Here is a 72,089-nt window from a genome sequence, read left to right on the forward strand (position 1 = left end):
CTTGATCTCCAAGTCTGCCTTGATTCCTTGCGTGGGACTCCGAGCAGATTGGCTGGGCCATACGTCGTCTTCTAGTGGGCCAAACCCCCTGGTCTGGGCCGGCCCAATCCTAGCCGTAAGGGTATAGGGGTTAATACCCCTATAGCTAGTCCCCGAGCACCATGTATTATGTTGCGACACGCCATTTGATCTTCTTCAGCTAATGCGGTCTGTCTTCATATCATCTCCAACTGGTTGAAACATTGACCAAGCAAATGTGCCAGTATTCTGGTCAGCACAGAGAGCAGTAGACCACGATTATAGCCAAAGATTTTGGTTGTTCGAAGAATGCATGGTGCTCTAAAGAAAAAAGAAAAAGATTTCTTTCCTGATCAAGTGTGCCCACTTGTATTTCTGAAAAGAAATGTAAGTGACCCTTGTACAGTAGTAGATATGGTCAACAATCAGAGCGTAGGGGTCGATAAAATAAGCACATTCACCACAAGGTGAAGTGTGCCCACTTAGTCCCTAAGCCTGGTAGTAGGTGACGTAGGCACGTGGTGCCAGGGTCTAAAAAGAATTCCTAGTTAAGTTGAGAATCCAATCGTCGTACAAGCGATACGAACTGTACCGGCAGGTGCATTGTACCGATGTAGTCCCCGAGCTTACTAGAAGGCGAGGTATCAGCCTTGTAGCAAGGTCTAAGTGTGAAAAAAGAAATGTCTCTCAACTGTATGTGAGTACAAATCACATGTAGCCGAGGAGAGTGGTCACTAAGCAATGGTCGGATAGTGGTCGAGGCAGTCCCCAAACGCAATGTGGGAAAAACAACGAATCCCTAAGAATAATTGTAGTCGAGACAGTCCTCGAACACAAAGGTAATCGGGACAGTCCCCGAGCACGATGGCGATCGAGACAGTCCTAAGCACGAGAGTGGTCAGAACAGTCCCCGAGCACGATTGTGGTCGAGACAATCCCAAGCACGACAGTGGTCGGAATAGTCCCCGAGCACGATGGTGGTCGGAACAGTCCCCGAGCACGATGGTGGTCGGGATAGTCCCCGAGCACGAGGATAGTCGCGACAGTCCCCAAGCGAAAAAAGTGTAGCAAAAAACCATATGTCACTTTTACTATTATTTTATGTATTTATTTATTTATTTGTTCTGACAAGTCCGGTCTGACACGTCTGGTCAAAAAAGTAGACGGGTATAGCACGTCATGCTACCTTTTTGTCTTGTCAAGCAAATAGTTGCGTGGCACCTATCAGTAGGTGCGCCAGCGTGGGCCCTCCCACACTGGCAACGAAGTGGCGCATATATTGGCGTAGATCAAGAGGCTGTGAAAACAACCGTCTACGGCGCGTGTGCACATCCCCCAAGAATCCTGGGCAGACGAAACAGCATAACTCTTGGGTTAAATACAGTATATGATAGGTCAGTTACTATTTACTAAACCCCATTGCCATTCGCAACCGTAGCTTTCGTCTTCCTCTCGCCAACCAATCCTAACACATCCAAAATCGCCATCAATCAATCTGCCACTGCTTTGACTACCACCTCTGCTAATCCCCCACTGCTGTTGAAGATCAGAACACTCCCCATTCACCAGCAAGGCTGGAGTCATGGCGAAAAGTGATGCGCAGAAGAAAACAGGGGTCATAGCGAAAGAATGGTGGAAGTCGAAAAGCAACGAGCAGACCATTGAAGACCTCGTCACCATGGGGGTACTCCACAACAAGGAGCTCATAGGATGGCGAGTGCTGGAGGGCGAGAGGTACCCCGATCCACAACCAGGTGAGGTCGTGGTGTTCGAGGATTTCTTTAAATGGGGATTTGGAGTTCTGGTACATCCGTTTCTTCAGGGGCTCTATCTTTACTATGAGATTGGGATTTGCAATCTGCATCCCAACTTGATCCTCCTTGTCGCCACTTTTATTCATCTGTGCGAAGCGTATGGCGGCTTCCAGCCCCATTTTGATTTTTTCCGCCATCTTTTATGTCTGCGGAAGAAAGGAAGCGATGGTTCAAAGATAGCTAGGGTGTGTACCTCAACCTTCGTGATGGCATGAAAGCCCAGTACCTGCACTGCCCATGGAACACGTCGATCGACGACTGGTACAAAAAATGGTTCTACATCCGAGAAGAGCCGAACACGATCACGCTATGCGACGCGGGCTACATTCTGAAGAAGAAGACAAGCTAGTCGGACAAACCTGAGCATCTTGGACAAATTCCAGAAATATTTGGAATGATCCCATGGAAAAAACTGGATGGTCCGAGTATGGTTGGGAGTTTCATCAGCCGATGGATCCAGCCTTGCCAGAGGAGGGTACATCCTGGCTATGAGTATCAAGGGAGTGCAGACCTGACGAGGACGAGGCAGAGGGCGCTTGACAAAATCGAAGTCAAAGCTAGAATTGGCGAGCTATTTAACTTAGCTGATCCAAATTATGCCAGATTGAACGACATCGAGCATGCTTTCATGCTTGCCCGACCTCCCCCAAAGGTAACTCGTCTTGCCGCGTACCCGTAGTCTTATATTGTGGTAGGATAAGTGGAAACTTATTGTGTTCCCTCCCTTTTGTTACCAAGGTTAATGGTCGGGATAGAGCGACAGTGTTTGTGTCGCCACCCCCTAGAGTAGAGTGGCCACAAGGAGCTGATCCCACCACCCAGACCAGCGTCGAGATCGAGGACGAGGATGTTGACTGGGCGAAGCTTAGAGCTGGAGAGGAGGCAGTGGCCAGAGCTGCTGGTAAGAAGTCGGTTGCCCCCAAATAGTCAAAGAAGAGATCAGTAACCACTCTGCTCACCGGGGGAGCGCTAAATATCAATGAGCCCGAGGAGGGCCCAGAGGAGAACCCGGCCAGCAAGCGTCGGCAGGTGATTTTTGCTTGGTCGAATGATGACGCAGAGGAGGGGGAAGATGCGTACACCTTTCAACTTGTCCCTCGAAAAAGGAGGAAACAACTAGAGTCGATGGAGCAAGGTGGGTCCTCCACGCCTGTGGGACCCACATCACCGACGGCGGTGAAGGATGCAGTCGGGTCAACCTCGGTTGTACCTGGGCAAGGAACGCGACCGGCGACGGGAGCGACAACTCAACTGAGCACACCACCGACCACTGCAACACGAAGGACAAGTGGTAGAGGGGTCAAGCACAAAGGCCCAGCGACAGTGCTGGACTAGGAGTCATCCGCACAGCATGTGGAGCAAGTACGACTGAAGAGACGCGCCTTCTCCACATCATTCCGTGCTTCTAACATGTAAGTATTTGTAACCTTGTTGTAAGTTAGCAATTTGCATTTAATATGATTGCCTTCTGAACTTATCTCGGATGTACTAGCTCGGCGTCCATAGAAAGTCTGAACCAGCTAGCCAGAAGTGGCATGGCACCGCTAATAAGTACAGAGCATACTGCCCAGCAGCCGACCACCGAGGAACCCATAGTAGAAGATCCATCGGAGCCTCAGCAAGAGAGCAGTCAGACAACAGTCCCTGAGTAGGTGGTCGAGGGACCAGTCGAGCCGGGCAAGAGTGCTTCGAGCACTAAACCTGCTGAGGGCAACACCTCAGCATCGAGGGTAACAGAGTAGACCAAGGTGCAGCGGCCGGAGGTGAGAGCACAGACCACATCTACCGATGCTACAGCTCATGGGAAGGCTGTGGTGATCACAGATGCTGCTGACGCTGGGCCAGCACTAGGACCTAAAGAGAGCCCGAAGAGGACGAGGTGGAGGAGGTCCTGGGCCATCCGCAAGACAAGCGACAACATGTTTATGTGTTGCGTTGGCGGAACGACCAATGGGATGTCCATGAGGAAATCCTGGAGGTCGAAGAAACCAAGAAAGTTGAACGGGCAGCGAAACGGCTTGTAACGGAGGTGCAGGTAAGCTTTGCTTCACCCCCTGGTCTTGCGGTCTAGTCGTAGTTGTCTTACCTAGCTATCTGCACATAGGACTTAATGAAGACCGCAAGGTACCACAAGAAATGCTTCGACCAGATCGAGGGGATCGTTGCAAACAACAAGGAGCTAACGGTGGAGGTGGACCGCTTGCGCCAGCGACTTGAAGCCGCCGATCATGAAAAGACGGTGCAAGATTCCCAAAACCAGAACCTGGTCATCTAGCTCAGTAAGAAAGAGTAGGAAAGAACAAGTAAGTAGCCATTTTATCATACCGATTACTGATAAGTGCTGCTACGTTGTTGGTAGTAACAGCTGTAGTGCAGGCTTAGAAGCTGAAGTGATCCGTCTCTGAGAGGAGAACAGTCGTGTGGTCGGGGAGTGTGATCGCCTAAATGAGGACAACAAAAAACTAGCGCAAGACCAGTCGCAGCTCCGGGACCACATGACCAAGATGTCAGAGGAGCTGAAAGGTTAGTTGTCCAACTGCCTTTGCTCATTTTTGTTGACTACCGTAGTTTGGCATGGTCTAACGTCTTAACGGCGTGTGCGATTTGCAGTTATAAAAATCAATGCAAAGAAGCATCTGAAGGCCATGATGAAAGACCGTGATGGCTGGAAGATGCAATGCCAAGAGATCACCAAGGACCGTGACACCTAGAAAAGCCGGTGCCAGGAGGTGGCAAAGGGCATTTTGCCGGTCCTTAACCTCATCGATCCGGCGCTAGCAGAAGATATGCCAAGGACACCGCAGCTGGGATTGGTCGAGAGATGCCAAAGGGCATGGGGATGGTTCCAGGGGTTCATGAAGGAGGCAGGAGAGTATGTAGGTGCACATGTGCTAAGCATGGTACGTGCTCACTACCCCTGATTGATCTCAAGCGCCTAGAGGCTGGATACCCGAAGGAGGTAGATCCAGACAAGGCCGAGGAGTTATGGATGACCCAGCTAGACTTGTCGGCAAAAATAATTGGTGATATTAACCTGTGTGGAGGTGCAACACCACCCGTACAAGGAGCGCCGTCAACAAGTCAGCTGGGAGCGCCATCACCTTCAAGCCAACCGGCGAAGCCTACGGTCTCGATCAGTCAGGCATCGGCGGGGCCATCTTCTTCAGCTCGATCAATGCCAGAGTCCCCGAGACCCGAGCACGATGTCAGGCCCAGCGAGCGGTAGGCGCCGCATGCCCCGACCAGCTAATAGTGTAGGCTATAGCTGTAGAAGAAGATGTAGTTGGGTTATTGTAAACTTGGACCTTTTCAAGCAAGCTTGTAATAACATAACTGTATTTCAACATAAGCTTGTTTGTTTTGTAGAAAACGTGTTTAAGCTCGGATATCGTGTTGATGTAACTAAGTTAGAACGTGTTGGCATTCTGTTTAGTTGTACCAGTTTAGTCGACATGTCATCCTGAAAGGTTTGTATGGCCCTGGTTTGCCTTACGGTCGGAGTGTGAGGTGCGTAGCTTGTGCACACGTAGAAATACACAAGTCAAACCAGAGAGCACCTGCCGATCACCCGTAGCGTAGAGAGCGGATCCCATGCACGCGTTGGGAGGAATCGGAGACAGGGCCTGCTCTGAGAACCTGAGAAGGAATGGTGGTCGGTTTTAACTGGTAGAGTTAGAATAACAATAGACTTCGAAGTGACACATTAGAGTGGTCGAAGAAATCATAATAGCTTTATTTGAAATAAATCAAAAGTACAAGAGGGGTACATATCTTAGTAGCTAAGCATAGAAACGCCTAAGCTTGTCGATGTGCTAGAAATTGGGTACGTCTATTTCGTCTAGGCGAGCTAACATGTAAGATGTAGGGTGTGTAACCTCCTTGATCATGAAGGGCCCTTCCCATGGGGTTGCGAGTTTGTGGACACCAGCCTGATTTGTCTTCCACTTTAGGACCAGGTCCCCAACCACGAAGAACCGCTCCTTGACGTTCTTATTATAGTACCTGCGCAAAACAGCAAGGTATTTGGCTATACGTACGCAAGAATCGAGCTACTTCTCTTCTGCACTATTCACTTCTAGCTCCTGTACTTCATTGGCCTTGTCTTCATCGAAGTTCTCTACCCATGCTGATCTGAAGGCTATATCTGTTGGGAGCACTGCCTTAGCACCATAAACCATAAAGTATGGTGATACACCGGTATTGCGACTGGGCTGGGTTCTGAGACCCCAGACCACGGCTGGTAACTCTTTGAGCCATCTTCCAGGAGCTTTGTCATTCTCTCTGTACATCCTCTTCTTAAGTGTGTCCAAGATCATACCATTTGCCCGCTCGACCTGTCCATTAGCTCTAGGGTGTGCCACCGATACGTATTTTACTACTATGCTCCTTTCATCACAGAAGTCCCAAAAAACGTTCCCGGTGAACTGAGTACCCAGATCAGTGATGATGCTGTTAGGTATGCCAAAACGATGGATGACCTGGCCGAGGAACGCTGAAAGCATCCAGGCCCCTAGTTGGATTTTGGTGATTAATGTCAATACAAGATTACTATGACTAACGCGTGTTTTGCAGAGGCAATTGAGTTAGGTCATAGTAATGGTGATCGATTGTGCAATCGAGATGGTCATGCCCCTACGATGGAAATCGTTTCGGTTTTCAAAGGATGGACGACAAGGTTAAGGATGACTAGTTCTAAGTGTCGATTGGAGTTGGAGAGACACTTAGAGTAGTTTAGGACTTTGTTTTTCCTTTGGCCATACTATTAAGGGGGTATGAACGGGTAGCTTGACCTAGTTGAGTCTAGTGAGTTAGGTGTGGTGCACACTTATTAAAACTAGCTCTAGGTAGCTCCTATGAATGCCTAAGATCCTTTGGAGCAAACTTCATTCACATATGATCAAGAGTTGGAAGTGAATGGAGGGTCAAATGCTGACCGGACGCTGGCTCCAGTGCGACCGGACGCTGGCCGCAGGGTCTGGTCAGTTCATTTGATCAAGCAGATAGTGTTCGGTGTGACCAGACGCTGGATCAGTTAAGTGACCGGATGCTGAGAGGCAACGTCCGGTCGACTCCAGTAAGGTTCTAGAGAAGGGAATCTGCGACCGGACGCGTCCGGTCAGTACTGACCGGACCCTGAGGGTTCAGCGTCCGGTCGAGTCCAGTAAGCATCCATGAGGATTTCATGCAACTAGACGCGTCCGGTCAGTGGTGACCGGACCCTTCCAGCGTCCGGCCAACACATTTCCACTGGTACGTGGGTTGAACTGACCGGAGCATCCGGTCAGCATGACCGGAGCGTCCGGTCACCCCGCAGAAGCTCATAACGGTTTGTTTTTTAGGCTGCCTTATAAATAGAAGCTCCACTCGTGTGTGCAGCTACTATTGCTCATTCCAACAGCTGAGAAACACATTTGTGAGTGCCAAGAAGAGTAAGGTCCTAGTAAGGTGATTGAGATTTGAGAATCTAAGAGAGTAGCCTCATTAGTGAATCAAGAGTAGTCAAGTGTGCATCCATCTTCTCATTAGGCTTCGCGTGGTCAAGTGAGAGCTCGTGCTTGTTACTCTTGGTGATCGCCATCACCTAGATGGCTTGGTGGTGGTTGGGAGCTTGGTGATCACCCGGCGGAGCTTGTAGGTGACCCAACTCAAGTTGTGAGCGGTTTTTGGTGATTCACCGTGACAGAGTGTCAAAGAATCAACCCGTAGAGAGCACTTGATCCTTGCGCGGATCAAGGGGGAGCTACACCCTTGCGCGGGTGCTCCAACGAGGACTAGTGGAGAGTGGTGACTCTCCAATACCTCAGCAAAACATCGTCGTGTTCCTCTCTCTCTTTACTTTGAGCATTTACTTTGAAGTATTTACTTTGAGCAATTCATTACTTGTCTTTACATTCTTAGAATTGCCATGCTAGAGTAAGTTTGGAACATAGGTTGCAAGTCCTTTGTGCGTTAGTTTGATAGAAACACTTTTCTAGGCACAAGGGGTTAATTGGGCTATCCATAGGATTTTATTATTGCAAGAAAATTTAGAATTAGCCCAATTCACCCCCCTCTTGGGCATCTTGATCCTTTCAATTGGTATCAGAGCCTCATGCTCATGTTTTAAGCTTAATTGCTTAGAGCAAGATGTCTCACGGGGATGGATCTCCTCCTATGTTTGAGGGAGATGACTTTCCATATTGGAAAATCCGCATGGAGGCGTACTTAGAAGCTCTAGACGTTGGTATTCTTAGAGCCGCCTCTCAAGGCTTCCCAAAACCTCGGGATGCTACTAACCTACAAGGCGATGAGGTTAATTATGAAAAATGGAATGCAAAGGCTCGCAACACCATCTTTAGAGGCCTTTACAAAGATGTGTTTAACCGTGTTAGGAACCACAAAGACGCCCATGCACTATGGTCGGACGTTTGTGCGCTTCATGAGGGAACCAAGAGTGAGCGTGAGGAACGCTATCATCTTGTGATTAAAAAGCTAAATTCTTTTGAGATGCTTCCCAAAGAAAATGCTAATGAAATGTATTCTCGTTTAAATGTTCTTGTAGAGGAAGTCAATGGGCTTGGACTTACTCAAATGTCACCATCCGACGTTGTGAGAAAGATCTTGAGTGTCCTCCCCATTGACAAATATGGGCACATTGTGACCGTGCTACATCAAGGTGATCTTTCTACCGCTACACCGACACAAATCTTGGGAAAGATCAATGCTCATGAGATGTACATGCACATCACGCCACAAGATGGCTCATCCTCTACAAAGAAGAAAGAGAAGGACTTAGCATTCAAAGCTAGCTAAGATAAGGGCAAGGCAAGACTTGAGTATGAGAGCTCAAGTGATGAAGATGATAAAGAAAGTCTTGCTCTCATGGTGAAGAAGACCGCCAAGATGCTAAAGAAGCTCAACAAGAGTGGCATCAAGTTTGACGGCAAGAAGAAGTTCTTCACTAGCTCAAGAAGAAAGCCAATCTCCGAGATGGATTGCTACAATTGTGGTGAACTTGGCCATCTAGCTCATCAATGCACAAAGCCCAAGAAAGATAAGTTCAAGAACAAAAACAAGGGCAAGAAAGATGACTCAAGAAATGAAGATGAAGATGAGAAGAAAAAGAACAAGCCATACAAGAAGAGAGATGGCAAAAAGAGAGAATTCCACAAGAAGAAGAAGAGTGGAAAGGCCTACATCGTCGGTGATTGGCTCACGGACACTGATTCATCAAGTGGATCATCCGATGATGATAGTGACAATGAGAAGGTGGCCGCCATTGCTATTGATCTTGCATCTTCACCGCCACCATCGCCATCATCCTCTACACACCTATGCCTTATGGCCAAGGGTGAACGCAAGGTAACTAAGAGTGATGATAGTAGTGATGATGAGCATGCTAGTGATGATGATAGCGATAGCGATGATGATGATTCACCTACATATGATGATCTTGTCAAAATACTAAGAAAATACACTACGATCATTAGAAAGAGTAGAGCTACAAATGAAAAGCTTGATGCTAAAAATGATTCACTCTTAGCTAAGTGTGATACATTGGAAAAGGCTAATGATGAGCTTAGAGAAACTAATGATGCTATATCATCCAAACTCAAGGAGCTCAAATCTTCTAAGAAAGAGCTTAAGGATAAACATGATAAACTTGAGTGGGTGCACAATGAGCTCATCACTAGTCACAACAAGCTAAAAGATGAATACACTACTCTTAAAATCAATCATGATACACTTGTTATTGCTCAAGAATTCTTACCAAATGAGCCACATGATGCTACTAACCATGTTGTTAAGATTGATATAGCCACATCATGTGATGATTTGATTGATGAAAGCATTGAGCATGGATCTAGTAGAAAAGGCAAGCAAGTGGTTGAGTGCAATGACTATGATGAGTGTGTCAAGCTCAAGAGTGATAATGAGAAGCTCATGAAAGATCTTGAAGAGATGAAAAGCCACAACACCATTGTGCTAGAAACTCTTGATCATGACAAAGAGTTGATCCTTGAGAATGAGAAGCTCAAAGAAGAAAACAAGAAGCTCAAGGAAGAGAAGAATAATGATGTTCTCAAGGAAGAGAACAAGAATCTCAAGATGGAGAAAGAGCATCTCAAGGTGGGATTGAGCAAGTTTGCTAGAGGCAAGCATCTCCAAAGTGAGCTACTCATGAACACCGTCATGAAGATGGATAGAAGTGGGATTGGATATGTGGCAAGTGTAGAGAAGAAGAAGGCTCAAGCTCAACACCAACAATCAAAGCCAAAGAGATGTTTTGAGTGTGGACAAGAAGGCCACTTTGCTCATGAGTGTCAAACTCCACCGCCACAATCCTTGCCCAAGCATGCTAGACCCTTTGCTTTCAATGCTCACTACATGCTTAGAAAAGATTCTAGTGGAAAGATAAAAGTCATGTTCTTAGGACCCCCCAACAAGAGTAGGCCTAAGAAGATTTGGGTGGCCAAGTCACTTGTTGAGAAGGTGAAGGGCCCTCAACAAGTTTGGATTCCTAAAGTTTGAATCTCATGTGTGTAGGTGAACTACAAGACCGGTGGAAGTCATTGGGTTATTGATAGTGGTTGCACTCAACGTATGACCGGTGATCCTCATATGTTCACCTCACTAGATGAAGAGGTAGATGGACAAGAGAAAATAACATTTGGAGATAACTCAAAGGGCAAGGTTAAAGGATTGGGCAAAGTGGCAATATCAAATGATCATTCCATCTCCAATGTGCTCTATGTTGCTTCTTTGAGCTTCAACTTGCTATCCGTTGGGCAATTGTGTGATCTTGGCTTTCAATGCTTGTTCACCGAGAAGGAGGTTGTTGTATCCAAGGTAGATGACAATCAAGTGATATTCAATGGATTTAGATACAACAACTTATATCTAGTTGACTTCACCTCCGAAGATGCAAACTTGAAGACTTGTCTATTCACCAAAACAACACTTGGGTGGCTATGGCATAGAAGACTTGCTCATATTGGGATGAGCTCACTCAAGAAGCTTATGAAGAATGATTTGGTGAGAGGGTTGAAGGATGTAAAGTTTGAGAAGGACAAGCTTTGTAGTGCATGTCAAGCCGGCAAGCAAGTTGCAAACACTCATCCAACCAAAGCTTTCATGTCAACCACAAGAGTGCTAGAACTCCTACACATGGATTTATTTGGACCAACAACATACAAGAGTTTGGGAGGGAATCTCTATTGTCTTGTGATTGTGGATGACTATTCAAGGTATACATGGGTGTTCTTCCTTCATGACAAATCCGAGGTTGCATCTTGCTTCAAGAAGTTTGCCAAGAGAGCTCAAAATGAATTTGAAGTGAAGCTCAAGAAGATAAGAAGTGACAATGGCAAAGAGTTTGACAACACAAATATAGAAGCTTATTGTTATGAAGTTGGAATCAAACATGAAGTATACGCAACTTATACTCCTCAACAAAATGGTGTAGTTGAGAGGAAGAACCGGATTTTGATCACTCTTGCAAGGACAATGCTAGATGAGTACAACACCCCCAAAGCTCTATGGGTGGAAGCAATCAACACCGCATGTTATGCATCCAACCGCCTATTCCTTCAAAAGTTCCTTGGCAAGACACCTTATGAGTTGCTCAATGGGAAGAAGCCGGACGTCTCATTCTTTAGGGTGTTTGGTTGCAAATGCTACATCTACAAGAAGCGGCAACACCTAGGGAAGTTCCAAAGACGTTGTGATATAGGTTTTCTTGTTGGTTCCTCATTGAAGTCCAAAGCATATAGAGTATTTAATCATGCCACCGGCTTGGTTGAAGAAACATATGATGTGGAATTTGATGAATCTAATGGCTCCCAAGGAGCACATGAGAATCTTGATGATGTAGGTGATGAACCATTGAGGGAGGCCATGAAGAATATTCCGGTGGGAGACATCAGGCCAAAAGATGATGAAGATGATGTACAAGTCATTAACCAACCTTCTTCATCAAGTGTGCCACAAGATGGTGAAAAGGATGGGAGGGTAGAAAATGAAGATACTCATATCTCCCATGAGCAAATGGTGGTACAAGCACAAGATTTTGATGCTCCACAACCTCCTCCTCAAGTGGTTAATAGAAGAAATACACCTCTCCTACAAGATCATCCACAAGATCTCATCATAGGGAGTCCATCAAAGGGTGTAATGACTCGATCTCAAAAACTTGCTTCATTTATTGCTTACCACTCTTTTGTCTCTTGCTATGAGCCTACCAAGGTAGAAGAAGCTCTCAAAGATCCGGATTGGATCAATGCCATGCATGAAGAGTTGAACAACTTCACTCGCAATGAAGTTTGGACTCTTGAAAAATGACCAAAAGGTGCAAGAGTCATTGGAACAAAGTGGGTGTTCCGCAACAAGCAAGATGATCAAGATGTTGTTGTGAGGAACAAGGCAAGACTAGTTGCAAAGGGGTTCTCTCAAGTTAAAGGTTTGGATTTTGGAGAGACCTTTGCACCGGTTGCAAGATTAGAAGCCATCCATATCCTTCTTGCATATGCATCACATCATGAAATGAAACTATATCAAATGGATGTGAAAAGTTCATTTTTAAATGGCTTTATTAATGAACTAGTCTATGTTGATCAACCTCCCGGGTTTGAAGACCCTAGATATCCTAATCATGTTTATAGGTTGTCCAAGGCACTATATGGGCTTAAGCAAGCCCCAAGAGCTTGGTATGAGCGCCTTCGGGACTTTCTTATTGAGAAGGGCTTCACCATTAGGAAGGTCGACACCACACTATTCACCAAGAAGCTTGATGGGCATATCTTCATTTGTCAAGTATATGTTGATAATATCATCTTTGGATCATCAAATGAAGACTCATGCAAAGAATTTGGTGAATTGATGTCAAAGGAGTTCGAGATGTCAATGATTGGTGAGCTTACATTCTTTCTTGGTTTTCAAGTCAAGCAAATGAAAGAAGGCATCTTCATCTCTCAAGAGAAATACACAAAAGATCTTCTCAAGAGATTCAAGATGGATGAATGTAAGCCAATCAAGACACCAATGCCTACCAATGGACATCTCGACCTAGATAAGGGAGGTAACCCGGTTGATCAAACTCTCTACCATTCTACGATTGGTAGCTTGTTATATTTAACCGCATCTAGGCCCGACATCATGTTTAGTGTGTGTATGTGTGCTAGATTTCAAGCTAGTCCTAAGGAAACACATTTAATTGCCGTAAAAAGAATCCTTAGGTATCTTAAGCACACACCAAGTATTGGCCTTTGGTATCCCAAAGGAGCTTTATTTGAATTAATTGGCTATTCCGATTCGGATTACGCCGGATGCAAAGTGGATAGAAAGAGCACATCCGGAAGTCTCCGCAAACATAGAAGCTTATTGTGATCAAGTTGGAATCAAACATGAAGTCTCCGCAACTTATACTCCTCAACAAAATGGTGTAGTTGAGAGGAAGAACCAAACTTTGATCACTCTTGCAAGGACAATGCTAGATGAGTACAACACTCTCGAAGCTCTATGGGCGGAAGTAATCAACACCGCATGTTATGCTTCATACTCGGCGGCGTTATTAGATGCCGGGAAATAAATCCTGAGGACATATTGGAGCTGCTCCTTGGATGGTGATACGAAATGGAGCTACTCCTTAGAGAGCCATCGAAGTACATCTTCCAATACTCGGTGGGCCCCTAAGAGGCAGGTGTGCTTAAGTCTGTCCACTCGATGATGAAATCGACAAGTGCCTGAGACTTGATTGTAGTACGGCTTGCAAATTCCAAGGAGAAAGGGCATAGCTCCATTGCCCATTTGACGATGCGCCCATTTGCATCCTTGTTGCGAATGATGTCTCCCAGAGGGTGCTCAGTCATGACCACCACACGATATCCGTCGAAGTAGGGTTTCAACTTTTAGGATGTGATTAGTATGGCGTAGATCAGTTTCTGAATCTGTGGGTACCTAGTCTTGGATTCATTGAGCACCTCACTGATGAAATAAATTGGTCATTGTACCTTGTAGACATGGTCGGGCTCGTCATGCTTGACCACCATGGCAGTGGAGACCACTCGATTAGTTGCCACGATGTAAAGCAGGAGGGTTTCGTCTTCTTTGGGAGCAGTGAGGACCGGAGGTGTTGTAATGAATTGTTTCAGCTGTGTAAAGGCAGCATCTGCTTCCTCCGACCACTCAAACTTCTCGGATGCTTTGAGCAGCTAGAAAAATGGTAGTCCTTTTTCGCCTAATCTTGATATGAAATGACTGAGGGCAGCCATGCATCCGGTAAGCTTCTAAACATCCTTCACCTTTTTGGGCGGCTTCATGTCCAAGACAGCTTTTACTTTCTCTGGGTTAGGGCATATGCCGTCGTGACTGATGATGTTGTTGAGCAATATACTAGATGGAACACCAAAGATGCACTTCTTTGGGTTTAATTTCCATTGGAATGTGTTAAGGGCTACGAAGGTATGTTCTAGGTTGTCAACAAGGGTGTATGCTTCCTTGGTTTTAACAACTACATCGTCAACATAAGCCTCGACGAGGTCGTCTTTTATCTCATCTTTGAGGCAGGCCTGTATGGCGCGTTGGTAGGTAGCCCCAGCGTTCTTGAGCCCGAACAACATGGTCGTGTAGCAGTAGGCGCCGAAGGGCGTGATGAAGGATGTCTTGATCTGGTCATCCTTTTTGAGAGCGATCTGGTGATAACCAGAGTAGCAATCGAGAAAGGAAAGCAGCTCGCAACCGGCAGTTGAATCTACGACCTCGTCTATGCGAGGTAAGCTGAAGGGGTCTTTAGGGCAGTGTTTGTCGAGATCAGTGTAATCAACGCACATTCTCCATTCATTATTCTTTTTGCATACAAGAACCAAGTTGGCTAACCACTCCGGATGATACACTTCTTTGATAAATCTGGCTGCTAAAAGTCATGTAACTTCTACCCTAATTGCCTCCTTTTTGTTGTGAGTGAAGCGTCGTAGCTTCTACTTGATGGGTTTGGCCTTGCCATCGACATTTAAGGAGTGCTCGATCAAGTTCTAAGGTACATCGGGCATGTCAGTGGGTTTCCATGTGAACACACTCACGTTGCTCCTCAAGAACCTGATAAGCGCATCTTCCTATTTAGGATCCAGGTTGGCCCCGATAAGGGTTGTTTTGCTAGGATCATCGTCGACCAGCTGGATCGCTTTGTGCTCTTTGGACTTGATGTTCTTGTGTGGGGCCTCGAGCTCTAGGATCTCTAGGTGGTCAGCTAGGGTCTGCTTGGCGTCGAGCGTGGTCTCGGCCATGCGAATAGAGAGGTCATGAGCCTCTGCTATTTTGAAGCTATCATCCTCGCAGGTGTAAGCTGCGTATATGTTGCCCCTGAGAGTTAGAACCCCCTTCTCGGTAGGCATCTTGAGCACCAAATACCTATAGTGAGGTATGGCCATGAACTTGGTGAGCGCTGGTCGGCCAAGGATAGCATGGTAGGTGCCTTCAAAGTCAGTGACCACGAAGTTGACGTAGTCGGTGCGAAAGTGGTTTAGGGTACCAAATTGCATAGGTAGCGTGATCTGCCCAAGAGGTGTGGAGCTCTGTCCGGGGAGAACACCCTAGAACTGTGCCTCGTATGGCTTGAGATCAGCCTGGGTTATCTTTAGGGTTGGCAAACTATTCTTGAACAGTATATCGATGGAACTGCCGCCGTTAATCAACACTCTATTGAACTGAACCTTGTTGATACAAGGATCGAGAACCAGAGGAAAATGCCCTGGCTCAGGTATTGTAGCCCATTGGTCCTTTCTGCTGAAGGAGATCTCACGGTGAGACCAAGGAGGGAGCCACGGATCGGCGATGAGGTTGTCGGCATTGGCCACGTTCAAGCAAGCGCGGGCGAGCAGCTTGCATTCTCGTTTGGTCTCGATGGACACTCTGCCCCCAATGATGGTGTGGATGCGGTCGGTTGGCTTGACGTACTTGTGATGGGGATCTGCGTCTTCATCATCATTGTCCTCGTTATGCTGCTCCCCTACGTCGTTAGGCTTGTCGGATTTATCCAGAGCCTATTAGCGCGTGTAGATGGATTTGAGAACACGGCAATTCTCCATGGTATGGTTTGACTTGGGATGGAGCTGGCAGGGTCCTTTCAATGCTTTGGTGTAGTCTTCTTTGTAGTTGCGACGTCCGCCACCTTTTTTAACGGTGTTGACTTCGCCATCATCTTCCCGAGCACGCTTGCCCCTGTAATCGTCACGGCGATTACGCCACTGATTACGCTGGTCGTGGTGGTCGTGGGAATCGTTGCGCTGGTTGCGGCGATCAAAATTGTCGTTCCGACCACGGTTGTCGCGGTAGTCGTCGCGGTGTGGGGGGTGGTCGGAGTGTGGAACCCTTGCTGCTTCTTCGATGATTATCTTTTTAGCATCATCGGCATCCGCATATTTTTTAGCAGTGGCTAGAAGCACTGTGACCAATTCAGGTCTTTTGTGGAGGAGCTTGTCCTTTAGGGCATCATGGAAGCGGAGACCAGTGATGAAAGCTTCGATTGCCTCATTGTCGGAGATTGATGGGACCTTGATGCGCATCTCTGAGAAGCGTTGGACATACTCGCGCAGTGGCTCATCTTTGCGATCTCGAATCCACTGCAGATCATATTTGTTGCCGGGTTGTTCGCAAGTAGCAATGAAGTTGCCGATGAATGCTTGCTTGAGCTCTTGCCAAGAATCAAAGTAGTTCGCCGGCAAGCTGACCAGCCATTGGTGGCCTGCATGGCCGATGGCGACTAGGAAGTAATTAGACATGACGTGCTCGTCAGCCATGGCTGATCTGCACATGGTTTCGTAGAGCATGACCCATAACTCGGGGTTCTCCTTGTCGTCGTACTTCTAGAGTTTTTCGAGCTTGAAGTTTTTGGGCCATACGACTTGGCGAAGGTGAGGAGTAAACTGCTTCAAACCTAGAGGGCCGTGGGTAGTATCATATTCCATACAGCGATAGCTTTCGTGGGATGCACGATCATTGGCTCTTTGGTTAATGCGATCGCGCAGATCGCGTTCTCCGAGGGAATGGCGGAGATCGTTATTGCCATCATGGTGATCCCAATTGCCACCCTGGTTGACCCTGTGACTGTGGTTATCACGGTGATTGTCACGGTTGTCACGTCGATTATCGTCTCGGTTGTTGCGGCGGTTGTCATCCCGACCACCATCATGACCACCGTTTCCGCCTTGACGGTTGTCTGGTGGGTCATTGTTGCGTGAGCCACGTTGGTTGGGTGACTGTGGGCGACTTGAGTACTGGCGAATGCGGCTTGATTTGATTGAGACGGACGGAGCCCGGGCTTGGTTTGCAATCTCTGTGGTCTGGGCTATAGCAGCCGTCAGGTAGGCTTGTACATCATCACGAATTGCCTGGATTTCTGGAGTATTGGGTAGTCGTTGCATTGTCGCCATAGCAATAGCTACGTTGGCGCTTGGAGTCCTGAAGACCTACTTTTCCCCTACCCTATCAAAGGCATTATTGAGATTGTGTGGCTAGAACCTTATGCGTCGTGCCTCCTCTTCTGCCTCGGCTTCGGCTTGTCTGCGATTAAACCGGTCAATATTGCGTGCTTCACGTGCTAGCCTTTCTTATTCTATTTCGCCAACTGTCGGTGGTTCGTCATTACTGACAACATTGATCAAGTCTCCTCGCCTTGGTGGGAAAGATGGGAATCATGGGAAACCCAGGGAGTGGTCTAGGATATCTAGATCGTATTCAACTTCTTCATTGTCACGATGCTGGAGCTCAGTGTGGACGGAGCCAATAGATGCGATGCTAGATGGGGAGCTTGAACCGCCCTCTTGAACTGTGTGGACCGATCCTTCTTGATACTCCTCGATCTGAACCATGTTGACAAAGTTGCGTGGCTTTGGCCGAGGTCGATGTATAAAATACAGATCCGAGCAACGTTGTATATTGTGCGCGTAGTTGGAAGCAATGTTTCATAGGCCGTAGGGCTGAGCCTAGTAGTTCTCCATCGAGGCTTCGCACTCGGAGAGCCGGAGACCCGTTGCGGGGGCTGGTCGGTGATGAATGGAGCGCCCTTCAGGATTAGATGTGACCACGAGATCCGTACCGAGTCGTGCAGGATGACTGACCCGAGCTAGTCGGGTAGATCTGTTGTGGGTAGTAGTTACCTGCTCGGTAGGTTGATTTTGAATCGAATCTACCAGAGCTAGGGTTTCAGCAAGCTTGGTGCCGACTCGATCGATGGAGTCGAGCAGGTCGATGTTGTCGATCTGCCTCCCTTTGTAGCAAGGAAGTGAACGACGGGTTGTCGGCGTGGCTGAAGATGATGCTGGTGTGGCCAGAGCTAGGTCCAACGTGGTTGGAGCCGTACCTGATGCCGGTGAAGCAGTGGTTGACGCAGATTGGATCCGCGCCTCCTCCGTGGTCATGGCGATGAAGTTGTCGGAGCCAGTGGTCTAGGTGATCTGGCTGATGGTGAACGTGAGGCCGTTCGGCATAGCCATGGAACCAGGAATGATGACCATCTTGTTCGTCTGGGGAGCAGTACGCACACCCCCTACCTAGCGCACCACTATCGACGAAATATGGTTAGCAGTCTACCTAGGGGTATGCCCAAGGTAGCAGATTATCGGTAGATAGGTGTGCAAGCTACGAACAAGATGGTGACGCAAGACAGACACGAGGTTTTATCCAGGTTCGGCCGTCGTGAAGGCGTAATACCTACGTCCTGCGTCTGATTGTATTGTTGTATGTCAATGAGATGATTTTTGAGAGGGGTCCGCCCGCCTTATATAGTCTAGGGGGCAGGGTTACAGATCTGGAAACTAATCCTAACCAGTTACAATTGCCATAGGTGGCCGGATAAGGATTCCTATTCTAACCGACCAGGATCTTGCTTGATCTCCAAGTCTGCCTTGATTCCTTGCGCGAGACTCCGAGCAGATCGGCTGGGCCGCGCGTCGTCTTCTAGTGGGCTGGACCCCCTGGTCCGGGCCGGCCCAATCCTAGCCATAAGGGTATAGGGGTTAATACCCCCACAGAGTGTGGGCACCGAAGATCAACTTGCCGATATCTTCACCAAGCCACTTGATGAGAAGAGGTTTTGCAAGCTAAGGAATGAATTGAACATACTTGACTTCTCCAATATGTGTTGATGCACCCCCAATTTATATGACATGCCTCTCCTTCGAGCAATCCAAGGTAAAAGTTGATTGGCATGGCATACATACTTGCTAAGGACATGATTAGTGCATCTAGACATATTTCATATTTGAATAGGCTCATTCATGAAAATCAAATGAATTTGATGCTTGTATGGTACCACTATTGCTTGTATGTTTGGAATGATCTAGTGGTAGCATATGACATGTTTGTGGGCTTGTAAACCTAGTGTTTGATCTATAAAATGAGCTATAAGTGTTTAACTCAACATGGTACAAGATAACCCTTATTTGGAGGTGTGAAGAAGCTTGTCCTTGGATCAAACCGAGTTAAATCACTTTTGCAAGTAATCTAGATTGAACCAATTTGGGAAAATGATCCTCACTTCACATGGTTTCACCCCAACCTATCTAAAATTTGAGTCTTCTTTTTGTGCAAATTGTTGACAAAGGGGGAGAGAAATGCACAAAGATAGTGGAGCAAACAAATGAAATGATATTGTAAGGGGATCAATCAAAATTGCACACAAGTAGGGGGAGCAATTGCTACCATTTGGAGTTCATGAAACTTGTCCATATTCTTTTACACATGGTAAATATGCTTGGGCAAGCAATGTGAATTCAATTAAATCTCAATTCATATCTTTGTGAAAGGGTTGTCATCAATTACCAAAAAGGGAGAGATTGAAAGTTCTAGTTTGGTTTTGGTTAATTAATGAAACTCTACATGTTAACCTAGTTTATCAAAGTGATTATGAGATAGGTAGCACTACTCCAAGTGATGAAGCAATGGCGAAGATCATGACGATGGTGATGGCATGGTGATGATCAAATGCTTAAACTTGGAAAAGAAGAAAGAGAAAAATAAAAGGCTCAAGGCAAAGGTAAAATTGTAGGAGCCATTTTATTTTAGTGATCGAGACACTTAGCGAGTGTGATCACATTTAGGATCGATAGCCGTACTATTAAGAGGGGTGGAACTCATATCGAAATGCGGTTATCAAAGTGCCACTAGATGCTCGAACTCATTGCATATATATTTAGGATCTAGTGGATTGCTAACACCCTTGAAAAATATTTGTAAAAATATGCTAACACATGTGCACAAGGTGATACACTTGGTGGTTGGCACATTTGAGCAAGGGTGAAGAAGTTAGAGGTGAAAAGGAGTTAGTCACGCTGGTCACAGAGTGACCGAACGCGTCTGGTATGGTGACCGGACGTGTCTGGTATTAACGATGACCTCAGCGACCGGATGCATCCGGTCGACACACTTGATGTGTTCAGCGTGAATCAGCAAAATCGGTGTTCGGTGAGACAGTTGATCGGACACTGGCCGCGTCCGGTCCGAAGTGACCGGATGCGTTCGGTCGTCCGTGGATGCTTACTGTACTCGACCGGACGCTGAGGCTCAGCGTCCAGTCAGTTTCTAACTAACATGTCCAATCGGCCCTGGAGGCTTACTAGACTCGACCGAACGCAGCGGCTCTACGTCCGGTCATTTCGAACAATGTGTCCAGTCAGACATAACAGAGAGCCGTTTGAGGCAACGGTGGGACACGTGGTGGTCTGGTAGCTACCGAACGCGTCCGGTATGGCGTCCGGACACGTTCGGTACTCACGATCGGTGCGTCCAGTGCTACGTCCGGTCAATATGACCAGAGCGTCTGGTCGGCCCGTGTTCAGTGCAGTGAGGAGCCCAATGGCTCTATTTCATGGGGGCTTCTATTTAAGCTCCATGGCTGGTTCAAGCTCACTCTCTTGCACATTTTCATTGACATAGCAACCTTGTGAACTTAGCCAAAGTCCTCCCACTCATCTCCATCATTGATCCATCATCTTTGTGAGATTAGGAGAGAATCCAAGTGCATTACTTGAGTGATTGCATCTAGAGGCACTTGGTATTCGTGTTGTGCTGCGGATTTCACTTGTTACTCTTGGTGGTTGCCACCACCTAGACGGCTCGGTGCAGCGGTGGAGGATTGGCATGAGTTGGTGATTGTTCGTGGCCATCTCCAGTGATTGTGAGGGGATTTGTACCTTCCCCGGCGGAGCGCCGAAAGGTAACTCTAGTGGATTGCTCGTGTCATTGAGTTACCTCACTTGTGGGTAGGTTTTTGCAGTGTCCAATTATGTGGACGAGGTTTGTGCAACACCTCTTAGCCACCGAACCACCAAGTGTTGGTCGACACAATGGGGATGTAGCGTGTTGGCAAGCACATGAACCTCGGGAGAGAATCGGTTGCCTCTTGCCTTTTGGTATTCTCCCGGTGATTGATTTAATATTCACCTTGTGATTGGTTCACTCCTCTACATGGCGGTATAATCACCCTACTCACTCATTTATATTCTTGCAAACTAGTTGTGGCAAGCTCTTTAGTGTAATTAGAATTGAGAGTTTGCTTTGTTATTTTAAGTTCATCTAGTGGAGCTCTTTAGAGTAGCAAGATTGAGAGCTCTTAGTGAGTAGTAATTTTGCAAGTTGTGTGCCTAGGAATCATTGTAACTAGAATTGTTGGATAGGTGGCTTGCAACCCTTGTAGAGCTAGAGCAAGTTTGCTTTTCACTATTTGTCATACTAATCAAATTGTTCTAGTTGATTTGTAGATTTTTAAATAGGCTATTCACCCCCCCCCCTCTAGCCATATTATGACCTTTCAGTAGGGGAAGAACCACATGCTCAATTACAGACGCCCCTGCGTGATGAACTTGTTCAGGATGCGGGCTCCGCTGCAATAACAAAGGCTCTTCTCCACAAACCACGGTGACCGCAATGACAAAGTGGGACAGGTGCCAACCGGCTAAGACAAGGCATGTGAACGCATGAGACGACCGTTAGGCAAACGTGGCAAGACCAGCAGAGGGAGGGGAAGCAAGCAGCCGGCAAGGCCAGCAAGCTCGGTCCTATCTCATAACATGTGCTCATCACAATTTCAAGCTATATCAAATGGATGTGAAGAGTGCATTCCTCAATAGCCCCATTCAAGAACTTGTCTATGTTGAGCAACCACCAGGTTTTGAGGATCCCAAGTTCCCCAACCACGTCTACAAACTCTAAAAGGCGCTTTATGGGCTTAAGCAAGCACAAAGAGGATGGTATGAATGCCTTAAGGAATTCTTGCTTAAACAAGACTTTGAAATAGGCAAAGCCGACTCTACCCTTTTCACTCACAAAGTTGATAAAGATATATTTGTGTGCCAAATATATGTCGATGACATAATATTTCGTAGTACTAATCATACTTTTTGTGAGTAATTTAGTAGGATCATGACGAAGAGGTTTAAGATATCCATGATGGGTGAGTTTAATTTCTTCCTCGGATTTCAAATCAAGCAAGTGAAGGATGGAACTTTTATTAGTCAAATGAAGTACACCCATGATATGCTCAAGAAGTTTGACATGGTGAATGCCAAGCCTATCAAAACTCCCATGCCAACCAATGGACATCTTGATCTCAACATTGAAGGGAAAGCCGTAGATACCAAGGTATATCGTTCCATGATCGGCTCTCTACTTTATTTGTGCGCATCTAGGCCTGATATTATGCTTAGTGTGTGCATGTGTGCTAGATTTTAAGCTAACCCGAAAGAGTGTCATCTTGTGCTTGTGTTGCTACACTTATGTTCTTCTTGTTGTTGAGGTGATCTCTAGAGTTTGAGGCCGATTTACTTGTGTGGTGTTCCCACCACTTTTAGCTATCGATCTGTGATCTACTACTCTGCAGGAAGTTAAGAAATTTGCCCAATCTAAATTTTGTTGGGTAGATTTTGAACTGTGAACTAATCTCTCCTGTAGGTGCGACAGTGCCGCGCTCATAGATCGGTAGTGCCGCGGGTGAATTTGACTTCGATTTAAGTTGAATTTTTATAGGCCTATTCACCCCCCTCTAGGCGTTCCAGTGATCCTACACAACTTAAAGATTAAAGTAGTAAGATCCGATCGTGAGGGAGAGTACTACGGTCGACACACCCCATATGGCCACGTTCCTGGACCTTTTGCAAGGTTCTTACAGGAAAATGGCATAGTTGCCCAGTACTCTACACCGGACAAGCCTCAGTAGAATGGAGTAGCTGAAAGATGTAACCGTACCTTAATGGATATGGTGAGAAGTATGATAAGTTACTCTACTCTACCGATAAGTTTATGGATGGAGGCGTTAAAAACCGCCATTCATATTCTTAATCGAGTGCCAAGCAAGTCGGTGCCCAAAACACCATATGAGTTATGGACAGGAAAGGAACCCTCACTTAACTATTTACGTGTGTGGGGTTGTCCACCTAAGGCTAAAGTCTTTAACCCAAATATAGGGAAGCTAGACTCCAAGACAGTCAGTTGCTATTTCATTGGCTATCCAGAAAAGCCAAAAGGTTATCGCTTCTATTGTCCTAACAGACATACAAAGTTTGTAGAAATGAGACACGTTGTGTTTATGGAGGATGATATGTCCAGGGGGAGCATGGTAGCGTGAGAAATTAATTTTGAAGAGAAACGGGTATGCGTGCCCACTCTGATGGTTCAGGAACCATTCTTCACGCTACATATTGTTGTTGTACCAACAGTGCATGACACTGTAGTAATAGCACTTGTTAGTTCTCCTGTGGCAACAATGAACGAACATGAGGAACCTGTCGTTCAAGATCTCATATAACCCGTTGTCACACATGAGGAAGAGCAACAACAGCCTCATATGGAACAAGCGTCAACTAATGAGGCCCCTAGAAGGTCTCAAAGAGTTAGGAGATCAGCCATTTCTGATGACTACGAAGTATATGAATGTGAAGAATTTCAAATAGAGGGTGATCCCACCTTATTTGAAGAAGCTATGAGAAGCGCCCACTCATAAAAGTGGCTTGAAGCCATGCAGGATGAAATAAGATCAATGAATACCAATGGAGTTTGGTACTTACAAACAATTCCTAAAGGAGGCAAGACAATAGGCTGTAAATGGGTCTACAAAACTAAATATGACTCCAAAGAGATTGTACAAAGATTTAAAGCGCGACTTGTGACAAAAGGCTTCACGCAAAAAGATGGCATATATTATAATGAGACATTTTCTCTAGTTTCAGGTAAAGATTATTTTAGAATCATAATGGTGCTTGTAGCACATTACGATTTAGAATTACATCAGATGGACGTAAAGACGGCGTTCCTAAATGGGGATTTGGAGAAAAGTGTTTACATGGCACAACCAAAAGGTTTTGTTGTGGAAGGAAAAGAACGTATGGGATGCCGCCTGAAGAAATCCATTTACGGATTAAAACAAGCATCAAGACAGTGGTATTTAAAGTTTGATAGTACAATAAGAAAATTTGGGTTTCAAGAAAATGTAGAGGACAATTATGTTTATACAAAGTTCAAGAATGGAAAATACATTTACCTAATCTTGTATATGGATGACATCTTACTTGCTAGTAGTGATGTTAATCTACTACTAGAAACGAAGAAGTTATTGTCCTCAAAGTTTGATATGAAGGATCTCGGTGAAGCTTCGTTCGTTCTAGAAATAGAGATTCACCGAGATAGAGAAAAAGAGAGTTTAGAACTATCACAAAAGGCATACTTAGAAAAGGTTCTAAAGAAATACAATATGCAAAATTGTAAGCCTTCATCTGCTCCCACAGTCAAAACGATAGATTTGGGGAATTTCAATGTCCCAGGAACCAATATGAGATCGATCAGCTGTCGGAAGTTTACAATATGCTCAAGTGTGTACACGCCCTGACTTAGCTTTTGTTACCGAGTTACTTGACAGATATCAGAGTAATCCAGGAATAGAACACTAGAGACTGGTAAAGAAAATTTTGTGTTACTTGCAAGGCATAAAAGGTCTCATGCTAACGTATAGAAGATCTGATTCCCTACACATAGAGGGGTATTCAGATTCAGATTATGCGGGAGATGATAGAAAATCCACGTCAGGATACATATTTATTCTTGCAGGATGAGCTATATCGTGGAAAAGCTCCAAGCAAACCGTCACTACATCGTCTACGATGTATGCCGAGTTTGTAGCGTGTTATGAGGCCACAGGGCAGGTGAATTGGCTGAAGAAGCTTATGTCCGGGTTGAAAGTGGTAGACTACATACATAAGCCACTCAAGTTATACTGTGATAATAATCTAGCAGTATGTTATGCTCACAACAATAAGTCAAGTGGTGCTGCCAAACACATTGACATAAAGTATTACGTTGTGAAAGATAAAGTCCAGGATCATATAATTAGTCTTGAGCATATAAGTACAGAAAAGATGCTCGCGGATCCGCTTACAAAAGACTTACCACCCAACGTGTTCAAAGAACACTTAGCCGGCATGGATTTAAGGGAAAGCCTATAACTCCTAGACAATAAAGGCCTAGATGAGAATCTGTTTCAAAACAGAGATGTGCATTATAGCTGTTAATCTAATGGCAACTGACCGTGACGATGAGACACGCTCTATGCACTGATCAGTGATGGAATGGGAAAAAATAAAGTAATTTAAGTTTAAGTCATAAGATAAGATCAAGGGGATAATGTTAGGTTGATCTCTATCAACTTGGCCTAACGGTCAATTGGGCTCTTGGTCCGCGCCCTGATCGGGGGCGCCCAACCATATCTATGGTTGGTGGTCCCTAGTCGCACGGCGCCATAAAAAGGAGGTGGAGGCCAGAGCACAAGGCACGAGGTTCACCTGAGCTGCCACAAACCCCACCTACATCATAACCCTAAGCCGATCTAGAGAGGGGGCGTTGTCAGCGAAGGGAAGCCACCGCCGCCGCCTCTACGACCGTGCCTCCACTGCGACGTCCACACCGCCACCAGACTCCACTGCTACTCTACGCCTTCACCGTGTCACCGACACCGACGCCATGGCTAGCTCGTCTACCTCCAAGGCGATCGATGGTTTGCTAACACCGCATCTCTCTCTCTGTTTCCTAGCAGTAGTTCATGTTCTAGGGTTTACTATATCCTAAATGCAAGTTTATACCTGCTAGATCTACTGCTAGTCGATGTTAAGTTCTATCAAATTCTTGTTGAAGCAACAAAGGGCAATTCGAGCGGCACAACCAAGGCAGTCATTTAGAATACAAATAGGCTCACAAACGCAGGTTAACTGAAAGGAGCACCTAAAAACAGTCTGTTGGCTGGACTGGGAAAACAAGAAGCAGGGGACTGGCCAGCCCTGCAACAATGACAAAGGCGAACACAGCTGTGGCAGCGACGACTCAGTGGAAAAATATAGGCTGAAGAAATGAGTGCAGCCATGTGAAATCGATCCATGTCTATATACAAAGACTAAACATATACAATGCAACAGGAGTATATAGTTTGCATGGTCTGCATTTCAGACATCATCCAGAAACTCATTGGTAAATATACCCACAGAAATTCAGAATAGAATTGATTAGAATAAAAAATAGCAAAATCCTAATGAGTCAGCTGAATCTGGCTGTGCACTTTATTAGATCACACAAATACATAGTAGCAGATGACAACTTGTAGCAATAGCTCATTCCAAATTAATTAAATATGCCTCTCTCACTGAGTCACCAGGTCGTGGGTTCGAAGCAGCCTCTCCGTAGATTTTGCGGGGAGAAGGCTTGCCTCGGTTTTTCCCTTCCCCAGACCCCACTCATGTAGGAGCCTTCGGCACTGGGTCTGCCCTTTTTTTTTCTAAGCTCGGAGAAAATAAGCATGAGCATTGAATGGTGTATTTAGCAAATATAGCAATATAACATCAACATATAGCACCGATGGAAATCCAAAAGCTTCATAATGCGAAGGAACACTATACCTTAGAGCTAGAAACTTAAATAGGTAGTGACGGCCATACTTCTCGTCTTGGAGGATTTTATAAGGCACTTTGGAATGCCCAGTTTGCAGCAAGGTTTCTCCATGGTTTATAATCTGTATTTGAAATGTAGCACATATATAGGAATAAATCATCAAAATGCAGTGCGTCTTTTAAAGAAAAGGAGGCATGAGGAAGGAAAAAAAAATGGTCTGACTTATCAAGCGCCAAAGATCAGCAGCTAAGCTGGTCACAACCACATTCTGGTGGGCGGGCAATCCACAGCTAAATTGGTCACAACCACATTCCTGCTTGCAAAATGAGTTGTGCACTATCATTATGTTCTACGAAAACGGGAGCAAACATTTTGATCTCTAATTATCCAAGAGGGTAAACTATGTTGTACAATAACATCTCTGCAAACAACCAACCATAGCCAGGCATAACACAAAGAGAACATCACTTCTTGGCCAAGTAAGAAAGCCAAAAACAATGCAGTAGCAAGGAAGACGAGGAAGGAAACAAGTAGGAATAAGGCACGATAGGAAGGTGCAGCGACATACCCAAAGCAGCCGTCGTGAAGCACCGAGGCTTTCTGCATATCCTGGCTGAAAAGTAAATCCAAGAATAATAGAGAACTCGTAAGATTCCAAAACTAAAAAAAAATCAGTTTTTAGCTGTTAATGCAAGATTAGAAAACTCAAGAAATCACTGACTGAGGAGCTAACCTCCAAGGACGATGTTTTTGTAACTTAAGAGCAAATTTAATTCTACAATGAAAGAGGCAATCCACTACATCAGTTTCCTTCTTTTCCAAAGAAATTCATTTCTGTATTCACAAATCTGACTAATCTAGTATTAAATTTCTGGGAGAATAAAAAATTCATAATAGCTAGTTGGCGGCAAGCGATGGCTCCCAAATCACAACGGAATAGGCAATTCACTATATCATTGTCCTCTCTTTCTGATGAAATCTAGTTCTATAATGTCAAACTCAAGTAATTGAACACTGAAATTTTGAGGGAAACAGGAATTTGGCAATAGTTAGCTGGCAGCAAGCTATGGTTCCCAAATCAAAAATAGAAAACTGATATGTTGGTAGAAATCTTACTTGCATGTGCTCACGCAACACCTGCCCTCAGCAGCAGGTGAGACACCAACCATTCCATGCCGGTGGTATGTGACCCAGGTAATGAATAGCATGAAAATTATATGTACATGCTGCTTCTGATTTTTTTTGTGCTACGAAATCAAATACCCACAATTGAGAGCATGTAAGGGCACTGTACAGTATAACAAACAGTAGGACTACAGTTAAGTGATTGCAGTGACACTCAAATTGGTAACACCAATCGGACAGGAAGCATGTATGTGGATTTAAACCTTTGAAGGCCAATAAAGAAGAGAAACTTGTCAAGGCACTATATCAAAAATTTTGGGAAGCGTCCTCAGCACAATAAAACTGATTTGAGGATGTACAGGAACACATTTTTTTGTACCTGAGCTGCAAATGAGCCGAATAGGCAGATGCAGGACTTTTCCTTCTTTAATGTACCGATCTCATTGACTGTTGTTCATATTGAGATACCACTACAGCCTAAAACAAACAAACAAAGTATATGCTATCAGAAAACATTATCTTCAGAAAGTAGTTCAACGTGTAAAATTGTGGTGACAACAGTGCTCAGCCTAGATATCATATGAAAGCAACCATACATGTTCAGGCCTGCGTAAATGAAAGAAGCTATGTGCAAACTATGCATGTAGGAAACCAAACTGCCGCCACATACATCACAGGTAGATTCTAACATTATAGAATAAACTGTAACATCACTCATGCCCACCAAACATGTTGCAGTTAGATGTACCTTTTCGTTGCCTGCTCTAGGGGCTAGTTTGTCTATAGGGTATGTTGGGATTTCATTGGCTGCTCTAAGGGCTACATTATTTTATATAAAAACTGAAACCTTAACATGTTTAAGTTGAGATTTATTCTCCTGTGAGGTAACCACCACTTTATTTCATATAAGGTAAAGTAACTGCATACTTGGCCTTCAAGAAGTAGGTACTCAATTTGTAATGATAGAAACTGTGCATGTGATCTAATTACCAAATTCTAAATTCTATTCACTTGGTGAAAACACATCATGCAATAGAGTCTCCAACTTTAGAACAGGAGGCAACACAGTTGAGGAAAACTTAGTTGCATAGGAGCGTAGGTACATTGGGACACGACTCCAGCAATGGCGCTACTGTTTGTTTGTGTTCTGCTTGTTGCCATGTGTAGCTGAATTTCTTATCAACAATAAAAAGGAAGATTAGGCAAAAAAAAAAGGATAAGATACTTAATAATGGCTAAAGCATACCTGGGACATTTAGCTACCAACATAAATAAAGAGAGCAGAATATATGAGCATCGAGATAAGCTAAAAAGGCACAAGGCAAGGCGTGATTTTTTCTTTTAGCCTAAAATATTTTAGACTTGTATAACCGCCACCATAAAATGAAGGAAACATTATATATATAGGTGTGTACATGACTTAAGAGGCACCATAGAACCAGGATGCAGTGGTAGAGTGGTTTGAAATAGTTGATCCATTAGACATTTAGCTACCAACATAAATAAAGGAAGTAGAAAATATGAGCACCGGGATGAATTAAAAAGGCACAAGGCACAAGGCACAACGTGTAGTCTATTTAGACTAAGATATTTAGACTTCTAACTGGCAGCAGAAAAAGAACAAAACATTATATGTAGAAGCACACAATACCGAAGTCAAAATTTGAAAAAAAAAATGAGAAATTAGAACTCTAGGCTATCAATTTTATCCCAAATTTGAAAAAGCATGAATGGAAGACCATAGGAAGCATGAATGTAAGACAACATAGCAAAAGTGCATGTGACTAAAAAATTGTGAAACTAAAACTTTCGGCTATCAATTTGATCCCAAATTTGAAGGAAACATGAATGTAAGACCATAGAAAAAAGGGCACGGGAATCATGGAGCATACCAGAACTCCTCGTACCTAAAGTTGGGTCACCCTATAACGAATTCCTCATACCTAAAGCTGGGCCTAAATCCTAACCCTAGAAGAGGCAAGAGTGAAGTCAAAGAACCCGGTGATGAAACAATTATGAATTAAGCAACAGAGAATCATAAATCTAACTCAAGAAAGAGGAGACACATGAGGTACCATTCATGGAGTCATCGGTCAGGGCGCCGTAGAGCGTGGAGGAGGAGGCGCCGCGCCGGGGGCCTCCCGAGCAGCCGATGTGCCACACAGCCACGTCGGGAGCGAGGGGAGTTTAGGGTTTGGCCCGTCCGGCATAATACCTAGGGTTTCGCTGACTAGAGGAGCGCTCCCCGGCGGAGGAGGCATCGAGGAGCCCACGCGGTGGATGGGGAGAGGGAGGGGGCCACCGGGCCCCACCCACGCTGGCGCGCCGCCAGCGGGGGGGCGCCGTCGCCTCGCCGCGCCCGCCGCCGCCTCGGGAGGGAAGGGGAGAGAAGGAGAGGAAGGGGAAGGAGAGCGGAGGGGGAGGAGGGCGGTGGCCGCCGCCGCCGGCCCGCTCGCCCCCATCGCCGTCACCCGCAGCGTCGGGAGAACGAGGGAGAGAGAGAGCGGAGCGAAAGGAGAGAGGAGGGGGTGACAAGGAGAAGCGGAAGTTGCTGTATATATTTGATTCTTCTGATGATAAGCGATAGAAGCAGAGGAGAATCGAGAGAAGCTAACCAAAATCGAGAGAAGCTAACCAAAATCGAGAGAAGCTAACCAAAATCGAGAATCCGCTTTAAGCAATCTGGGCCGTCAAACATGAGATCGGACGGCCGGAGGAATTTAGAGCGACGTGGACGTGGCTTCTATGCAAGGAGCTGACAGGACGTGGACGTGGCTTCTATGCAAGGAGCTGACGCGTTTTGTAGTTTCTATACTACTACTACTATATCTATCTATAAATAAATAAATAAATAAATAAATATATTGAAAGATAGATCCTCTGCCTTAAAACTCTAGGTTGCTAAACTTGTTAAGTGGTGCACCGTACGTGTAAAATAGAAATAATGCACCGACCGTCTATTTCTGGAGTATATCGATCGATGCATCACAAAGTTTGTCAGAGGCCGCTCATGCATGTTTGGCGAACAGGAGGGGTGGTGCACCCCTACTGGAAAAAAATTATTAAAAGAAAAAAGTAACTAAGTAGTACAAAAGGTTTAGGGGCCGAAAAATGAAAGGAAGAAAATAAGAAAGATTACAAACAAGATTCCAACCATGAGTTAATCAAGGGGAAGTATCTCTTTTTTGCCCGTTGTAGCATCAGGGCAAATTCATGTATGAAGACACCTTTGACTCTATCCACCCAAGACGCAAATCCTTGGAATATTGCATTATTACGTACAAACCAAATGCTCCAGCGGAGAAGGATAACAATCTCCATGAAAAAAAAGGCACTTGAAGCTGATCCTTGAAAGACATAAGGACTTGGATAGGAAGGGAGAATGAGATCCACAAACATGCCCACCAAGTGCCAGCAATTCGCAACAAAAGGGCAGCTGAGAAAGAGATGGTTCAGTAACTCTTCTGCGTCAGATCGATCAAGGGGGAGTAGCTCGCAGGTGCTAAAGTCAGCACAGAAGTAACTCCTTCAAATTTTAGGCAAATTTCCCTTTTTCTCGAAGTGACTTTTTTTACCAAGGGCAAAGAAGGCATGCGCATAACGGGCAACGAGCAACATGTTCAACTACAGTGCTGTCAGCGGACGTAAATGAAACACGGAGATGATGTGCGCAGAATTGTTTACGATTCCTCCCCTGTAATTTACAGTATTGCCCAAAAATAGCAATGCTGCTATTACACACAGACAAAATGGTACCCCCACACCAAATTCTTTCTGAAATCACCAAATGGAAAACCTGTCCATTGATCTCCCTAGTACACCATGACAATAGCTATACTAGACTATGCTCAAAATTATGTGCTCCACGGTCTTCATCTGATAAGAGCTCCATAACTAGGTCAGAGATACTCCAGCAGTGGGATACAGTTAAAATGGCAGCCAAACAAAAACCATCCATTCTTGTTCTGTAAAACTGATGTTAAATTATCACACAGATCACTTTGACATGTACAAAGTAAACCGTAGGCTGCACATGACCTGATGATGCTTGCAATAGACACTACAAGCGCATCTTCTTTCATCTGATTTGCAGTTTGGTGGATTCTGTGCCCCAAAGCAAATTATCTCCTAATAACAGGGCCTTTATACAGACCTCTCGCAACAACAAAGCCTTCTGGGGGCTGATGGTCCTCCAATTCCTCCAACCAAATTACTTGTGAGTTATCTATCTCAGCAGGCAAAACAACTGGTAGGCAGAAAATTTTAACCAAAGTTAGAAAGCTCGGCAGAAACATAACTGTAAGTTTAAACATTAAATTTCAAGATCTCCACATACCAGGTGGTTGATTCATTTGAGACTTTCGGAAGTATGAACAGTGCCGCCCATCCTCAGCGGAGTATGGTGGAGAAAGGACATCAAAGAGAGCACAAGGTGTGATGGCTCTGAAAGTGTGAATGTTACCACCTGCATTAGGGTAAAGAATAGTTGTCTCTGGAGCAGTCATTTCACAATCTTTAACAAGCTTGGCTGGCCTTGCTGCAAATTCCAATAGGTAAGCCATTACATCATGGGACAAGTAGTACAGAATAATATATTTATAAAGACCATGTGCATGGTCAATCAAAGAAACATAAATAGGATCTTTGTGATAAATAACCATACCTGTAGCCCATCCAGCACTAACTAAACAAATGACAGAAAATACAGCTTTTCCATAAAACAGAAGAAAACAAAACATGACTACCATGTGGAATGTACCACTACTTGTTTAGCTCTAAACTCAGCATTAAATCAGCTCATACAATTGACCAGGCTAACCAAATGACAAACTCAAAGTTGGCAGTATCGACTAACAAGAAAGTGTGAGTAAAAAGTGGCGGCAGTAGAGTGCAAATGAACAGTCACCATTCTAGGCTTTGATGAAATACATAGTTTTTTTTGTGGAAATCAGAGCATTCTTAGTGATTGCACATTGGCAGAGTCCAGACTAGGTTTTGGTTATTGATACAGATTTTTTTTGCAAATCAGAGTATTCTTAGTGATCGCAGATCACATAGAACCAAGGCCAATACTTAAAATACAGGAGAATTCAGCTAAATAAGTTTGGGAATTTGGTGTTCCTACCCCTGCTGTACAGGCTAATGGTGACTTTACCCCTCTTTTTTAACTTTGTGAGTTTACCCTCGTGCTTTCATTTTGAATCTGCCGTTTACCCCTACTTTGGGATGCAGTTAGTGGCTGGGAGATTAAACAAATAAAAGAATAGGAAAAGGGATTGAAACAAGAAAGTTCAGGCAGGGGCACGGCGTGGTGTCGTGCTCAGGCCAGTGGATCTAGGCACGGCATGGGCCTAGGTGCGCGGCTGAGAGCAGGTCCTGTGGGTGGGCAGAGGTGCACGACAGCCTAGACGATTCATGCTGTGACAAGCTCGATTTGGATATTGGTGAGGTTGAATCGTATGGTGGCGAGCTCGATTTGGATGGTGGGGTCCTACAGGTGGTTTAGAGCTAATTTTTATTCGTCACTCTGATCCGCTGCTTGTGCTAGAGATGCTTCATTTTCTGAAAAGCAAACTACTAAGTTCCTGCAAATAAAGTTTCTTTCAGTCGATTAATCCTTCTTGGAAAATAAATTTTGCACAAATTTATAATAATAAAACGAATGCGTAAATTTGTGTTTAATTTTGTTGCTAACATCCCTACCAAATATGTCAAAATTATGATCTTGAAATACGGGTAATTTCACAAAGATCTCTAACAAAACAGGGATAAAATCACATGGGTAGACTAGTCTTTTCGACCAAAAGTTAACACCGTTAACAAGACTTCACAGAATAGGGGCAAGCTCTTCCTTCAGTTTGAAAACACAATCACAAAGTTTAAAAAACAAGGGCAAAATCAGCATTTCTATTCAAAACGAGGGCATGAACACCAAAGCCCCAATAAGTCTAAGTAAAATGCAAAGTAATACTTATGCACTATAAACATGAAATGCCGAAAAGACATTCTATAGCATGATATAGCCTAGGCCTACAAAGACAGTAGGTAGTGATGTGGGTCTGTAGGACCGGAGTCCTCTTCGGCTCAAATTTGGATGCCTAATTCTTCTTTACAACACCACGTAATTCCATAGGTTGGTGTTTCTATTAACCTTTTTCTTATTTTTATGATTTAGAGCATCTCCAAGAGTTCCCAAATTTTTTTCCCAAAACCACTGAGTTTTCCAAGCTGCTAAAAAATATTGGGAGAAAACAAGAAGAGTTTCTCCAACCGTTTCTAAAATATCACTCCTAAAACATCAAAAACTTGGTCCCACACAAAACTACTGCGGCGTCTTTTCTTTCGTGGGAGATCGCGCACATCTGCGCCGCCTCCTTCCGCATCAACATGTGACGGTTGCCGGCAGCCGGCCGGCAGCATTCTGATTAATTTTGCGGCAATATATGATACGATTCTATGAAATACGCAAAAGAAGCAGGTAGTACAATGGAGGGCAAGAGGCTCGCTGCTTGCTGCCTGCTTGTCGTCATGCTGCTGTCGACCCAGCAGCGGCCGGTGGCGGCCATGTCCAAGTGCTACGCCGAGTGCCGGGAGTACGCCGACTGCATCAAACGGCCAGCCGCCACCGTCGTCGCCGACCAGATTGCCTCGGGAACAGCATCGCACATGGTGCATGGAGCTCGTTGGGAGCAGCATCTCGCCAAGGCTGGGCGTGCGCAAGACGTTCGTGGACTGCTGCGATGTGCCTGTGCGCAGCATCCTGTGCAGCTACGGCATGCGCATGGACGAGCGCGACGTCTCCATGGTCATCATCTTCAAGGCTGAGATCGCGGAGCTCCTTGGGCCCGGGTTCGCATGCACCGCGCTCCCACGCGTGTTCGTCGACGGCCAGCATTACGCGTGTGCGTGCTCGAGGCGGAAGGCATGCTGCTCGGTGCCGATGGCGGCGGTAACAAGCCCGAGGGAGAAAATTGCTAAAGAAACTATCGCGAGGAGTTTTCCCAAGTCGCGAGAGCGCGCGTATCTTTACGCGCAATCGGCAGGTTTTTCCAAGTCCCAAAAGATTGGGAGGTAGGATTAGTTGTTGATGTATTTTTTTCAATCTTTCCAAAAACCTTGGATTGGGAGTTTATTTTGGGAACTCTTGGAGATGCTCTTAGGTATGTACTCCCTCCGTCCCTAAAAGAATGCAATTCTAGAACAGTGACATGTTTAAGTGTCCAAGTTTGACCAAATTTATATAAAAAATTACTAACACTTATCATAATTAATAGATATTTGTCACGAAACATATTTTCATGGAGACCAAGCAAACGATGGCCCGACGGAGCCCAACCACGTAACCCTAGCCACTGGATCCAGCGCCGGCCGCCGGCCCAGCGCCGACGACCTCCCCCTCCCCCCACCTACCTGCATCCGAGCGCCCCTCCTCTTCTCTCCCGCACGCAGGTGCGCGCGTGCCCGCGGCACGGCCACCGCCGCCCGTGTCGGGCGCGTCGAGCCTCTTAGATGGCGCCCCCAAGCACGGCCGGCGACAACCACGTTGCGCCTGCTCCATGTCATCGTCGCCACCGGCCTCCGCTCAGGTGACGCCGAGCGTCGCCGATGGGTACCTCCCAGAACCACCGCCGGTCGGGCCCCTACCGTCCCCCTCCCAGCCGCCTCGGGCGGTGCTGAGCGCTGCGAAGCCTCCCTCACCCCCCTCCACCGCGCCAACCACCCCCTCCCCACCTCTCCCTCGCGCGGGATCTAGGGAGCTCCATGGCGCAACCCCACATCCTCTACCGACGGGGCCGCTGCGCCGGGCTCTGCTGTTGCGACCCCCGCCGGCCCGCAGCCCGTCGGATCAAGCGACCCGCCGGCGGGAGGCGCCGGATCTGGTGGCCCTGCGGCAGCAGGGGCCGGGATCCTCGCCCCCCAGCCGGCGCATGTGCGGACGGCCTCCACCGGCGCTAGGGTCCGTGCGGCGTAGTCGGCCCCTGTCCCCCACACCCACCTACAACGCCCCGCCGCCCCCTCCGCCACCTCCACACCTCCTACCCGCGCACACGCCACCTGCGCCGTCAGGGCCCGAGGTTGCCGCCACCACCGCCGCGGTCGCGCTGCACGCGGCCATCTCAGCCAACGCGACCACCTCCTCCGCCGGCGCCCCCTCGACCCCTCCACCGTCGGGGCCGGCCGCTGGAAGCCCGCTCCTCCTCACTCTCGCCGAATACGGACCCGCTCTACCCATGTCCCTCCTCCAGAGGGCGCACGAAAAGTTGCCGGTGGGCGGATGACGATTGTGAGGAGTCCGACAACGACCAACCCACTACCTACCTCGACGCCGTTCTTTGTCAGGCGAAGCCGGGATCGACGTCCCGCCGCGCGCCCAGCCTCGTCCAGTAGTGGCTGGGGGCCGAGGCAGTGCAAATGTTGGTCGGCTGGGACGTGGCCGAAGGCTGAGGAGACGCAGTCGGCCGCGCCCCCAGCTAGTGTACAGCCTGCCTACTCGGCCTGTGGATGGTCGCGTCCCTGTCTGCCAACGCCTTGGACGTTGCAGACGTGTCTCCACCCCCAACGCTGATGGGTGGCGTGAGATCTACGGCAGGAGACACGTCCTGCGGCCGCCACGACCGAGAAGCAGCTTCCGCAAGCCCAGAAGATCCCGGCAAATGTTTCAACTGCCTTTCCTACTCACACCGAGCAGCGACCAGCCGATTGCCACGGCGTTGTCTGCGTTGTCACGGCGTCACCTCGCTAGGGACTGCAAGTGGCCCAAGCGTGCCGCGACGATGGGGTCAGAGGCTGACATCGCTACTTCTACTGTCGCACGCTGCTCCCACGAGTCTGATCTGCTCACGGTGGTGCTGTGCGAGGGCGCTGGGCCTCCCGTATGGGTGGACCCGATGCTTGATGAGCTCGCTACCTCACTTGCCGTGAGTCGATTCGCGGGTGCTCCAACGTTGGGGCGCCCGTCTACTCCGACAGCGGCCTCTCTGGACGCTCAGGCATCGTTGGCGGACTACCGTTCGCCACCACGGATGGTTCAGCTCAGCTTCACGGATGCTGAGGCGCCGGGGGTGGATGGTGACGATCTCCCAGTTTCGCCTTCGGCCCTCGCCAGGGAGTTTGCTAGGCGCATCTCCGCTCCGCTAAAGACTACCATCCTCAAGGCGCCACGCCGACGTCGAACCTGTCGCTCTCCATCGTCGGTCACCATCCGCCGTAGCACGCGTCTGGTGGCAAAGTGTGCCTCTTGGGCCCCTAACGCCACCCTTCAAGCGCAGAAGGTGCTTGTGTCCAAGTGGGAACCCTCCGCCTCATAGCCGTCAGATTCCCGGGTAGTGGCAGACTTACAGCAAACATTCTAGGGCCCGCTCGACTCCGCAAAAGGGGCCGCACTTCGAGCGCTGATGAAGTTCGACATGGCGAGGTTCGAGTGTATGTTCGAGGAGGCTTGCTAGTCTCGTTGGCACCTGCCCAATTGGTTGCAACTTTCTTGTAATGTAATTTAAGTTAGGTTTATTTGGGTCGTGTTGGCTTCTATCATTCCATGGTAATCTATGGATTAGTTGGGGATGTTGTAACTAGTCAAACTCTGCTTCTTAATGAAATACGTGTCGTAAGGACACGCTCGTGAAAAAAAAAATATTTTCATAATATACTTATTTGAAGTCATAAACATTAATATTTTAACCTATATATTTGGTCAAACTTTAGGCACTTTAACCGAGAATACACCTGGAATTGCATTCTTTTTGGGACGGAGGTAGTACTGGACAATGCTTTGCATCTATAAAATTTATGCACTACGAGCTATAAGTTTCTAATACTGTTCCACTTGACATCTGTTTGAGACACATCCTTGGATCACTATGTCAAATGTCATCCAATAAGCAAAACGAATCAATGAACACAATAGATGTGCAAGAAACAAGAGATAGCGAAGTTCCATTTCTTCGGATTTAGGAGTCGCGGTCTCCTCGCATTGCACAGGCAAGGGTAAGGCTTGCCACTAACACCCTTCCCCAGACCCCCGAACAGAGCAGGAGCTCTCTGCACTGGGTACGCCCTTTTTAGGAACAGACGAATCAACTTCAAACTGTAATTTTATGCCTTTTCGTTCTTCCCCCCCCCCCCCCCCCCCCCAAGAAAAAAAAGCATTTGCATCGAGTATATTCTCTGACAAACAAATAATACCATAATAAACAATGGCATGCAGAAGGAATGAACCAATTCAAATGTCAGAACTCACTTTGGAATTGATCAATTGGATGATCAGGTACATCAACCCAGTCATAAGATTCAGCATGCAGTCTTCCATAAAGAAGCTTGCTAAGTACAGTCATTCCAGGATGATTATGAAGTGGAATAACTGAAGAAGGTGGCATACAAAATATACCCATCTGCAAAATCATATATAAATTTAGTAAATCCTGAACGCAGTGAGCACCACAGAGAAACCACTTTATCTGACCTCCTGAAAACCACACAAAATAAACATAGAAATTGAATAATGAATGAATAAGAGATCTTACAGAGAAACTTTCACATTCATGAATGTGCAAATATTTGATTGTAGCAGAGAACTGGTTAGCCCCATTACGTCCTCGTCTCCCATTTGATGGACGCATAGAACTACTCCAATTGCGTGCGATTTGTGCTTCATTATCTAGGCCGACATCTAGAGGTCTTATCTCATCTGCAAAAAGGAACAGGGACCATATTTTAAGTCTGCCGATGCTCTTATCTCACAGAACGAACCACAACTCAATGTTAGAACTGAAATAAAGTTTAGAGCAGCAGTGCCAGAACACAATTTTATATCATACATGTAAGCCAAACACCTTAATGAAATCAATCAAGATGTTGCTTCCTTTTGGAGGGAATTCAGCTGTAGTGAATCCTCCTGTTGCTATCATATATCAAATAAACATATAGGACTGAGTATACAGATTTATTTACAGCGGAAAAGATAAATAAACCTCTCAAGAGATTAACACCAGCACCAAATTTTTTGCAAAAATTCAGTTGTCTGTTTGGAGAGACAGATTCAAAACTACGAACCCAATTCCCCGTACCTAAAGCTGGCAGCACTCAGTTGAAGTTCAAATGTGTTATCACTTATCAGTTATTCGCAGCGGGTTGGAACATCACCATGAAATTCATAGTCTGACCCATCAACAAACAAATTAATTAAACCAATTGACCAATGCCAGCAACTGAAAGCTACTGATCTAGAACAGGCAAACAAAACTGATTATGAAGTAACACATAAAAGAAAAGTCTCTGTTAAAAAAACATATAAAAGAAAAGATCATGAATTGTCTTGTTGCACCAGAACAAATCACCAGCAAAAATATGACATCATGGTCACAAACAGGTTGACTTTCCATTTCAAGCTCACTGTGAAAAACACAACTAGGCAATGGTAAAAGATACCAATTATTCCAGAAGATAAACAAATTTGACTCACCTAACAGTGCACGGACTCTCTCAAGCGCCTCTTCAGATATGGGACCTTGTGGAGAAAATGATACTTTACATGCATTAGAGAGATTCTTTATTTTTGGCATCTTGCACTTCAATGTATTCTTGAGATGAAGCCAAGTGTCAAGCTTCTTAAAGATCTACTTTAATCCTCAACTGAAAGGCTGAAATACAGGTCAATTGATCCACAGACGTGTTGTTGGACACTGGTTGCCTATCCTTGCACCTACCGAAGCAACAAGAGTGTGTTCCATGAGATTATCCAAGAACAGTCTCCTCAAAACAAAGACAATGAAGAAAACAAAGGAAAACCTGTATGGATATCGCTATATTTAATAAATGTGATTGATATATAAATCATATAAAGTGTAGCTTGAGAATGGTATAACAAATGCAGACTTCGTATTAACATGGATGAAGATTAAGTACACTGTAAAAACATAACAACCACACATCAAGATCAGGTGAGTTACTGAATTATAATATGATTCACTCTAGTAGAAGCTGCTATGTATTCAAGTCTAGAGATTTGCTTGTTCTACAATTTGATGCCATCCTCCCCCCTTTGGGAGCACTTACCGAAAAGCTAAAGCCATAGAGCACATTTACCCTAGCAGATGGTTAGCTATGTAAAATGCTAATCTAAGTCCTCCAGTCCAAAAGTATAATCATTATAGATTGTAAACACATAAACTATATCAATACACAAAACTACTGTCAAACAACAATACATGAGGGAAAATAAAAGATCTCATGTAGAAAAATAAATGAAATGGGATACTCCATGAGCATATGGATTAACATCTGCTCCCCATCTAATTGCCATAAGTCCAAGGTGCAATCACTCGTTTCAAATGTCCCACCCATATTCATCTAAAGCCCACAGGACATGATCACCAACACCATTACAAAAATTATTGTGGCATGCATGGCTGGCATTTAATCAAAGTATCAAACATCAGGCATACCAGCAGGGTCGCATTAGACCACACACCGAGAACTGCCTGCTTCCCATGGTTATACACATTCAGTGGCTCAATGTCAGAAAAAAAAAAAACTACTACCACACATTCACTGCATTATTGGTCATAATAACTGGCCAAACTGTAGCACAATGTTTTCAGACTTAAGCATCAAACGACGTTAATTGAGTGGAAGGATAAAAGGAAGTTGCCATAATTTCGAAGGGTTTTATCACGATATTCATACAAATGATTCATCCTTCGTTAGTCTAATACTCTAATTCCAAAACCCAATCCCTTGTCGAATAATCTCCAAATCTAAGGGCACATCAAGGAGAGGAACAGGGGAGGCCAATACCTATGGCTGCCGCCTGACACGAGCCTTCTCTTCTTGCAGGCTGCCGTCCTCTCTTTGCTGTCGTGGCCGCTGGCTCGCTGCTCCGTCTCCTGAATAGGGTTAGCGTCAGCGCATGCAAGGGGTTGAGGTGACGCGCGCGCTACCTTGTGGGGGTCGGCAAGGCACCTGGGGAAGTCGACTGGGCCGCTGCTGGAGTATGGGCAGGGCACTTGGGAAGAACGCAAACCGGGGCAGATCCCACCCCCGCACCTTGAAGGCCAGAGAACCTCACCTAGGAAGGACGAGACGAGACGAGGCCCGAATCTCTCGGGGAGGATCCGAGGAGCAGCGTCGGCGGATTGGGCGCGTAGGGATCGGCGAGCGCCACCGCAAGCGGCTGGGTGTCGTGGCCGCCGCGTCCGATCCGGCGCCGCGAGGCATCAGCAGCGCCTCCTCGCCATGAGGGGCGCGCGTCTGGGAGGAAGGCGCAGGGGCTTACTGTGGTTGCCTGGTTGGGGAGGCGCCGAGGAGGAGGGGGTGCTGGTGAGTGGTGACCGGGTGAACGGGTCCTTTCTGTAAGCAACTTCTGCTGCTGCGCGTCGTCTTTTTTATGAGCCCGGAGTGGAGAGTGTACTAGGTGGTGGGGCCCACGGCCCCCGCGCCCACCGCTGCCCGCGGAGGCCAAGTGCCATGTACTCCGTACCACCCGTCGACATGCGACGCCAAGCCGGTGACATGACATGCGGACCCCTCGCGCGGGCACGCGGACCTCCGTAGGCTCGGTGCTGGTGGGCTGGGAGAGTGATGGTCAGGACATTCTGCGTGGTGGTGCACGGACCAGGTCCAGGAAGGAGAAGCCGCTGTTCGCGCGCCGGCCCTCGCGTACGCTGAAGGGGTACGGTGGGTGGCGCGCACGCGGGGCAGGGCGGCTGCGGGCTGCGGCACGTGAGCCCGCAGTGGCGCAGCGGGTGGGAGCAGCCGCTTACTGGCGCAGTAAATAATCTACACATGCCGCCATCTCAGTCCATGACATGTGGGACCAAATCAGCATGGGACCACCATGTCACGGGATGCATGAGTCCAAACCAAAGACTAGCATGTCGAATTGTCGATGTGCTCTGGGGGAACACAACAAGACTACCCGTCATGTCGAATTGTCGATGTGCTCTGGGGGAACACAACAAGACTACCCGTCCGTGCCCATTTTAGTCCCCGTTTACGTCCAAAAATTTTTTGTATTTTGGCTACGGTAGCACTTTCGTTTGTATTTGATAATTAGTGTCTAATTATGGGTTAATTAGGTTTAAAAGTTTCGTCTCACAATTTCTCACCCAACGGTGCAATTAGTTTTTTTTTGTCTATATTTAGTACTCATACATATGCTGCAAGATTCGATGTGACAGTTACTGTTCAAATTTTTTTGAAATCTAAACGGGGCCTTAGAATTGGAACGCATTCCTCGTGCCACCAGCCCACCACACCCAGGCCAGCAGCGCGACCTGCCGCCTGGCCAGCGGGAGCGGGCCTCGTCCTCGGTGCGTTTGCTTCTGCTGACGAGTCCTCGCCTCCACCTCCAGGGCTCCAGTCCTCCACGGACCACGGCCTCGCCCTTGCCGTACGGCGCCGAACCCTAACCCCATTGCCTGTGTTAAAAAAAAAGGACGGTATCTAGGCCGGCGGTTTCAGTGGCGCACACTGTACGATGCGAGCTAGAATAGGCGGCACTAGCAGAAGGGCGCAGGCGAACAGGTGTCGCGCGCCGGGAACGGACGGTCGTGTCGTCCCGCATCGGGTGGCGGCCGCGGCCAGCCTCTGGTTGGGTCGCCCGAGCGGAGATCGGGGGTCAGGAGGTGGGCTCGAGATTCGAGGGAAAGGAGTGGACGCACTTCGTTCATTGAACTTGAACCTCGCGGTCGTCGGTCGCGGCGGGACTTCGGAAATGTGCGCTCGGCCCCAGCGGCAACACCCTGCCCCTCGGCCCCTCTCCGTGGCCTGGCACGTCGGGTCGGTTCGTCGAATGGGGATGATGCACTGCTGCATTTGCGGTCAACACTCAACAGTCAATACGCACCCGCGAGGACTAAGCCCGGGCAAAATACCCGATACCCATTACCCGTACCCGAATTATTCGAACCCGGACCCGAATTACCCGAACCCGAGGTACCCGATCCCAAATTCGGATAGCGATTTTGATTACCCGAAATTAGTTTGGGTAATTCGGGTAATATCCCCCGGTACCCAAACTACCCGAACTACCCAAAGATTTGTTTTTGTCTTTGTATTTATCATGTGTTGTTAGTTAAACCATTTAACTTATCACTTTATTAGAATATAATTCTCTCTATTTGAATCAGTGACTGTAATATATTATTCTCTACAAATTGCTATTGAAATTCTATACAAATTGCTGCTGAAATTATGTATAGATCGCTACTGAAATTTAGTGTAGTTTGTTGTTTTCTGTAAATTTGGGTATATCGGGTAATACCCGAACCCGAATTATCGGGTACCCGAATTTGCGGGTAGTGTTTTTTCGGAGGTAATATCGGGTTGCAATTTTCATTACCCGAATTACTCGACCCGAAAAAATCGGGTAACCCGAACGCCCAGGGTTAGCGAGGACAGCAGCGAATAGGGATCCAGATTCTGGAGGGACTGTGTTCCGTTGTACTCCCTCCATCCACAAAATACAATGCTCACGTTTTGCGAACAGTTTAGATTTTGACTAAAATTATATAAAAAATATTAACACTTATAAAACAAAATAAGTAGCCAAATAAGTATTATTAGATTAGCTATAGAATATATTTTTATAATATATTTATTTAAAGACATCAATGCTAATACTCCATTAGGTCTATTTTATATTACGCAAGTTAGAACTAGATTATACTTAGATCATTTATTTATTTTATATTATATTATTTATACTTATAAATGTATAATCATTGAATAGTATAAATTCTTACAAATCTAATCATATAAAGTTTGTATTATAATAGTTAAAAATTATTAGCCTAATTATTGGTCAAAGTTTTTAAAGTTTGAATCTCGATATACGTGTGTGCCATATAAAATGAACCGGAGGAAGTACTATTTACTATAAACTTAGTCAAACATGAGTTAGTTTTGACTGACACGTTTCTCATAATTATATTCTTTTGTGGACGGAGAAAGTAAAAAAAATGTGCACGTCAACTATTTTAGTCACAAGGATCCAGATTTTAGGCTCTATCTTGATTAAGTTTAAAAAATACTAGTATTTATAATAACATATTAGTACATGTGGATATATATTTACAATATTATTTGGTGTCATGTTCATACGTTATAAGCTGATGTGCAACATCTTGGGAGGTCATTATACAAATAGTGAAATGTTTTTTGAAGAGTGAGAAAATTACCTTTAAGATACATTATACAAATAGTGAAATGTTAGGTTCAACTGAAGCTGCAAAAAGCTATGCCAAAAGACACCTTAGAGCATCTACAATATTTTTTTAAATAGATAAATCAATGAGTGTCGGGTTCATAAACCCGAGGTTTCTCGGGGACCGGTTTCTGCGTCAAGGCTTGGTCCAAGAGTCTAAAAATAACAGGGCAAAGGGGCGGTCCAGCAACCGACTGGAAGACCAGGCCCAAGAATAGCAACGTCCGCTCGTCGGCTACTTTGGACCACCTATCCGACCGGAGCGCTCGATTCGGGCTCCAGCCGTCTCCGGACGGCTTCTCCGATCGGAAGGCCTGCCCCGAGCCTTACTTCCGACCTCGACCCCGCGTCTCTCCGACCGGGGTACGTAAGGACCCTGCTCACCGCTCTTCTCCGATCGGCGCAACCAAAGCTGACTGGGGTCATCCGACTGGGGACGCCCGCTCGGTAGGAACCAGAAGACGTGCGGAGAAAGGCAAGGCAAGGCTCACAAGTCAAAACCACTGTCCAGGGACCATACCCTGCATGAAACAGTACTCTGCAGCCACCTAACACAAAACAGTATTGTAGGCGCCGACATTTATTCCTACAGTATTGTAGGCGCCGCTGGACTCCCGTATGGCAAAATGTCCCTCACATGCCTCTGGGCATCAATAGTATTATAGGCGCCGGGATTCACCATACCCGGTAAACGTGGTAAGACTCCTCACATGCCTGTAGGCATCCAGCAGCATTTTGCAGGTACCGACGTCTACCATCCCTGAAGAAGGCAGCATGACCTCCCACATGCATCTGACATTCTACAGTAATATCAACGGTGTTGTAGGCGCATACCACTATCTTGTACCCGCCGGTGTGGGCAACAAGGCTCGGTAGACGTGGGCACAGGGATAAAATCACATGGGTAGACTAGTCTTTTCGACCAAAAGTTAACACCGTTAACAAGACTTCACAGAATAGGGGCAAGCTCTTCCTTCAGTTTGAAAACACAATCACAAAGTTTAAAAAACAAGGGCAAAATCAGCATTTCTATTCAAAACGAGGGCATGAACACCAAAGCCCCAATAAGTCTAAGTAAATGCAAAGTAATACTTATGCACTATAAACATGAAATGCCGAAAAGACATTCTATAGCATGATATAGCCTAGGCCTACAAAGACAGTAGGTAGTGATGTGGGTCTGTAGGACCGGAGTCCTCTTCGGCTCAAATTTGGATGCCTAATTCTTCTTTACAACACCACGTAATTCCATAGGTTGGTGTTTCTATTAACCTTTTTCTTATTTTTATGATTTAGAGCATCTCCAAGAGTTCCCAAATTTTTTTCCCAAAACCACTGAGTTTTCCAAGCTGCTAAAAAATATTGGGAGAAAACAAGAAGAGTTTCTCCAACCGTTTCTAAAATATCACTCCTAAAACATCAAAAACTTGGTCCCACACAACTACTGCGGCGTCTTTTCTTTCGTGGGAGATCGCGCACATCTGCGCCGCCTCCTTCCGCATCAACATGTGACGGTTGCCGGCAGCCGGCCGGCAGCATTCTGATTAATTTTGCGGCAATATATGATACGATTCTATGAAATACGCAAAAGAAGCAGGTAGTACAATGGAGGGCAAGAGGCTCGCTGCTTGCTGCCTGCTTGTCGTCATGCTGCTGTCGACCCAGCAGCGGCCGGTGGCGGCCATGTCCAAGTGCTACGCCGTGCCGGGAGTACGCCGACTGCATCAAACGGCCAGCCGCCACCGTCGTCGCCGACCAGATTGCCTCGGGAACAGCATCGCACATGGTGCATGGAGCTCGTTGGGAGCAGCATCTCGCCAAGGCTGGGCGTGCGCAAGACGTTCGTGGACTGCTGCGATGTGCCTGTGCGCAGCATCCTGTGCAGCTACGGCATGCGCATGGACGAGCGCGACGTCTCCATGGTCATCATCTTCAAGGCTGAGATCGCGGAGCTCCTTGGGCCCGGGTTCGCATGCACCGCGCTCCCACGCGTGTTCGTCGACGGCCAGCATTACGCGTGTGCGTGCTCGAGGCGGAAGGCATGCTGCTCGGTGCCGATGGCGGCGGTAACAAGCCCGAGGGAGAAAATTGCTAAAGAAACTATCGCGAGGAGTTTTCCCAAGTCGCGAGAGCGCGCGTATCTTTACGCGCAATCGGCAGTTTTTCCAAGTCCCAAAGATTGGGAGGTAGGATTAGTTGTTGATGTATTTTTTCAATCTTTCCAAAACCTTGGATTGGGAGTTATTTTGGGAACTCTTGGAGATGCTCTTAGGTATGTTACTCCCTCCGTCCCTAAAAGAATGCAATTCTAGAAACAGTGACATGTTTAAGTGTCCAAGTTTGACCAAATTTATATAAAAAATTACTAACACTTATCATAATTAATAGATATTTGTCACGAAACATATTTTCATGGAACCAAGCAAACGATTGGCCCGACGGAGCCCAACCACGTAACCCTAGCCAACTGGATCCAGCGCCGGCCGCAGGCCCAGCGCCGACGGACCTTCCCCCTCCCCCCACCTTACCCTGCACTTCCCGAGCGGCCCCCCCCATCCTCTTCTCTCCCGCACGGCAGGTGCGGCGGTGCCCGCCGGCACGGCCACCGCCGCCCGTGTCGGGCGCGTCGAGCCTCTTAGATGGCGCCCCCAAGCACGGCCGGCGGACAACCACGTTGCGCCTGCTCCATGTCATCGTCGCCACCGGCCTCCGCTCAGGTGACGCCGAGCCGTCGCCGATGGGTACCTCCCAGAACCACCGCCGGCGGGCCCCCTCCGTCCCCCTCCCAGCCGCCTCGGGCGGTGCTGAGCGCTGCGAAGCCTCCCTCACCCCCCTCCACCGCGCCAACCACCCCCTCCCCACCTCTCCCTCGCGCGGGGGATCTAGGGAGCTCCATGGCGCAACCCCACATCCTCTACCGACGGGGCCGCTGCGCCGGGCTCTGCTGTTGCGACCCCCGCCGGCCCGCAGCCCGTCGGATCAAGCGACCCGCCCGGCGGGAGGCGCCGGATCTGGTGGCCCTGCGGCAGCAGGGGCCGGGATCCTCGCCCCCCAGCCGGCGCATGTGCGGACGGCCTCCACCGGCGCTAGGGTCCGTGCGGCGTAGTCGGCCCTGTCCCCCACACCCACCTACAACGCCCCGCCGCCCCCTCCGCCACCTCCACACCTCCTACCCGCGCACACGCCACCTGCGCCGTCAGGGCCCGAGGTTGCCGCCACCACCGCCGCGGTCGCGCTGCACGCGGCCATCTCAGCCAACGCGACCACCTCCTCCGCCGGCGCCCCCTCGACCCCTCCACCGTCGGGGCCGGCCGCTGGAAGCCCGCTCCTCCTCACTCTCGCCGAATACGGACCCGCTCTACCCATGTCCCTCCTCCAGAGGGCGCACGAAAAGTTGCCGGTGGGCGGATGACGATTGTGAGGAGTCCGACAACGACCAACCCACTACCTACCTCGACGCCGTTCTTTGTCAGGCGAAGCCGGGATCGACGTCCCGCCGCGCGCCCAGCCTCGTCCAGTAGTGGCTGGGGGCCGAGGCAGTGCAAATGTTGGTCGGCTGGGACGTGGCCGAAGGCTGAGGAGACGCAGTCGGCCGCGCCCCCAGCTAGTGTACAGCCTGCCTACTCGGCCTGTGGATGGTCGCGTCCCTGTCTGCCAACGCCTTGGACGTTGCAGACGTGTCTCCACCCCCAACGCTGATGGGTGGCGTGAGATCTACGGCAGGAGACACGTCCTGCGGCCGCCACGACCGAGAAGCAGCTTCCGCAAGCCCAGAAGATCCCGGCAAATGTTTCAACTGCCTTTCCTACTCACACCGAGCAGCGACCAGCCGATTGCCACGGCGTTGTCTGCGTTGTCACGGCGTCACCTCGCTAGGGACTGCAAGTGGCCCAAGCGTGCCGCGACGATGGGGTCAGAGGCTGACATCGCTACTTCTACTGTCGCACGCTGCTCCCACGAGTCTGATCTGCTCACGGTGGTGCTGTGCGAGGGCGCTGGGCCTCCCGTATGGGTGGACCCGATGCTTGATGAGCTCGCTACCTCACTTGCCGTGAGTCGATTCGCGGGTGCTCCAACGTTGGGGCGCCCGTCTACTCCGACAGCGGCCTCTCTGGACGCTCAGGCATCGTTGGCGGACTACCGTTCGCCACCACGGATGGTTCAGCTCAGCTTCACGGATGCTGAGGCGCCGGGGGTGGATGGTGACGATCTCCCAGTTTCGCCTTCGGCCCTCGCCAGGGAGTTTGCTAGGCGCATCTCCGCTCCGCTAAAGACTACCATCCTCAAGGCGCCACGCCGACGTCGAACCTGTCGCTCTCCATCGTCGGTCACCATCCGCCGTAGCACGCGTCTGGTGGCAAAGTGTGCCTCTTGGGCCCCTAACGCCACCCTTCAAGCGCAGAAGGTGCTTGTGTCCAAGTGGGACCCTCCGCCTCATAGCCGTCAGATTCCCGGGTAGTGGCAGACTTACAGCAAACATTCTAGGGCCCGCTCGACTCCGCAAAAGGGGCCGCACTTCGAGCGCTGATGAAGTTCGACATGGCGAGGTTCGAGTGTATGTTCGAGGAGGCTTGCTAGTCTCGTTGGCACCTGCCCAATTGGTTGCAACTTTCTTGTAATGTAATTTAAGTTAGGTTTATTTGGGTCGTGTTGGCTTCTATCATTCCATGGTAATCTATGGATTAGTTGGGGATGTTGTAACTAGTCAAACTCTGCTTCTTAATGAAATACGTGTCGTAAGGACACGCTCGTGAAAAAAAAATATTTTCATAATATACTTATTTGAAGTCATAAACATTAATATTTTAACCTATATATTTGGTCAAACTTTAGGCACTTTAACCGAGAATACACCTGGAATTGCATTCTTTTTGGGACGGAGGTAGTACTGGACAATGCTTTGCATCTATAAAATTTATGCACTACGAGCTATAAGTTTCTAATACTGTTCCACTTGACATCTGTTTGAGACCACATCCTTGGATCACTATGTCAATGTCATCCAATAAGCAAAACGAATCAATGAACACAATAGATGTGCAAGAAACAAGAGATAGCGAAGTTCCATTTCTTCGGATTTAGGAGTCGCGGTCTCCTCGCATTGCACAGGCAAGGGTAAGGCTTGCCACTAACACCCTTCCCCAGACCCCCGAACAGAGCAGGAGCTCTCTGCACTGGGTACGCCCTTTTTAGGAACAGACGAATCAACTTCAAACTGTAATTTTATGCCTTTTCGTTCTTCCCCCCCCCCCCCCCCCCCCCAAGAAAAAAAAGCATTTGCATCGAGTATATTCTCTGACAAACAAATAATACCATAATAAACAATGGCATGCAGAAGGAATGAACCAATTCAAATGTCAGAACTCACTTTGGAATTGATCAATTGGATGATCAGGTACATCAACCCAGTCATAAGATTCAGCATGCAGTCTTCCATAAAGAAGCTTGCTAAGTACAGTCATTCCAGGATGATTATGAAGTGGAATAACTGAAGAAGGTGGCATACAAAATATACCCATCTGCAAAATCATATATAAATTTAGTAAATCCTGAACGCAGTGAGCACCACAGAGAAACCACTTTATCTGACCTCCTGAAAACCACACAAAATAAACATAGAAATTGAATAATGAATGAATAAGAGATCTTACAGAGAAACTTTCACATTCATGAATGTGCAAATATTTGATTGTAGCAGAGAACTGGTTAGCCCCATTACGTCCTCGTCTCCCATTTGATGGACGCATAGAACTACTCCAATTGCGTGCGATTTGTGCTTCATTATCTAGGCCGACATCTAGAGGTCTTATCTCATCTGCAAAAAGGAACAGGGACCATATTTTAAGTCTGCCGATGCTCTTATCTCACAGAACGAACCACAACTCAATGTTAGAACTGAAATAAAGTTTAGAGCAGCAGTGCCAGAACACAATTTTATATCATACATGTAAGCCAAACACCTTAATGAAATCAATCAAGATGTTGCTTCCTTTTGGAGGGAATTCAGCTGTAGTGAATCCTCCTGTTGCTATCATATATCAAATAAACATATAGGACTGAGTATACAGATTTATTTACAGCGGAAAAGATAAATAAACCTCTCAAGAGATTAACACCAGCACCAAATTTTTTGCAAAAATTCAGTTGTCTGTTTGGAGAGACAGATTCAAAACTACGAACCCAATTCCCCGTACCTAAAGCTGGCAGCACTCAGTTGAAGTTCAAATGTGTTATCACTTATCAGTTATTCGCAGCGGGTTGGAACATCACCATGAAATTCATAGTCTGACCCATCAACAAACAAATTAATTAAACCAATTGACCAATGCCAGCAACTGAAAGCTACTGATCTAGAACAGGCAAACAAAACTGATTATGAAGTAACACATAAAAGAAAAGTCTCTGTTAAAAAAACATATAAAAGAAAAGATCATGAATTGTCTTGTTGCACCAGAACAAATCACCAGCAAAAATATGACATCATGGTCACAAACAGGTTGACTTTCCATTTCAAGCTCACTGTGAAAAACACAACTAGGCAATGGTAAAAGATACCAATTATTCCAGAAGATAAACAAATTTGACTCACCTAACAGTGCACGGACTCTCTCAAGCGCCTCTTCAGATATGGGACCTTGTGGAGAAAATGATACTTTACATGCATTAGAGAGATTCTTTATTTTTGGCATCTTGCACTTCAATGTATTCTTGAGATGAAGCCAAGTGTCAAGCTTCTTAAAGATCTACTTTAATCCTCAACTGAAAGGCTGAAATACAGGTCAATTGATCCACAGACGTGTTGTTGGACACTGGTTGCCTATCCTTGCACCTACCGAAGCAACAAGAGTGTGTTCCATGAGATTATCCAAGAACAGTCTCCTCAAAACAAAGACAATGAAGAAAACAAAGGAAAACCTGTATGGATATCGCTATATTTAATAAATGTGATTGATATATAAATCATATAAAGTGTAGCTTGAGAATGGTATAACAAATGCAGACTTCGTATTAACATGGATGAAGATTAAGTACACTGTAAAAACATAACAACCACACATCAAGATCAGGTGAGTTACTGAATTATAATATGATTCACTCTAGTAGAAGCTGCTATGTATTCAAGTCTAGAGATTTGCTTGTTCTACAATTTGATGCCATCCTCCCCCCTTTGGGAGCACTTACCGAAAAGCTAAAGCCATAGAGCACATTTACCCTAGCAGATGGTTAGCTATGTAAAATGCTAATCTAAGTCCTCCAGTCCAAAAGTATAATCATTATAGATTGTAAACACATAAACTATATCAATACACAAAACTACTGTCAAACAACAATACATGAGGGAAAATAAAAGATCTCATGTAGAAAAATAAATGAAATGGGATACTCCATGAGCATATGGATTAACATCTGCTCCCCATCTAATTGCCATAAGTCCAAGGTGCAATCACTCGTTTCAAATGTCCCACCCATATTCATCTAAAGCCCACAGGACATGATCACCAACACCATTACAAAAATTATTGTGGCATGCATGGCTGGCATTTAATCAAAGTATCAAACATCAGGCATACCAGCAGGGTCGCATTAGACCACACACCGAGAACTGCCTGCTTCCCATGGTTATACACATTCAGTGGCTCAATGTCAGAAAAAAAAAAAACTACTACCACACATTCACTGCATTATTGGTCATAATAACTGGCCAAACTGTAGCACAATGTTTTCAGACTTAAGCATCAAACGACGTTAATTGAGTGGAAGGATAAAAGGAAGTTGCCATAATTTCGAAGGGTTTTATCACGATATTCATACAAATGATTCATCCTTCGTTAGTCTAATACTCTAATTCCAAAACCCAATCCCTTGTCGAATAATCTCCAAATCTAAGGGCACATCAAGGAGAGGAACAGGGGAGGCCAATACCTATGGCTGCCGCCTGACACGAGCCTTCTCTTCTTGCAGGCTGCCGTCCTCTCTTTGCTGTCGTGGCCGCTGGCTCGCTGCTCCGTCTCCTGAATAGGGTTAGCGTCAGCGCATGCAAGGGGTTGAGGTGACGCGCGCGCTACCTTGTGGGGGTCGGCAAGGCACCTGGGGAAGTCGACTGGGCCGCTGCTGGAGTATGGGCAGGGCACTTGGGAAGAACGCAAACCGGGGCAGATCCCACCCCCGCACCTTGAAGGCCAGAGAACCTCACCTAGGAAGGACGAGACGAGACGAGGCCCGAATCTCTCGGGGAGGATCCGAGGAGCAGCGTCGGCGGATTGGGCGCGTAGGGATCGGCGAGCGCCACCGCAAGCGGCTGGGTGTCGTGGCCGCCGCGTCCGATCCGGCGCCGCGAGGCATCAGCAGCGCCTCCTCGCCATGAGGGGCGCGCGTCTGGGAGGAAGGCGCAGGGGCTTACTGTGGTTGCCTGGTTGGGGAGGCGCCGAGGAGGAGGGGGTGCTGGTGAGTGGTGACCGGGTGAACGGGTCCTTTCTGTAAGCAACTTCTGCTGCTGCGCGTCGTCTTTTTTATGAGCCCGGAGTGGAGAGTGTACTAGGTGGTGGGGCCCACGGCCCCCGCGCCCACCGCTGCCCGCGGAGGCCAAGTGCCATGTACTCCGTACCACCCGTCGACATGCGACGCCAAGCCGGTGACATGACATGCGGACCCCTCGCGCGGGCACGCGGACCTCCGTAGGCTCGGTGCTGGTGGGCTGGGAGAGTGATGGTCAGGACATTCTGCGTGGTGGTGCACGGACCAGGTCCAGGAAGGAGAAGCCGCTGTTCGCGCGCCGGCCCTCGCGTACGCTGAAGGGGTACGGTGGGTGGCGCGCACGCGGGGCAGGGCGGCTGCGGGCTGCGGCACGTGAGCCCGCAGTGGCGCAGCGGGTGGGAGCAGCCGCTTACTGGCGCAGTAAATAATCTACACATGCCGCCATCTCAGTCCATGACATGTGGGACCAAATCAGCATGGGACCACCATGTCACGGGATGCATGAGTCCAAACCAAAGACTAGCATGTCGAATTGTCGATGTGCTCTGGGGGAACACAACAAGACTACCCGTCATGTCGAATTGTCGATGTGCTCTGGGGGAACACAACAAGACTACCCGTCCGTGCCCATTTTAGTCCCCGTTTACGTCCAAAAATTTTTTGTATTTTGGCTACGGTAGCACTTTCGTTTGTATTTGATAATTAGTGTCTAATTATGGGTTAATTAGGTTTAAAAGTTTCGTCTCACAATTTCTCACCCAACGGTGCAATTAGTTTTTTTTTGTCTATATTTAGTACTCATACATATGCTGCAAGATTCGATGTGACAGTTACTGTTCAAATTTTTTTGAAATCTAAACGGGGCCTTAGAATTGGAACGCATTCCTCGTGCCACCAGCCCACCACACCCAGGCCAGCAGCGCGACCTGCCGCCTGGCCAGCGGGAGCGGGCCTCGTCCTCGGTGCGTTTGCTTCTGCTGACGAGTCCTCGCCTCCACCTCCAGGGCTCCAGTCCTCCACGGACCACGGCCTCGCCCTTGCCGTACGGCGCCGAACCCTAACCCCATTGCCTGTGTTAAAAAAAAAGGACGGTATCTAGGCCGGCGGTTTCAGTGGCGCACACTGTACGATGCGAGCTAGAATAGGCGGCACTAGCAGAAGGGCGCAGGCGAACAGGTGTCGCGCGCCGGGAACGGACGGTCGTGTCGTCCCGCATCGGGTGGCGGCCGCGGCCAGCCTCTGGTTGGGTCGCCCGAGCGGAGATCGGGGGTCAGGAGGTGGGCTCGAGATTCGAGGGAAAGGAGTGGACGCACTTCGTTCATTGAACTTGAACCTCGCGGTCGTCGGTCGCGGCGGGACTTCGGAAATGTGCGCTCGGCCCCAGCGGCAACACCCTGCCCCTCGGCCCCTCTCCGTGGCCTGGCACGTCGGGTCGGTTCGTCGAATGGGGATGATGCACTGCTGCATTTGCGGTCAACACTCAACAGTCAATACGCACCCGCGAGGACTAAGCCCGGGCAAAATACCCGATACCCATTACCCGTACCCGAATTATTCGAACCCGGACCCGAATTACCCGAACCCGAGGTACCCGATCCCAAATTCGGATAGCGATTTTGATTACCCGAAATTAGTTTGGGTAATTCGGGTAATATCCCCCGGTACCCAAACTACCCGAACTACCCAAAGATTTGTTTTTGTCTTTGTATTTATCATGTGTTGTTAGTTAAACCATTTAACTTATCACTTTATTAGAATATAATTCTCTCTATTTGAATCAGTGACTGTAATATATTATTCTCTACAAATTGCTATTGAAATTCTATACAAATTGCTGCTGAAATTATGTATAGATCGCTACTGAAATTTAGTGTAGTTTGTTGTTTTCTGTAAATTTGGGTATATCGGGTAATACCCGAACCCGAATTATCGGGTACCCGAATTTGCGGGTAGTGTTTTTTCGGAGGTAATATCGGGTTGCAATTTTCATTACCCGAATTACTCGACCCGAAAAAATCGGGTAACCCGAACGCCCAGGGTTAGCGAGGACAGCAGCGAATAGGGATCCAGATTCTGGAGGGACTGTGTTCCGTTGTACTCCCTCCATCCACAAAATACAATGCTCACGTTTTGCGAACAGTTTAGATTTTGACTAAAATTATATAAAAAATATTAACACTTATAAAACAAAATAAGTAGCCAAATAAGTATTATTAGATTAGCTATAGAATATATTTTTATAATATATTTATTTAAAGACATCAATGCTAATACTCCATTAGGTCTATTTTATATTACGCAAGTTAGAACTAGATTATACTTAGATCATTTATTTATTTTATATTATATTATTTATACTTATAAATGTATAATCATTGAATAGTATAAATTCTTACAAATCTAATCATATAAAGTTTGTATTATAATAGTTAAAAATTATTAGCCTAATTATTGGTCAAAGTTTTTAAAGTTTGAATCTCGATATACGTGTGTGCCATATAAAATGAACCGGAGGAAGTACTATTTACTATAAACTTAGTCAAACATGAGTTAGTTTTGACTGACACGTTTCTCATAATTATATTCTTTTGTGGACGGAGAAAGTAAAAAAAATGTGCACGTCAACTATTTTAGTCACAAGGATCCAGATTTTAGGCTCTATCTTGATTAAGTTTAAAAAATACTAGTATTTATAATAACATATTAGTACATGTGGATATATATTTACAATATTATTTGGTGTCATGTTCATACGTTATAAGCTGATGTGCAACATCTTGGGAGGTCATTATACAAATAGTGAAATGTTTTTTGAAGAGTGAGAAAATTACCTTTAAGATACATTATACAAATAGTGAAATGTTAGGTTCAACTGAAGCTGCAAAAAGCTATGCCAAAAGACACCTTAGAGCATCTACAATATTTTTTTAAATAGATAAATCAATGAGTGTCGGGTTCATAAACCCGAGGTTTCTCGGGGACCGGTTTCTGCGTCAAGGCTTGGTCCAAGAGTCTAAAAATAACAGGGCAAAGGGGCGGTCCAGCAACCGACTGGAAGACCAGGCCCAAGAATAGCAACGTCCGCTCGTCGGCTACTTTGGACCACCTATCCGACCGGAGCGCTCGATTCGGGCTCCAGCCGTCTCCGGACGGCTTCTCCGATCGGAAGGCCTGCCCCGAGCCTTACTTCCGACCTCGACCCCGCGTCTCTCCGACCGGGGTACGTAAGGACCCTGCTCACCGCTCTTCTCCGATCGGCGCAACCAAAGCTGACTGGGGTCATCCGACTGGGGACGCCCGCTCGGTAGGAACCAGAAGACGTGCGGAGAAAGGCAAGGCAAGGCTCACAAGTCAAAACCACTGTCCAGGGACCATACCCTGCATGAAACAGTACTCTGCAGCCACCTAACACAAAACAGTATTGTAGGCGCCGACATTTATTCCTACAGTATTGTAGGCGCCGCTGGACTCCCGTATGGCAAAATGTCCCTCACATGCCTCTGGGCATCAATAGTATTATAGGCGCCGGGATTCACCATACCCGGTAAACGTGGTAAGACTCCTCACATGCCTGTAGGCATCCAGCAGCATTTTGCAGGTACCGACGTCTACCATCCCTGAAGAAGGCAGCATGACCTCCCACATGCATCTGACATTCTACAGTAATATCAACGGTGTTGTAGGCGCATACCACTATCTTGTACCCGCCGGTGTGGGCAACAAGGCTCGGTAGACGTGGGCAACAAGGCTCGGCAGCATACGTACCATCACCCTCTCACTTGTAAAGTCATCCTCTTTTATCTATAAAAGGGGTGCGCTTCCTCCAACAAAGAGACCGACCGATTCCAGTAGGCCAGAGTTCCTTAGATCGATAGCTCACAACCACAGAACCACCAGGTTCAGACCTCAAGCATCGGCTTGAACACTTAGCTCATAGCGAAGTTACTGTCACTCTCGGCCCTTCCGACCGGAGCCGACCGGACCTCTTATACACCCCATCTTTCTCCTTCCCATTTGTAACCCCACTGCAGACTTTGAGCACTTGGGCTCAGGAATAAAGTCATTGACCGACCCCGACTGGACGTAGGGCACGTTGCCTGAACCAGTATAAATTCTGTGTCATTGAGTGCTAGGCCACCTCCGATCACAACGTACAGCAAAACTATAAATATTCACTAGTTGGTCATTTTCTGCACCGACAGTTGGCGCCGTCAGTGGGGAGGATGTTGTACGTTCAACACTTTTTTGGTCATCGGATGGCCCATACTTCCGCCACCCCTGTCGTGGCAGGCTCGGGCGATACGATTCACTTCGGCTCGTTAGAGTTTCCCGCACTCTCGCCCGCCGGGATGCAGGTTCCACCTGTTTTCGAGCCATCCCAGGCCTTCCTCTTCGGAAGCCTAGAATTCGTCGCTGACTGGCTCGGCGTACTCCACCTCCGCGAGGAGACTCGTGACCTGGCACCCAACGGAGAGACGTCCTCCATCGACTCTGGGATGCGCGACTTCAATGGCGCGGCATCTAGGCTTCATTCCGAGCAAACTCTCTGCTCAAACCCCATTGTGAGTAATATACATGTTGTTATTCACTTACTACGTTCTATCCTCCGCCAAATACCCGGAGGGTTGCCGTTGTCCCCATCGCCACCACCGTACGACCGGTTTCCCTACGGCCTCATGTCTCCTACGGACACGTGCGCTCGGGGGCTCTAAAAGATTATGGCGCCGCTCCCTCTCACGTCTGAATTCGTGGGGATGGCGAGCTATGCTCCCACCTATTTCCTCGACATCATGGATGACGACACCGGGAGTGATGGCTCCAGCATCGGCGATGTGGCACCTAGCCACCGTCCATCCCACGAGTGTGCTATGGCAGACGCTCCGGAGCAGCTGCCAGGGGTAACAAAGTCCTCACGGACTCACACCCCTCCGGGCCCTCATGCGGAGACCCCCAAGCTCACACGTGAGCACGGGGAGGATCTACGACTACAGTGGCCGCATCAGCCACTGATTGCGCCAGCACGCTCGGCGCACCACACTATGTCCCATGCGCATAGACCGGCAAACGGTGCTCGCGGTCACGCCCGTCAGGTCCAGCACAACACCATGGGCAGGGGGACCGATCCCCCATAGTTCGCTCGGGCCAGTCAGAACATTGTCGCCACGGCAATGCTCCTACGCGGCCTGTCCGAACCGAACGACCCTCATGAACAGGCGATCCACCAGAACCTCCGAGCACTGGTAGAGACCGCCATCATTCAACAAGCAGAGTGCTCCATATCACGACGCCGACTCATGACCTCGCTCCCCGTTCGGGGAACAGGAACGCAGCAGATAGGGCACTACACCCTATCACCGCAACAACCACAGAGTGCGGCCTAGGAAGCCGCAATGGCACCTCACCTCGACTTGACGACCGCTCCATGCCGATCAACTGTCTATGCGTGGCTCAGGCCAAACCGAGACACGCGCAGCGTCGATCGGAGTCCTAGCCCTGACAGCCTAGGACCCCGCACCTTTGTCCAACACCTCCAACAAGCGTCGTTCCCACCGCGCTTCAACGGAGGCCACGGCAAAGGTAAGGCCAAGCACCAGGATCAAGACGAGGACCCCTCCATGTAGAGGGGAAAAAGAACAGAAAGGATCACCGCCGACCGACCAACTCTGCGTTGGTCGCCATGGCGGATCACGCGAGCACTCAGCCCCAGCAAGACCCTCCAGGCCATTTTCACGAGCTCATGGAGAGCCCGTGCACCAACCACGACTATCCCATTAAACATCTCTACAAGGACTGCCAGCTCCTCAAGCGCCCGCTGAGGTAGACTGGCATGCCAAGGAGAGAAAAAGGCGAAGAGGTAGCAACCGAAGAAGGAGGCGCAGTGGGCAAGGATCCAGGCGACTGAAGGATAAAGTGATCCGACCGGATGCCTACCAACTGAAGGACAACAACGACGACGCTCTCTCCAAGCACCTTAGAACAGCTATATCGTTTTTTTCTTTTCCTAAGTTTCAGTCTTACCTTTGTTTACTTAGCGAACGCTCCTATAAAAGCACCCTGACCCAAACACTTTTCGCCTCGGGGCGCTCGGGGGCTCCACTAGGGGGCTCTACTACCCCTTTGTTTTGTTTTTACTTTAAGTACTCTTTTACTTTCATATGGAGAAACTCCTTCCTACCCGAACAAAAGGGCAGTTCATTCCTTTGATTTACCTTACATAGCTTTGCTTTAAAACATTCCGACTGATTGCACCTCGCCTTTTCCTATGGTTACAAGCGGCCGAGCCTCGCGGGCCATGCCCTAGGCTCACAAGGTTATAGCCTACGGGACAAATGGGCTGGTACAAGAAAGAAAGAAATAAAAAACAAAATTATGCTAAGGGAGAACTAAGGAACGAAAGGGAACAAGCTTCCCCGAACAGAGCAACCCCATCACAAAAACAAAAACCGATTGCAGTCATTAAAACACACACGAACATTTTATATAGGGGCTCCCCCACGAACTTAAACTTTTTACGTTTACTAACTACTTATATTCTGCAAGGTATTAAACCAGCTCGGCGGCATCTGCTGACGACACGACCGACGAAGGCATAGGCTCCTCACTCCTCGGCAGCATGATGTTCGGCTCGATCGGGGACGAGGCAACGTCCCCCCCCCCCCCCCGAACCAGGCTCCGTGCTATCCGCAGGCTTGGAAAGCGTCCTCCCCATGCATGCTTCGGGCCATGTCTTCACGGCAAACGTCCATCACCCACTCAGCGGAGACTTGCTCCGACACCGACCGCGCGTGCGGCAGCAAGCTCTCCCCGATTGACTGGATGTCCTCCATGCTCAGGCCTTCAGCATACCCGCTGCAGATAGTGGCGAAGTCCAGATTTAGGTGGTGCATCGCCACCGAGGTCAGCACCCCCGACGCCCCGTAAAACAGCCCGCTCCTAACAAGGTCCTTGACCATGTCTAGGACCTCCGCCAGCTGGACAGTAGGCACGCTAGTGCTTGGCACTGACCCGAAGACTTCTGAGACGACGAGCTGGGCAACGTTGTGGATCTGGTCAAGGTCCCCCTCAAGAGCACGTCGCTCTTTATAGGACTTGGCCAGCTCCTCCACATTCCGCCTAAGGGTCGCCTTGGTCGTCTCTAGGTCCTGCTCTAGTGTCTTCACCATTCCATCTAGCTCTGAAGGAGGGGTGACAAGCTCAGGAATAGGTTGAAGAAAGAAACCAACACAACGAAAAACAAGAAAGGGTACGTACCAGCATGAGAGTTCTCAAGGGCGGAGAATTCCTTCACCTGTCGAGTCACCTGCATGCACAACCAGGTGTTCGCCTCCTCTATCCCCATCACCCGGCCTTGGAGCACGAGCACCTCCTGGTCTGCCTTCGACCGGGCCCTCCGCTCCGCCTCTAGGGCCATCCGCGCCAACTCCAAGGCGGCCTGCTCCGACGCTAGAGTACTCTGCTCTAGCTCAAGGGCCGCTAAGGCCTCTTGAAGTGTTGTCTCGATGCTCGCCAGGGATGCCCATAACTCCACCTCAGTCTCCACCTGGCAGGCTTTCGTCGCCTCGAGCCCTTGCTCGGTGGCAGTCGCCTGCTCCACTACACGCTGCCGCTCTGCCCGCACCACGGACGCCTTGGCCGCTCGGTCCTAGGACTCACGGCGAGCAGACTCTACCCGACGCTCGAGCTTAGCCATCCGGGCATATTCCGCCCGGAGGAAGTAAGACTTACAGGAAGACATCTTCCTTATATCCTATGAAAAACAAGCATGCTAAAAACAACCGATGAAAGATTCAAAGGGCAAGGACAAGTACGAGAAACTCACCTCCGTGGCAAGCTGCAGGTCGCCCTCAACCAACTGTCGAGCGAACTGAGCCTGCTTCTGGGCGCTTTCAAGCTTTGTGGATAGCTTGGTGAGCTCGGACACCACGACATGCCCTTGCCCTCCAAAAATGTCCCAGAGCTGACGCTCCCGGGAATCCTAGAGGACGAACCACGCCTTCGATGGGTCCTCAGGGCAGGGCCACTCTAGGTCACCATCCGGCGAACCACCGGAGGGCCCAACCTCTAATTGGACCACCGCCAGCTCCCACGGCGACACCACCAGCTCCCACGGTGATGTCCGCCTTGTCGTCAGATGGGATGTCCACCACCTCATTCGCGTGGAACGCCGCTAGGCATCCTAACTCTGTCCCGGTTGCACTTCTGAAAGCTCTAGTTTGGTTTTGGTGAATTGATGAAACCCTAAGTGCTAACCTAGTTTATCAAGTGATCATAAGATAGGTAGCACATTCCAAGTGATGAAGTAAATGGAGATCATAGCATGATGATGATGCCATGGCGATGATTAAGTGCTTGGACTTAGAAAGAAGAAAGAGAAAAACAAAAAGCTCAAGGCAAAGGTATAAACCATAGGAGCTATTTTGTTTTGGTGATCAAGACACTTAGAGAGTGTGATCACATTTAGGTTTGATAGCCGTACTATTAAGAGGGGTGAAACTCGTATCGAAATGCGGTTATCAAAGTGCCACTAGATGCTCTAACTCTTGCATATGCATTTAGGATCTAGTGGAATACTAACACTCTTGAAAATGTTTGTGAAAATATGCTAACACATGTGCACAAGGTGATACACTTGGTGGTTGGCACATTTGAACAAGGGTGAAGAAGTTAGAAGTGTAAAAGAGTTAGACTCGCTGGTCACAAGGTGATCGGACGCTGGTTCCAGGGTAATCGGCGCGTCCGGTCAGTTGTACCAGCAGAGATGCTGGCGTTGGTCAAACAACCAGACGCTGGATCTTGAATGATCGGACACTGGTGTGGTGTGTCTAGTCCTATTGTTGGGCAACACACAGAAGCTAGGGTTTCTGACCAGATGCTGGCAGGGTCCGGTCATGCATGATCGGACGCGTCCGGTGGACGAATTGTGTTTCTAGAACCTTACTGGAACCGATCGGACGCTGGTGGCTCAGCGTCCGGGCAGTTATAGCGCTGTGTCCGGTCAACTCAAGTGACCGTTGAAGTCGGGACATGTGGCTGTCGTTGGGCGACCGGACGCTGAGGTCCAGCGTCTGGTCAACATGACCGGAGCGTCCGGTCAGCCCGCGTTGTGCCCAGTGAAGGGGTACGACAGCTCTATTTCGTGGGGGCTTCTATTTAAGCCCTATGGCCGGTTGGAGCTCATATCTTTGGCCATTTTCATTGACATAGTAACCTTGTGAGCTTAGCCAAAGCCCTCCCACTCATCTCCATCATTGATTCATCATCTTTGTGAGATTGGGAGAGAATCCAAGTGCATTGCTTGAGTGTTTGCATCTAGAGGCACTTGGTGTTTGTGTTTCGCTATGGATTTCGCTTGTTACTCTTGGTGGTTGCCGCCACCTAGATGGCTTAGAGCAGTGAGGATCGTTGAGTGGAGAGTGGTGATTGTCTCCGGCTCCGATTGTGGTGATTGTGAGGGGTTTTTGACCTTTCTTCAGCGGAGAGCCAAAAGGTACTCTAGTGGATTGCTCGTGGCTTGTGTGATCCTTATCTTATGTTGGTTGTGCAGCACCCTATTGAGGGTTTGGCGTGTGAAGCCAATTAGCGCGTGAACCTCCAAGTGAGTGAATCACCACAACGAGGACTAGCTTACCGGCAAGCAAGTGAACCTCGGTAAAAATCATCGTGTTCATCATTGATTCCGATGTGATTGGTCTTCATTGTTATTCATCCTTGTGATTGATTGGTTCCTTTATCTACACGGCGGTATAACCTCCTTGATCACTCTACTTACTTTACCGTAAACTAGTTGTCAAGCTATTTAGTATAACTAGTTGTGAGAGCTTGCTTACTTGGTTGGTGTGACTCTTTAGTTAGTCTTTGAGAGCACACCAACATAGGGTAGTATCTTAGCTATTGTGTGAATAGGTCCTATCTAAACTAGAATTGTGGTAAGTGGCTTGCTTTTTGAGTAGGCTAGCGCAACACTTGCTTCGCCTCATAATTGTCTAACCTTTTATTAAGTGTTATTATAGAAATTTTTATTAGGCTATTCACCCCCCCTCTAGCCATTAGGACCTTTCAATTGGTATCGGAGCCGAGGTCACCGTGATTTGAGGCTTAACAACCTTTGGTGTAAAAATGGCTTAAATTAACAACACTAAGAAGCCACCCCAATTTGATGGCTCAAATTATCCTTATTGGAAGGCTAAGATAACAACATATATCAAGTCAATCAATAGGAAGATTTGAAAGGTAGTAGAAACAAAAATTGAGATAGAAGATGAAGAGGCTCCCACCGCCGCCGAAGAAATACTTCTCCAAAACAATAACATTGCTCTTAGTGCCATCTATGATGCTTTAAATGAGAGAACCTTTGAGCAAATCAAGAACATTGAGAGAGCTCATGAGGCGTGAAAGAAGTTGGAAGAGTTATTTGAGGGCACTCAAGCCGTGAAGGGTGCAAAGGCATATATTCTCAAAGAAAAGTTTGCAAGCTTCAAGATGAAGGAAGATGAGAGTGTGCCAAACATGTTCCATCGGATGGAAGTGATTGTCAATGATCTAAAAGCACTTGGTGAGAAGATAGATGACAAGGACTTCTCAAATAAGTTCTTGAGATGTTTACCCTCAAGATTTGGCATGTTGGTCACCTTGCTAGTAAGAACCAGTTTGAACACAATGACACCAAACCAAATCTTAGGAGATATTATGACCGATGATGCTTTAGAGATGAAGATGAGAAGGAAGAAAAGAAGGAGAAGAAATATGAGAAGAAGAATGATAAGAAGAAGAGCATGGCATTCAAAGCCACATCATCCAAGGGCAAAGCTAAGCAAGAGACATCAAGTGAAGAAGATGAATCTTGGGATGATGATGATGATGATGAGAAGAAGATGGCTCTCTTTGTCAAGAGATTTGGCAAGTTCATGGTGAAGAAGGGCTACCATGCTAGAAGGAAGAAGTCTTCATCCAAGAACAAAAAAGAGTCAAGAGGTGCTTCAAGTGTGGAAGCAAAGATCATCTTGTTGCTCAATGCCCATACAACAGCGACGATGATGATGACAACAAGAAGAACAAGAGGAAGGATAAGAAGGAAAAAAGAGAAGAAGGACAAGATGGCATTCAAGAAGAAGGGTGGTTCATATGTAGTCACTTGGGATAGTGATGCTTCCTCAAGTAATGATGATGATGATAGTGATGATAACAAGACCACCAAGAAGAAGGTTCTCGCAAGCATTGCTATCAATGAGAAGCCTTCTCTCTTCGAATCTTCATCATGCTTCATGGCTAAGGCCACTAAGGTATAATCTTGTGATGATGAAAGTGATGATGAAAATAATGATGAAAATGAACATGAAAATGAAAATGATAGTGATAGTGATAGTGATAATGATGAACCTACTAAAGATGAATTATTTGACATGCCAGAGGATGCTAGAGAACACTTTGACATCAAGAGAAGGGAATGCAAAAGCTTGCGTAAGGAACTAAAAGACCTTAAGCAAGCCCTTGATGAGCTCAATGCATCTCATGAGAGGCTAGAGGAAGCCAATGAGAAGCTTGGCAAAGCTCACAAAAAGCTTGAAAAGGCTCATTCCTCTTTGCTTGATGAGCAAAATAAAAAGAAGCATGCTGAAACTTGCAATGTAGGTTTAACTTGTGATATAATTGATGAATCACTATCTATGCCTATCATTGTTGCTCCCACTAACCCTTCTTGTAGCGCTTTCACTTCTACCTCATCTAGTAGTGATGGTCTCACTTGTGACACCTCATTAGTGGTTGAGAATGAGAACCTCAAGAAGGAGGTCAACAAGCTCACTCACACCTTAGCTAAAGCTTATGGTGGTGAGGACCGCTTGCTTATGTGCTTGGTTAGCCAAAGAGCTTCTCTCTATAAAGAGGGATTGGGCTATAACCCCAAGAAAGACAAAGCAGTCTTTGCTCCTCACAAGACTAGTTTTGTGAAGAACAATGGTCGGTTTTGCAATAGTTGCAAGCAAGTGGGTCATAAAGAGCAAGAATGCAAAAACAAGAGTAAAAATGCTAATGTATCCTCCATTAAGTTTAATTCATGCTATATGCTTACTAAGGGTACAAATGGTGTGAAGGCTAAGTTCATTAGTAAACCATGGATGGGCTCAAAGAAGAAAGCCATTTAGGTACCAAAGAGCTTAATGACTAACCTTCAAGGACCCAAGCAAGTTTGGGTACCTAAAAGGAATTGATCTTCTTTTGTAGGTCAATTACAAAGCCGGAGGAAGGCATTGGGTTCTTGATAGTGGGTGCACTCAACACATGACCGGTGATGCAAGAATGTTCAACTCAATCAACACCAATGGCAATGATGGTTATGATAGTATCACATTTGGTGATAATGGCAAAGGCAAGGTCAAAGGGCTTGGTAAGATTGCAATATCCAATGACATGAGCATATCCAATGTGTTGCTAGTTGAGATCTTAAATTTCAATTTGCTATCCATGGCTCAATTATGTGATCTTGGATTCAAATGCATATTTGGGGTAGATGATGTAGAGATCATAAGTGTAGATGGCTCTAACTTGATCTTCAAAGGCTTTAAATATGAGAATCTATACTTGGTTGATTTCAATGCTAGTGAAGCTAAATTATCTATATGCTTGTTCACTAAGTCTAGCATGGGTTGGTTATGGCATAGAAGGCTTGGTCATATTGGAATGAAACAATTGAATAGATTGGTTAAGCATGACTTGGTTAGAGGCTTGAAAGATGTTGTGTTTAAGAAAGATAAACTTTGTAGCTCTTGGCAAGCCAGCAAATAAGTTGGAAACACCCATCCTAAGAAAAGCATGATGAGCACTAGTAAAGCATTTGAGTTATTGCACATGGATTTGTTTGGGCCAACTCAATACACTAGTATCGGTGGAAACAAATATGGATTTATGATAGTGGATGACTACACTAGATACATATGGGTATTCTTTCTAGTGGACAAAAGTGATGTGTTTGCAACATTCAAATCATTTGTCAAAGGCATTCACAATGAGTTTGAAACAACCATCAAGAGAGGTAGAAGTGACACTGGTAGTGAGTTCAAGAACACTAGAATTGAGGAGTTGTGTGATAAATTTGGAATTAGACATCAATTCTCGGCCAAGTACACTCGACAATCAAACGGCCTTGTTGAGAGGAAGAATAGAACACTCATTGATATGGCAAGGTCTATGCTTAGTGAGTACAATGTGAGTCAATCTTTTTGGGCCAAAGCTATCAACACGGCTTGCTATTGTAGCAACTGCCTCTATTGTCACCGATTGAAAGAGAAGACACCATATGAGCTCTTGAATGGTAGAAAGCCCAACATTGCATATTTTTGGGTCTTTGGTTGCAAATGCTATATCTTGAAGAAAGGCACAAGATTGGGCAAGTTTGACAAGAAATGTGATGAAGGATTCCTACTTGGCTATTCCACTACAAGCAAAGCATATAGAGTTTGGAATTTGGATAATGGTACTCTTGAGGAAGTTCATGATGTTGAATTTGATGAAACCAAGGGTTCACAAGTAGAGAATGAGAACTTAGAAGATGTTAGAGGCATTCAACTTCCAAATGCCATGAAGAACATGGATGTTGGTGAATTGAGGCCTAGGCAAGTGAATGATGATGAAGATGATCAAGTGCAAGTGCTCTCCAACTCAAATGTGCAAGATGATACAAATCAAGTTAGTGCAAGTGGATCTCATGATAATGAACAAGCTCAAGTGGCTAGTACATCATCTTATCCCAATGATCAAGCAAGTACAAGCAATAAAGTTCCAATCCTCCAACCAACCAATGTTGCAAGGGATCATCCATTGGACACTATCATTGGTGATATTTCAAGAGGTGTGCAAACTAGATCAAGATTGGCTTCATTTTGTGAGCATTTCTCATTTGTGTCATCCATTGAACCAAAGAAGATAGATGAAGCATTGAAGGATGTTGATTGGGTAAATGCTATGAATGAAGAATTGAATAACTTCACAAGAAATTAAGTATGGGAGTTGGTAGAAAGACCAAAGGGGCATAATGTGATTGGAACCAAATGGGTCTTTAGAAACAAGCAAGATCAAGATGGGATAGTAGTAAGGAACAAAGCAAGATTGGTAGCACAAAGCTATACACAAGTTGTAGGCCTTGACTTTGGAGAAACATATGCCCCGGTTGCTAGATTGGAAGCTATTAGAATCTTACTAGCCTATGCTTGTGCCCACAACATCAAGCTCTATCAAATGGATGTCAAGAGTGCATTTCTCAATGGTTACACAAATGAAGAAGTATATGTTGAGCAACCTCCCGGTTTTGAAGATGACAAGAAGCCCAACCATGTATACAAGTTGAAGAAGGCATTGTATGGCTTAAAGCAAGCACCTAGAGCATGGTATGAAAGATTGAGGGACTTCCTACTCTCTAAAATATTCATAATGGGCAAGGTTGACACCACTCTTTTCATAAAGAAGATTGGAAAAGATCTATTTGTATTGCAAATCTATGTTGATGATATCATATTTGGATCAACCAATCAAGATTTTTGTGATGAGTTTGGAAAGATGATGGCTAATGAGTTTGAGATATCCATGATTAGAGAGTTGAGTTACTTCCTTGGTCTTCAAATTAAGCAATTGAAGAATGGTACATTTGTAAGTCAAGGCAAGTACATCAAGGACATGATCAAGAAGTTTGGAATAATTGATAGCAAAGTCATTAGCATACCAATGGGAACCAATAGCAACTTGGATAGTGATGCAAGTGGAAATATGGTGGATCAAAAATTGTATCGGTCTATGATTGGAAGCCTACTCTATGTGACCGCATCAAGGCCGGATGTCATGTTTAGTGTATGCATGTGTGCAAGATTTCAAGCCTCACCAAGAGAAAGTCATTTGAAGGCTACAAAGAGAATTTTGAGGTACTTGAAGCAAACACCAAATGTTGGTTTGTGGTATCCCAAAGGAGCAAAGTTTGAGCTAGTTGGTTACTCTGACTCAGATTATGCGGGATGCAAGGTTGAAAGAAAGAGCACATCGGGCACATGTCAATTGTTGGGAAGATCACTTGTCTCATGGTCATCAAAGAAGCAAAATAGTGTTGCATTATCAACCGTCGAAGCCAAATACATATCCACCAGTAGTTGTTGTGCACAAATACTTTGGATGAAAGCCACTTTGAGTGACTTTGGAATCAAATTCAAGAAAGTGCCATTGCTATGTGACAATGAGAGTGTAATCAAGCTAACCAACAATCCGGTTCAACATGCAAGAACAAAGCATATAGATGTCCGCCACCATTTCATAAGAGATCACCAACAAAAATGGGACATTTGCATTGAGAGTGTTGGCACCGAAGATCAACTTGCCGATATATTCACCAAGCCATTGGATGAGAAAAGGTTTTGCAAGTTAAGGAATGAGTTGAACATATTGGATTTCTCAAATATGTGTTGATGCACCCCCACTTATATGACATGCCTCTCCTTCGAGCTATTCAAGGTAAAAGATGATTGACATGACATACATCCTTGCTAAGGACATGTTTAGTGCATCTAGTCAAATTTTCAATCTTATTAGGACCTTTTCAAGTGGTTCTATTTTATTAGGCTCATTCATGAAAATCAAATGAATTTGATGTTTATATGGTATCACTATTGCTTCTATACTTGACTTGATCTAGTGATAGCATATGACATGTTTGTGGGCTTGTAAACCTAGTGTTTAATCTAGAAAATGAACTCTAAGTGTATAACTCAATATGGTACAAGATAACCCTCATTTGGAGGTGTGAAGAAGCTTGTCCTTGGATCAAACTGAGTTAAATATCTTTGGTAAATGATCTAGATTAGACCAAATTTAGGAAAATGATCCTCACCCCATTGATTGACATTGATAATCTCGACCCTACAAGTGGTACTATCTCTAGTTTTAAACCTTTATGGTCATTGATGACAAAGGGGGAGAGAAACAAAGATATAAGTAATAGGGGGAGAGTTTGACATAGGGGGAGAGATATGACAAAGGAAAGGGATAAATTAAAATTGTGAGCACACAAGTAGGGGGAGCAAGCTCATGAACTTGTATGGTGCATTTGAATGTGCATTTCATATGTTTGCTTGCATGGTATATGTTTTAAACTTCAATATCCATGCTTGTGTGGTGTATGCTAGTTGTAGGTTTGAATGATATAATGAAAAACTAGCATGCATAGGATATCTAATTATATCATTTCCAAGTATTTCCAAGTGGTATCTTTTCAAAGCATGTGTACAAGTAGTATCAAGCTAACCATGGTGCTAAGGATGGTATAATAGCGCACTCCGATTGGTATCACGCTTCAAAGATCCATCTTTTATACCTTAGCATCATTTGGTAGACAATGACTCCTATATTTCCTATCTAAGCATATGTGCAAGCTATAATCCAAACTCTTAGCACATATGTAGGGGGAGCAATTGATACCATTTGGGGTTCATGAAACTTGTCCATATTCTTTTACACATGGTAAATATGCTTGGGCAAGCAACATGGATTCAATTGAATTTTATTTCATATCTTTGTATAAGGGTTGTCATCAATTACCAAAAAAGGGGAGATTGAAAGCTCTAGTTTGGTTTTGGTGAATTGATGAAACCCTAAGTGCTAACCTAGTTTATCAAGTGATCATGAGATATGTAGCACATTCCAAGTTATTAAGCAAATGGAGATCATAGCATGATGATGATGCCATGGCGATGATCAAGTGCTTGGACTTGGAAAGAAGAAAGAGAAAAATAAAAAGCTAAAGGCAAAGGTATAAACTATAGGAGCTATTTTGTTTTGGTGATCAAGACACTTAGAGAGTGTTACCACATTTAGGTTTGATAGCCGTACTATTAAGAGGGGTAAAACTTGTATCGAAATGTGGTTATCAAAGTGCCACTAGATGCTCTAACTCTTGCATATGCATTTAGGATCTAGTGGAATACTAACACTCTTGAAAATGTTTGTGAAAATATGCTAACGCATGTGCACAAGGTGATACACTTGGTTGTTGGCACATTTGAACAAGGGTGAAGAAGTTAGAAGTGTAAAGGAGTTAGACTCGCTGGTCACAAGGTGACTGGACGCTGGTTCCAGGGTAATCGGCGTGTCCGGTCAGTTGTACCAGCAGAGATGCTGGCATCGGTCAAACGACCAGACGCTGGGTCATGAATGATCTACATGGTGGTATAACCTCCTTGATCACTCTACTTACTTTACCGTAAACTAGTTATCAAGCTCTTTAGTGTAACTAGTTGTGAGAGCTTGCTTGCTTGCTTGGTGTGACTCTTTAGATAGTCTTTGAGAGCACACTAACATAAGGCAGGCCCCGATGATAATGGACCTATAGGACGAGGTCCGCTCCATGGCTACGACCCACGCCCCTCACTTTAGACGGGGGCGGAGTCGTCCCGATCGGCTCCTGCCCAGCCTACGGGTCACTACGACCTCTGGCTCAGGACTCCCTGACCAGAGCAGCTGGCGGAGCGTCCTCTGACCGCAAGCTACACGTTGCCCAGGTGCCAGTCTACTCCTTAGACCGCCCAGACTCCTCGACCGCACCCATGGCAGGCAGGACCTACTCCGACTGTGAACCAGGCGTTGGCACCAGTCCCATCAGCGCACAAACACCAGTCCACTCCTCGGACCACCCGGCTCGCTCAGCCGTGTCCAGCACAGGCGACGACGGAACCGGTGACGCCACCGAGGGGCGCAGTGACCGCGTCCGCTTTGCTACCCATTCGCCGACGACGTCCGCACTTATTGTGCGCTTCCTCGACGTAGGAACCTCCACACGCCGCGTGGCCTCCTTCTCCTCACCAGCGGACGTCACCATGGGGTCGCGACGCTCCGCCGAGGTCACAGCGACCCCCTGACTCTCCTCCCCATCGGAGAAGACCATGTCATCCAAATCCGTAGGATCATCCGACGCGAGTTCTAACTCGACGTCGCTCCTACGTTCCCCGGCCCTCACGCGTCGGGCAACCTCCTTCTTCTTCTCTTCCTTCCACTGAACCTCCCTGGTTCTCTTCTTCTTCTAGGCATCTGCCGCCTCCTTCTAGGCGGCCTGCCGGGCCCTACCCTCTGGTCCCTTAGGAAGGTGCAGCCGGGACTTGTACCTTTCAAGCCCCTACAGAACAGATGGCCCGGGATCAAGAAACAACAAAAGCAGAGGAAGAAACACGGACAAAATAAGGGATCATACCAGGTTGGACACGACCGAGGCATTGAACGGTATGGGTTTCCCCACAACCGTATCCTTGGACCTCAACTGCAGCACCTTGCCAAGGCGACTCTAGACCTTGTCGTCTGGCAGGTCCTCCAGCAACACACGGTCCAGGTCTGACCAGCCACCGTACATCCACATCGGTTGTGTCCTCTCCGCCAACAGCGCAACCCGGCGGTGGAAGAGGGTGTGGAACACCCGCACCCCATCAAGGCTATGCCTTATGAGCTTCCAGAGCTCCTCCTTGATTACCTCCACCTTGTGCCTCTCCATGCGGGCGCAACCCCGCGACCAACTTTTCTGCTTCACCGACCGCCCATCGGTGAACGCTGGAAACGGCGCCTCCACCGGATTCTGGATGTAAAACCACTCCCCATGCCACCCTCGATTGGAATCACATGGGGTGTACGTGGGATACGAGCCTCCCACACTCGGCTTCCTCTGTAGGGCAAACCCCCCCACCGGTGCGGTCTCGTCCAAATTCCCCGCCGTCATAGCTATCCCGGAGAAGAAAAGCTAGAAGAGATCTGCGTGCGGCTCCATCCCGAGGAAAGCCTCCTAAACGGTGACAAAATCAGCAATGTGCAGCACCCCTGTCGGATTGAGGTGCTGCAGCTCTAGACCCTACTCGTTGAGGAGCCCACGCAGGAACCAGTGCGTGGGGTATCCTAATCCGCGCTCATGAAAGGTAAGGAAAGAAACTACCTCGTCGGGACGAGGTTGTGGGAACTCCTCCCTCCCAGAGACCCTCCAGTGCTCCACCTCCTGCGGTGGCAGAAACCCCTTCATGACGAAAGCCTCCAGCACCGACGTTCTCACAGTGGACGACCTCCAGTCCGACATTTCTGTGAGTTCCTCTCTCCTCCCTCACTCTCTTCCCTTTCTTTCCTAGAAACCTCCACGGCTTTCAGGAACGCTCACGGCAAAAAGGAAGAGAGAAGGCAGTGGTAGATGAAGAATAGGCAAAAGAATAGAACAAAAACCCTCTCCCTTCTCCTACTTAAGGAAAAGGGAACAACAGTTAGGGAAGGACGTGCCGATCGGGGAAGCCAGAACGACGGAGCGAGAACCTCTCTCTTTTCCATTTAATGCAGATAAGACGTGCCCTGACCGATGAGACATGCTCTGCCTGATGGAATGGCCCCTGATCAAAAGGGACGTGGTCTGGCGATGGCCCACCACTACCGCACGACCAACCACTACCACACGACGAGCACAGGAACCAAAGCGCCACTGCACGCGGGCGGCTCCCCGCTTCCCCAGGCCAGACCTAGAAGAACCCAAAGCGAAATCTTCCACTAGAAGAAACCATCTGACCCCCTGAGTC

At 47.0% G+C, this 72,089-nt stretch overlaps 1 protein-coding gene and 1 long non-coding RNA gene across 4 annotated transcripts; both read right to left on the reverse strand.

Moving 5' to 3' along the window:
• Positions 1-26,734: 26,734 nt before the first annotated feature.
• Positions 26,735-41,197, reverse strand: LOC136450589 (plant cysteine oxidase 4-like). 3 transcript variants are annotated; one of them, XM_066451096.1, is made up of 11 exons: positions 40,915-41,197; positions 40,644-40,732; positions 39,310-39,549; positions 38,372-38,535; positions 38,089-38,239; positions 32,188-32,388; positions 31,006-32,097; positions 28,231-28,328; positions 27,843-27,973; positions 27,295-27,339; positions 26,735-26,847 (listed from the first exon to the last, which is right to left on the reverse strand). In XM_066451096.1, exons 3-7 carry the CDS (start codon positions 39,407-39,409, stop codon positions 31,973-31,975), a joined length of 741 nt encoding a protein of 246 aa, XP_066307193.1. In that variant the 5' UTR covers positions 39,410-39,549; positions 40,644-40,732; positions 40,915-41,197; the 3' UTR covers positions 26,735-26,847; positions 27,295-27,339; positions 27,843-27,973; positions 28,231-28,328; positions 31,006-31,972. The 3 variants fall into 3 exon arrangements, with proteins under 3 accessions (XP_066307193.1, XP_066307191.1, XP_066307192.1); XM_066451094.1 differs by having other exon boundaries at positions 40,809-41,197; XM_066451095.1 differs by lacking the exon at positions 27,843-27,973 and having other exon boundaries at positions 40,809-41,197.
• A 9,541-nt stretch (positions 41,198-50,738) lies between these two features.
• On the reverse strand, positions 50,739-52,529 carry LOC136453280 (uncharacterized). Its single transcript, XR_010758996.1, has 3 exons — positions 52,141-52,529; positions 51,976-52,064; positions 50,739-50,881 (listed from the first exon to the last, which is right to left on the reverse strand). It is a non-coding gene; the product is annotated as an uncharacterized lncRNA (long non-coding RNA).
• Between the last annotated feature and the right edge of the window lie 19,560 nt (positions 52,530-72,089).

The sequence above is a fragment of the Miscanthus floridulus genome, chromosome 5 (assembly GCF_019320115.1).
Source record: "Miscanthus floridulus cultivar M001 chromosome 5, ASM1932011v1, whole genome shotgun sequence".
NCBI classification, from domain to species: domain Eukaryota; kingdom Viridiplantae; phylum Streptophyta; class Magnoliopsida; order Poales; family Poaceae; genus Miscanthus; species Miscanthus floridulus.

What these genes read in the sequence shown, in the direction of transcription:
- LOC136450589 (XM_066451096.1), bottom strand. Translation starts at nt 39,409, where the DNA reads ATGCCAAAAATAAAGAATCTCTCTAATGCATGTAAAGTATCATTTTCT. An exon ending in TCCAATTGATCAATTCCAAA is followed by an intron (nt 32,389 to 38,088) that starts GTGAGTTCTGAC and finishes TGGAATTTGCAG; the next exon opens with CAAGGCCAGCCAAGCTTGTT. An exon ending in TCAAATGAATCAACCACCTG is followed by an intron (nt 32,098 to 32,187) that starts GTATGTGGAGAT and finishes TCTGCCTACCAG; the next exon opens with TTGTTTTGCCTGCTGAGATA.